Here is a 72,089-nt window from a genome sequence, read left to right as displayed (position 1 = left end):
TAACCCTATTATTAGACCGGCATATTAAAATCCTTAGAATATTTTCAGATATCTATATTCGGTTTAAAATACATGGTAAATTCGCAATAATTTGTTTGGATGTACCCAGAGCTCCAGATAAAAATTTGGTCAAATTCTTATTTACTCCCTATTTTAAAAATTAATTCTTATTTCACCCCCTATTTATGAAATTAATTCTTAACAATATATTACCAAATAATTTTTATTCATTGTTTTTGACACATCAACAATTCAACATTTTGGTTTATAGTCTTGAAAAAGCCTGGCTTTCCTTCTCCGTTTCTTGCTTTCCCATAATACGACAGCTTTTTCTGGTCTGAACCTGAATGTTTTTTGAGTGCTTTAGATTAACAGTCTTTTACGCAAAAGCTTAAGTTGATCAATTTTTGACGAAACCATGGTTTGGGTATTTGAATCTAAATGAAAGAATGCATGCAGCGTGGCTTTTAGACACTGAAATGGCTTTTTTTGCCTTCCACGCTTCGATACACCGCTTCGGTCGTCCATTTTGATTTTTTATGTAATACGGTCACTGACACTTCGGCTTAGGTCATAATGGCCTTTAGGTCGCCGTTAAAGTCATATCAAAAACTATATTGAACATTTAATTTTAATGACATATTGAATAGGTATACAGTATATTACTTGTATATAAAAATTACGATAAGTGTAATTAAAAAGGTACAATAAACAGTAATGACTCGTCTGCAATACTAGGAGAACAGAATCGAGACCGTTTGGCCTTTCGACGGTTCTAAGGTGTGGCTCTTCCACAGCAAACGCTTGAGTGACGATTAAAGATTAAAGATTTTAAAGTTGTAGTTTTAATTGAGCGCCTAGACGAGTCAGAACCGGGATGAAATGTTTACCTTCATAATTTGCTACTGGAAGTTTTACGCACGTTCGAAAATTTCGAATTCGCGTTTCATTTTTTCAATGCGTAACTTTACGCAAAGATTTTAAATCTAAATCGTTATTTAAGAAATTTAATTCGTGTTTACGCCTTTACGCATGTTATCTGGAGCACTGGATGTACCAACTTAGTAATTATTTCAATATAAATTTTAAGATTGTAAAATAAATCATACTCGGCTTCCCGGGGACAGAGTACTTGACTTAAGAGGCTTTATAGAAATCTTGAGAAACTAAACCAATTCCTGGACCAGATATATTCCTAAAAATTTGCGCAAAAATAGTAAAGTTTTCCTTATTTTGATTATTAGGTCATATTGCTTATTTATGTTGGTTTTGTTGAACGTTTATTAAAATGGATTTTCATTACGTTTGTATTATAATCTACTGATATTTCTTAAAACATCGCGTTACATTACGTGTTTCATTTACATTCCAGGTTGTATTTTGTCTGTGTATTGCGCTTGTGTTATTTTAAGTATTTTAAAACTCTGAGTTTAAATTGGTAAATTATTTATAACAAGATACGTGTCCGCTGGGCACGGATATCCGCTGGACACGGATGTCCGCACATTCGTCTTTAACTAAAAAGACCAAAATACTTTGATGCACATGTTCCCATTTAGGTAAATATGTTTTAATTTTTCAATATTTCAGCGGCAATACTTTTTTTAGTTACACGCGAAACTGTTGAAACTACTTTTATTTCATAAAACACGCAATTACTCTGGTCATGTCGACAAACATCTGATGTCTAAAAATAGTCCGGAGGACGATATATTATATTTGCCTGGCGGATACGAATACCGACCCGCTCGTGACGTCAAAGGTTTACTTATTTAGTAACACTATGTAATATAAAAATGATATATATCTTTAATATTTTACCAAATTACTTTTATAGAGTTTGAGTTATACTTTAAGTATAATATATAATCCACAAGGTAATAAAGTCATCATATAACAAATAGTTAGTTCGCGTTTTAAAATTGGTAAGTTCATCGGTAGATTATACAAATAAACTGTAATTTGTAACTAGTGTAACAGCTCAAACGTTTAAACTAAATGCGTTGGCTAAAACTATGTATGAACGTGAACGTCATCTTGTACAGATTTTACGCCATTATTACGACCGCGTCAACGTACATTGTGCGCGTGTAACCCTCTATAGATATATATATTCAAGTGTATCAACACAGTGCCATTTTACGATAGGTTTGTTCATACACACAATAGAATACATCATAATATAAATTTTACTTCCAATCAACTTTTAACCGCAAACTTGAATATGAAATAAAATGTTGTAGTATTTACAGTTGCTGCATCGACGATAAGTCAGCATTTATCACTGTACAAGGCAGCATTCATCACTGTACAAGGCAGCATTCATCACTGTACAAGTCAGCATTTATCACTGTACAAGTCAGCATTTATCACTGTACAAGTCAGCATTTATCACTGTACAAGTCAGCATTTATCACTGTACAAGGCAGCATTCATCACTGTACATGTCAGCATTTATCACTGTACAAGTCAGCCTTTATTACTGTACATGTCAGCATTTATCACTGTACATGTCAGCATTCATAACTGTGCATGTCAGCATTTATCACTGTACATGTCAGCATTTACCACTGTACATGTCAGCATTTATCACTGTACATGTCAGCATTTATCACTGTGCATGTCAGCATTTATCACTGTACATGTCAGCATTTATCACTGTACATGTCAGCATTTATCACTGTACATGTCAGCATTTATCACTGTACATGTCAGCATTTATCACTGTACATGTCAGCATTTATCACTGTACAAGTCAGCATTCATCACTGTACATATCAGCATTCATCACTGTACAAATCAGCATTTATCGCTGTATAAGTCAGCATTTATCACTGTTCATGTCAGCATTTATCACTGTACAAGGCAGCATTCATCACTGTACAAGGCAGCATTCATCACTGTACAAGTCAGCATTTATCAGTGTACATGTCAGCATTTATCACTGTACAAGTCAGCATTTATCACTGTACAAGTCAGCATTGATCACTGTACAAGGCAGCATTAATCACTGTATAAGGCAGCATTCATCACTGTTCAAGGCAGCATTCATCACTGTACAAGTCAGAATTTAGCATATTACAAGTCAGCATTTATCACTGCACAAGTCAGCACTTATCACTGTACAAGTCAGCATTTATCAATGTACAAGGCAGCATTCATCACTGTACAAGGCAGCATTCATCACTGTACAAGGCAGCATTCATCACTGTACAAGTCAGCATTTATCACTGTACAAGTCAGCATTTATCACTGCACAAGTCAGCATTTATCAATGTACAAGTCAGCATTTATCACTGTACAAGGCAGCATTCATCACTGTACAAGTTATCATTCATCAATGTACAACTCAGCATTTATTACTGTACAAGTCAGTATTTATCACTGTACAAGTCAGCATTTATCATTATTATACCTCACTTTTATTTACAATGCTAAACTCCCATAGGCCATCGTGACATAGAAATACTGTCAGACACAGCGGAAATAAATTTACTGTCCAAAATATACTGTATCCCGCTGCCATAGCAATCACGTGCCACCAGCGGGAAAAAATTCACTGACAAAAAAATACTGTATCCCGCTGCCTTAGCAATCACGTGCGGAATGTTCGAAAATTATACTGTCCCATTCGCGCATGCGCAGTACGCAGTTTTGCGGGTCCGTAGTATTTGGATAATTAAAATATCGATTGCAGCTGAAACTGTGCTGTATAATAGATTAATGCCATTATTTAAGCTTTGACATGAGTCAAAAAGAAAATCAGTTTAGTATAAACGACACGCTTACCTCAAAGGCAACTTTAATCCAATGCAAATAACAATAAAGTTACAACGATATACACTTCCAGTGTCTGTTCTTAAGGGGTTATGCATAACAAACACACAATCCGAAAAACGTTTTGGATTCGTTCGATACATTAAACAAATATTTTACTGTTAAAAAAACCACCACGTCCATATTGTTGTCCCAAAATGTTTCGTCACCGAAATGACGCCACACAAGTACGTCAAAAATTACGTAATCAAGTGATGAAAATAAAATACGGAAAGCTGGTTCTGTAATATATTTTCAAAGAAATAATTGACGACTAAGAAAATTGATGGGATAAATTGATTACTAGGTCGGTTCCGAATAAAGCGAAGTTCATTTTGCTCTGCCCGTAAATCTGAACCACTCAACATATTAATGGTTGTTCATTGCTGAAATTAAATTCAATTAGATCTATTGAATATTAAAATTGTTCATGGTTCATATAAATTGTTCATGTTTGAATAGTTTATTCGGTATAATATGGAATGAGTGATGTATTGGACGTCATCATTGATGACGTTCAATCGAACGAATGATAAAGGGGGCTAAGTTTCGTTAAGTTGAGGCATATAGCCGCGATTTGGGCTTCTTGAAAACTGGCCGAGCACGTTTGCTGAAATTTGACATGTATATGGACAAGAATGCGATCTACCTGTTGGCGTAGGCGCTATACCTGGGAAAAATCAAGTTTTCGAGTATTTTGTGTTGAAATATTTTTATGGGAAACGGCACGCGCGCATGACGTCATGAAAAGCGCTTAGGCTAGCTTCCATCTTGTTAATAAACAAAGAAACCAAGTTACGCGTTATTAATTTAATATAAAGTTAGGCGTTTAATCGATAAACAAAGACGTAATAATTGTGTTTGAATATCAATCGGAAGTACACATGCATGTCTTTTGTGCACAGTGTGGTTTTTTAATAAACATGACATAAATCTATGTGTTATTCAACGTATTGTGTGCGACGAGTTGAAGAGAGGTTTACACGGCTAGGCTTTCCGATATAAATGTAAGTACACACTGGTATTAGAATGGTATTCTATTTATCCGATAATATCTTGAATATAAATGATATTGAGACAATTATATTATTAGGGTTTAATAATTTATTATTTAATCAATAAATAAACGCGAGCAGCAAATCAATTAATTTCGTTTATAGTGGAAACCGAAAGTAAATAAAGCAACCGTCAAAATGGCTGACGACATAGCAACATAGGAATTAACACTCAGAAAATATTTACAAAATAAGATCATCAGAAATGATCTAAAGTGAACGCTAATTCGCTGTTTTGACGATAAGTATACGATCTATTGAAAAACCATAACATTTGACATAAAAACACCCGCGGATAATCCGATATGGAAATCTTCAGCGTAACGAAATAGCAGACACCACACAGCGTCTCATCTGATTCTACGCTGTTTGCCAAGGCCGATAATATAATGAATGGAAATGCACAAACTCAGTAACTGGCAAGCATATATGCATTAGTAGGTTGTTTCGTGATTATTTAGAAACGACTACATAATTCTTTTGGTTCAGCCAGTGCAACTTAAGAGAAATAAGTATAAAAAGTTTCTACACCTGACAACAATGTGCCAACTTAATACAAGGTAAGTTGTTTACATTATTTAAAATATTGAAACAATAAACAGCTGGTACAATGTAATGTCATCATTTTAATTTTAATAAGCCCGTGGTTAATTACCCTTTTTAATCTTATGGATCAATGCATCTCTAACACCTTCAATTGACTTGTTCGTGAAAAATATACACCCTCAGTGCATGTTATCCCATACACCATCACTCACTTACTAAGGCTCGATTGGTCATTCTCGGCTCGGGTACTACTTACCGGTACATGTACCCCGGGTACTCTTAACTTTACTTACATGTACCCCGGGTACGGTAAATAAACTTAAACATACCCGCAAATATTAGATTGTATCCGAGTTGTATATCCGCCCAAAATCCGATATTGTTAAACATGCTACCGATTAACGTAAAACAATATTGTTTACCTTAAAGAAACTTCTCTTTTAAAAAATCTGCATCAACATGCTTTTTAGTATGAGTGTTGAGAGGACGCCGTAGGAATAATCAAGTAATCAAGAATACGTCTCTGTTTCTGCTTTTATTTCCTTCATGTATAATGACGATAAGGATTGACGACTAAAATTGACGACAATGATAACAAGCATTGAAAACTAACACTAACGACAAGCATTGGCGACTAGATGTAACATTGACGATTCTCTACAATAAATGAAATTAACAATAAAGAATGAATAATAAGATTATAGTACAACAGATCTGCTATTCGAAGTATAATATGATAGCATACACTCATTAGAATAAGAGGTTTCATAAATAACAATTTGAAACATGTTCAATCAATATCGAAATATCTTATTCAATATTTATTACACAGCATGAATTAATTGTTAAAACATAATATAAATACCATTTAACCATTCCCCATTTAACGGACCTTGCAAACCAAATAATGTTTCTTTAAAAAAATCTATGACGGTAAAAAGTGAGCGTGCGATGTCGCGGAAAATATTATACTTGACGACGTCATACAATGACGCGACTTTAAACAATTTAAGATTTAAAATTAAATCACATCATTGATTTTAACAATGAGTTTTGATAATATAAATGCCATTGAACAGAAAATTGACATAAATGTAAACATAATTAATTTTTACAAAATACCCGACAACAACAGATTTAGTGTTAAAATTCCCGGGTACGTTTTAGTATATTTACCGTACCCAGGGTACGAGCCTTACTAACTGTATTATTATTATATCTCACCGACTACAAGGTACCTTTACCTTGTTGTGTTTATCAAACTGGAATTTATGTAAAATCCGGCTTTGTTTACTTTTATTTTTCATTCATTTGATTACGCAATTGTTGACGTACCTCGTGGAAAATTATTTGAATCTTTGGATTTTAATGGCGACAAGCTATAAGTGTCAATTTATTTTAAAAACGAATCTAAGATTTTAAATATTGTGTGTTTTTCATGCATAATTCAGTGTTTTCCAGAAAATTGAGTACCAGTTATATGGCCGGCAACTATGCAGTAAAACAAAAGCATTTATGACATTTACTTGATATATTTGGGAAAAAAAGCCGTCATGTAAATGTAAGAGTAAATGTAACCGGCAGAATCGCTGGCTGCCGGTATTTAAAGAGAACACTGATAATAGTAAACTAAATCTCTACGACACGATTACAGCGTTGTAAAATTGTGTTTTGGGTGATAATGGTTAGTAATTCATACAAATGTTATTAAAAAATATTGTGCTTTAAAATTAATTTTGAGAACGGGATGGAAGAACAGAAAATGAAGAGCATACAGGGATGGAAATAAGTGGTTTCCCATGAGCCCGGGGCAAGTAGATTTTTGCCTGGGCAACTCAATTTCAAAAGTTGGTAAACTTGTTTTTTTTTAAATCTTAAAACAATTCAGTGCAATAAAAATTGAAAAACAATTGATCACCATGGATCAATACTAGTTAAATAACATTCATTATATAGGAATAGGACATGATTCAATTCAGGCTCATAATAATACATCATGCATTGAACATGTGTATTGTCAGCAAATGTATATAATTATCTATTATTTTATTTAAAAAATGTATAATAATATTCACATGTTCATATTTCTGGGCTCGTTATTCTTTATCTGGGCAACCAAAATACTAAAGATGGTTGCCCACAATAGTAAAAAGTTAGTTTCAATCCCTGGCATATCATTGTAACTTTATAGTTTAACTGCATTGCATTAAAATTGTGATTGAGGTAAGCTTGTTGTTTATAGTATATTTACTTTTTAGCTCGACTATTATATATGAAATATATATAGTGTAGCTATCCTACTCACCCCGGCGTAGGTGCGCGCATTGGAATGTTTGCGTACCACCTCGAATATATTTCCTATGTCCATTGACATATTGCTTTCATACATGTATTTTGCTTCTTAACCAACATGACCCCAATGTATAAACAAAAGCAGATAACTGTATCAAGCATTTTGTAACAATTATGGCCTTTTTTTCACTAAGAATAAGCATATAATTGATAAATCTATTTTAAAGTTTGCGTACCACCTTTAAATTGCCACAACTTTTTTATTATGCTCTCCCCAAATTTTTTAAGGGGGTAGCATATAGTCGCCGCTTCGTCTGTCCGTCCGTGCACAATTTTTGTCGGGCTATTTCTCAGCAACTAATGACTGGAATTCAATTTAACTTAATGGGAAGCTTCACTACCAAGAGGAGACATGCATATTATCAGCCGGTTCTGGTCAGATGATTTTTCACAGAGTTACAATGTATGGCCCTATGAAATTTTCCATTAACTGTACATATAACGCGATCTACCTGTTGGCGTATTCGTTATTACTGGGAAAAATCTAATTTTTGATTAAATCACGAAAAAGTGGTGTTTTTTATTGCGCAATCGCTATAAACACGTGGCTTGGCCGGAAGTACATGTAGCCTTAATAGCAACCCCAAGACAATTCACCCCCAGGAGACAATTCACGGGCTAGACAATTCAAATTAGATTTTTCATACCCCAATTTTTCGATTTTCGTAATCATTTTTGTCGTACCTAAATGTTTTTCGTACCCAAATTTGTTCGTACCTAAAAAAAAATTCGTACCCATTAGTTTCGTACCCAAATGTTTTTCGTACCCAATTTTTTTCGTACCCCTTTTTTTTCGTGCCCAATTTTTTTCGTACCCATTTTTTTCGTACCTAAATTTTTGTTCGTACCAATTTTTTTTTTCGTACCCATTATTTCGTACCCAAATGTTTTTTGTTCCCAATTGTTTTCGTACCCAATTTTTTTTTCGTACCCGTATGTTTTTCGTACCCGTATGTGTTTCGTACCAAAATTTGTTCGTACCCATTTTTTTTTTCTTACCAATCTTTTTCGTACCCAAATTTGTTCGTACCCAATTTTTTTTTCATACCCATTTTTTTCGTACCCAAATAAAAAAAATCGTACCCATTTTTTTAGTACCCAAATTTGTTTCGTACCCAGATTTTTATTTGTACAATTTTTTTTCGTACCCAAATAGTTTTCGTACCCTAATTTTTTTTGTTTCCTTTATTTTTTCGTACTCTAATTTGTTTTCGTAACCAAATTAGTTTTTTTTCATGCCCATATTATGTTCGTACCCATTATTTCTTCGTACACAAATTTGTTCATACCCAAATTTTTTCGTACCCATATGTCGTACTCAAATTTTTTTCGTACACAAATTTGTTCGTACCTAATTTTTTATTCGTACCCATTTTTTTCGTACCCAAATAGTTTTTCGTACCTTTATTTTGTTCGTACCCTTTTTTTTTTCGTACTCAAATTTGTTTTCGTACCCAAATTATTTTTTTTTTCGTACCCACTGCCCACATATTTTTTCGTACCAATTTTTTATTTTGAAATAATCGATTTTCAATTTGATTTGAACTCTCCACTCATTCCATCCCGCGAAACCCTTAAGGTGTCGCAACTCTAGTAAAATAAATATTACATGTCTGACAGGATGACAGTAAATTTGTCAACTTTCGGAAAAATACTGTCAACCTTGGCTTCGCCTCGGTTGACAGTATTTCCTCAAGTTGACAAATTTACTGTCACCCTGTCAGCCATGTAATATTTATATACTGTACAAGTCAGCTTTTATCACTTTTCAAGGCAGCATTCATCACTGTACAAGTTATCATTCATCATTGTACATGTCAGCATTCATCACTGTACAAGGCAGCATTCATCACTGTACAAGTCAGCCTTCATCACTGTACAAGTCAGCATTTATCACTGTACAAGTCAGCATTCATCACTGTACACGTCAGCATTCACCACTGTACTACCGTAATTAATATATGTTTTCGGACACTCTAAGTTTTCGGACACCCCTTTTTTTAGCAAAAATAATTATTTTTCATGACTCTTAATTTTCGGACACACGAGTTTTCGTCCATAATTAATGTCTCTATATTTTCGGACAGTATATTTTACAGCGCTATTTTACCAAATTTCGGTCCTGTTTTCGATATCTAATGACACTTCGATTATGGGGTTTTACAACCAGATTAACATCATAAAACACGGCGTGTGCATGCCTGAGGGCAACGGACCATTACATTTGCGTTATTGGGTAACTAACCTTGTTAACCGGTATTAAACTATGGTTTCGCACGATAGCATAAACGTTATGACAATTACCAGGGGTAGTGCCAATTTACAGTTCAATTATCTACCGCAATGGTACTACCCCTTCTCAGTAAAATAACTGTGACAAATACTAAACGCTTACAAGTGTGATGCACTCTTTTGCAAGTTTTATGAACAATTGAAGGTGTTAGACAATAACTATCGGAAATGGACAGGTTTATACTAGCGAGTATCTGTACATCACATGCTCATCTTTTAACTCGTTGCCTTTTGGTCAAAGTACAACATTGTAGTAATGTTCTGTCAAATAAATTAAGCATTTAGAATTATGTAAAACGCAGTGCAAACATATATAACTGTAATTTATACTATACGGAATAGTATTGTACAAGCGTGTGCTATTACCGGTAGTCGTTGATACAATTGACGCTATTTTCGGACACTTCAATTTTCGACTCTAAGTTTTCGGACACCAGTATTTTTTGAATATTTTTTCGTATCTAAGTTTTCGGACACGAAAAAACCCCATTATTTTTAAGTGTCCGAAAACATAGAGTAATTACGGTTGTCAACATTCATCACTGTACAAGTCAGCATTTACCACTGTACAAGTCAGCATTCATCACTGCACAAGTCAACATTCATCACTGTACAAGTCAGCATTCATCATTGTACAAGTCAGCCTTCATCACTGTACAAGTAGGCATTCATCACTGTACAAGTCAGCCTTCATCACTGTACAAGGCAGCATTCATCACTGTACAAGGCAGCATTCATCACTGTACAAGGCAGCATTCATCACTGTACAAGTCAGCATTCATCACTGCACAAGTCAACATTCATCACTGCACAAGTCAGCATTTATCACTGTACAAGTCAGCATTTATCACTGTACAAGTCAGAATTTATCACTGTACAAGTCAACATTCATCACTGTACAAGTCAGCATTTATCACTGTACAAGTCAACATTCATCACTGAACAAGTCAGCATTCATCACTGCACAAGTCAGCATTCATCACTGTACAAGTTATCATTCATCACTGTACAAGGCAGCATTTATCACTGCACAAGTCAGCATTCACCACTGTACAAGTCAGCATTTATCACTGTACAAGTCAGCATTCATCACTGTACAAGTCAACATTCATCACTGTACAAGTCAGCATTTACCACTGTACAAGTCAGCATTTATCACAGTACAAGTCAGCATTTATCGCTGTACAAGTCAGCATTCATCACTGTACAAGTCAACATTTATCACTGTACAAGTCAGCATTTACCACTGTAAAAGTCAGCATTTATCACTGTACAAGTCAGCATTTATCACTCTACAAGTCAACATTCATCACTGTACAAGGCAGCATTTATCACTGTACAAGTCAGCATTCATCACTGTACAAGTCAGCATTTATCACTGTACAAGTCAGCATTTACCACTGTACAAGTCATCATTCATCTCTGTACAAGTCAACATTCATCTCTGCACAAGTCAGCATTCATCTCTGCACAAGTCAGCATTCATCACTGTACAAGTCAACATTCATCACTGTACAATCAGCATTCATCACTGTACAAGGCAGCATTCATCACTGTACAAGTCACCATTCATCGCTGTACAAGTCAGCATTTATCACTGTACAAGTTATCATTCATCACTGTACAAGTCAGCATTCATCACTGTACAAGTCACCATTCATCACTGTACAAGTCAGCATTCATCACTGTACAAGTCACCATTCATCGTTGTACAAGTCAGCATTCATCACTGTACAAGTTATCATTCATCACTGTACAAGTCAACATTCATCTCTGCACAAGTCATCATTCATGACTGTACAAGTCAACATTCATCTCTGCACAAGTCAGCATTCATCTCTGCACAAGGCAGCATTCATCACTGTACATATCAGCATTCATCTCTGCACAAGTCAGCATTCATCACTGTACAAGTTATCATTCATCACTGTACAAGTCAGCATTCATCACTGTACATGTTATCATTCATCACTGTAAAAGTCACCATTCATCACTGTACATGTCACCATTCATCGCTGTACTTGGGTAATTAACTGCCAGTAACCGAAGATTGGGCTTTGGTGCAGAAGATTTATTTTTCTTTAAATGGGTATTTTATTTGGATATGTTTCAACTATTACTTGCCACAACCTAGATATCAGTTTTGACGAATGTATCAAATGTGTAAGCATATCCCGCAAGATAGGGTAAATGTATGCTCCGTGTCTTAATTGACCCGATTGAGCTTCGTTCTGAGACCATGGGGCTTAATGCATGTGCGCAAAGTGTTATTACAGAGTAATCTGCATAATCCGCACAGGCTAATCAGGGTCGACTCTCTCCGCGTGAACAAGATTTTTGGTAAGAAAATACTTTCATTCAACGAAAAATTCCATAAAATCATATCGTCCCTGATTAACCTGTGCGAACTGAACAGGTTGATGTGAGGTTTACGATCATGCATTAAGCCCAGTAATCCCAGAACGCGGATAGAATATTCGTATGCATTATCTAAAACGATCCATAGACAATGGCATAAATACAAACCACAAAATAATATAGGGAATTTTCATATCTGTCGGTTTAAAAAAAGCTGTATTGGAAGTGGCATACAAAATGTATTTCATAAGTGAATGTTTGTACTGTTCCGTCTTGGTTCGTTTTAGCTCAACTGAGCACTGTAGTAAATTTTCAGTGTCTGTGCCTGTCAGTCTTTTTTTGCCGTCATCGATTATTATTTTTAAAACTTAACTGAAGCCGATTGCCAATTGCTATGTGTGTGTTTTAATGACTAATACTATTGAGCCGATCTCTTGGCATAGGGTCTTAGTATATATGCGCAAAGTGTTGCTCCAGATTAGCCACATTGGTTCATCAGGGACAAAATATTCCTCTTTTATCCTGCCTCTGTTGCAAACATTGACCAAATAAAGCAGGGTCGGATAAACTAGTTGATATCCGGCAGTACATCACGTGACCGTGATCTAACCGTAAGTATTTCTACGCGCCGATTAACATGTTCATAAATGTTATCGTTATATTATATATCATCCTTCTTTTCTTCTTTAAAATATATATTACCGAACCAGCTTTCCGTATTTATCATTTTCATTTACTTGATTACGCAATTTATAACGTATCTAGTGTGACGTCATTTCTCAGACAAAACATACTAGATCTATCTAGTTTTTCTCAGGATTTTAGGGACAGCAATTTTGACGTGGTGGTTTTAACAGTATTTTTTTTATAAATATTTTAAAGCATCGAACGAATCATGAACGTATATCGGATTGTGTGTTTGTCATTCATAAGTGTTAACTTCGATAGGAATAAAATAATTCGCTACGACATGATTACGATTTCGCAAATCGGGTTTCGTGTCAGAATGGTTAGCATTCGATACAGACGCTATCAAAAATAGTGTGGTTTAAAATACATTTCGATAATAGAGATGGAAAAACAGAAATGGATTTCGACAAAGGGATGGAAGAACTAAAAATGGATGTGTACAGCGTTGTAAATTTATTGTTATAAGCAATGGATTAAAATCATTAAAGTTGTCATTAATGTAAATAAAATTTTGTTTTTGTTTTGCTGCTGCATTTTGTTTTCATTTTTTACCAAGAAAAAATATCACATTCTCGATTCGTATTTTATTTCTTCTCATGTTTTCAATAGGAAAGTATTTAAAGGAACAGTTTAATGTGGAACTATTTTTTACGTGACACAATCAGTAGTTATTCGGTCGTCAGGAATGTAGTAGGCCCGACAAGAATAATTATATTATTATGTCAATTAATCATTTGTCTTTGATAAAATGTGTCAACGGCATGAAGCAGGATAAATCGAATACATGGTTGGTGCCGAGATGGAGAAAGTTTATCCGGTTCGGCCCGAAAAAGAAAAATAGGGCTCGCTAAAGCTCACCCTATTTTCTTTTTCTAAGCCTCACCGGATAAACTTTCTCCATCTCGGCACCAACCATGTATTCTCTATGTTGCGGCACCAACGTTTTTATCAGCAGTTGTTAGGAATCTTCTTTACTAAAATGCTCCTAATTTGAATTGTCACATAAGCACGGCGCATTACGTTGCGCATTATTTAAATCGTGTGTACATTTTCTTTCAAACTGTTGTCAGCAACCACACTGTTAATTTAAAGGTGAATGAGATGTCACTTGGGCAGGGAAAGCGATTGTTAATTGGTTATGATATGGGTAGCAAATGGCTTCTTACGACTAATTTATTAACCTGATTTACATAAGATTTCTTGACGTGAAGATGTAAATTGCAACATGACACCGGCTGGTGAATGCAATTATTAGCAGTTTATATTCTTGGAGATGAGACAATTTTACAGATATTATCAACTAAAGGACATAAATGACTGTTTCAGACAAAACATTCTTCGCGTTAATAAAAGGTTACACAGGTGTTATTTACATGGTAGCGTTTCTCTAAATTTAAATTGGGATTTTAACAAGATAAGTGTTTGCATATTTTCAACACGCACAAACAAATGAAAGCGCTGAGAATTTAAAAAATGTGTTTTTATTGTATGTCTTCTTTTGGTTTTTAGTAAAATTATCGGTGATTTATAACTTATTGACTGGTAAATAGCTGTTGGAAACCGTGCGTAATAAACTATCAACATTTTCACTTTTGTTAACTGTAATACTGGTTCAAGAAAAAGTACAGTAAAATGGAACTGATAGTGAACGTCGCCGGACCCATGACTGATGAAAAGACGTCATTATTTTTACAATTACGACGTTAATTATTTATCTCGAAACTCTTACGTTTAAAACCCGTAAACACTCAAAATCAATTAATATTTCGTACAATATTTCAAAAAATAAAGTTATCATATAAAAAACCAATGTCCCTTATAGCAAGAGCAAAAGTTGAACGCTAGATGTGGTCTAGTAACAAAGATTTAACGCGTTACAAAATGCTCCGAACAATTACGAGCGAACGCGATATTGGCTTCGAGCTCGACGTAGCTCTCATGAATACGTCGTTCCTCCGACGCTGCCCGAAGCCAGTCTCGCGTTCGCTCGTTAATGTTCGGATATCGTGGCGGGAAATTTAAATGAATATTTTGTAGCACAAAAATAACAAAACGAGCATTTTGTACCTCGTTAAATCTATGTTACCATACCACATCTAGCGTTGAAATTTTTGATATTGCTATAAGGAACACTGAATTTTTGTATAGGTTTACTATATTTTGCGAAATAATCGTTGATTTTGGGTAGTTATGTTACTGTAAACTCCTTTAAATCTTATAAAATGACAGGAAAGAATTAAACAGAATACAAGTTGTGATCATAACACATATAAAATATCTCATCGGGTATACGATGGAAATTTACTATGCTCATCATTTCCCAATTGTGGTCGCCTCGTTATCGCGTGAATGCACCTGTTTCTACTTTGTTATTTTGTAATTATTCTACTTTCCCACTACAACGATGAAAACTGTTATAAATTCTGAATCAATACGAAAAAGCTGCTCGTCGCCGATATTTAAATATTATTAATAACACGGGCAGTTTTGCAACAGAAATGTTTCGCGTGCTATGTTTAGAATGTTTGATGGGAAGTTAATGTGATAGATACAAATAAATCGTTCCAATATTCCCACATGTTTATCTTTTGGATACCTTACATAGTATACATAATTATTTATATTACTGTGTAAATGCTTAAACTCAAACGACCAATTATGAAAATGAAATCCACTTCATGTCAATTAGTTAAATTAATAATTTTTTAACGAAATGATAATTCATAAATTGCGTGGTACATATATAAATAAATACGAATATTAGTTTTATATGGAATGGTCCTACTCACGGATATTAATTATAAATTATATAACAGTATGCCAGTATAAACTAATTGCGTGTGTCATCTTTATGTAATATGTATACGAGTACTACTGTGGTGTGGTATCTTTCAAACGGCTTCATTTCACTCCAGCTGCCAGACTGTGTGCTTGTTTTGAAATGGACACCCATTTGAAACGTTTACTATACAATGAAGATTAAATATCATAAAAGGTGGATGTTTTAATGCCAAAGTATATTGTATCTTTAACCGGTGAACACGTACATACAATATAATATTACGCTTTTGTTCTGACGGAGGAGGCTTGCGTTGGTTCTTGTAAAGTATCTCCCGCGGTCATTTACCGCGTTATTTATGTTGATATGAGTCACATCCGGATATGGTACGGTCCGGTCCGTCGGCGACAGGCCGGCAACAGGGTCCTTTGAGTGCGTTGGCCACCAACGTCGGCCGCAGACAGGTCTTGCTATGCGCTGTTAAACATGGGCGAATGTCTCCTGACCCGATTATACACTGGGAATACCGGTGCAAGTTGATGTAGTTGTCATAGCATGTGTTGATGAAGATTTCGTAGCATGTGTAAATTAAGATTTTGTAGCATGTGTGAATGAAGTTGTCGTAGCATGTGTTGGTGAATTCGTCATTGCTTGTGTGAATGACGTTGTCGTTGCAGTTGTTGATGGTGGTGCTGTGATTGTTGTTGGCGTTGATGACAACGATAATGTGGCCGGTGCTGTTTGTACCTGTTGAAGATAATTAACTTCATCTCCCGACTGTGTTGGTAAATTTTCGGGCGATTCCGGCTCCGATGCTACGGTATCCGTTATCAAACTATATAACGCAGACGTTTCCAAGTCTTCCAGCGTTCGGAAGTGATATTTTTGTTCTTGCTGAGGCGGTGTCGACGCTGGAGCCGCCATTGATGGTGACGTCATCGATTGTAGGGTGGGATCCGCCTTGAGATGATCCCAGGAGCGATGAATGACACTTGCATCCGCCTTTGATATTCCCCACAGCGTTTCACTGGGAGAACAACCAATTGCGACATAACCGACAAAACATCCGAATATGAGGCCGCATCCGAATAATACACTGATCCACATACACGGGAATCTTGTCCGTCCAAAACAAGCTGGCGGCCGATCAAGTGGCATCAACTCCGACGAAACCAAACGCACGATGGGCGGCGCTTCGCCAATTTTCGTTGACTGCGGCCTTGTCGTCATACACGGGTGGACAAACTCAACATAGACTTCCTGACTGGCGGCTCTGTATTGTGAACAGTCGATCCGATCCATCACCGTGGCTCTGTATTGTGCACAATAAGATTGATCCATGGTTGGATCTAAGATAGACCCGGTCCCATATGCCCTGATGCCCTGAGGGTCTGTGACTTGTGTACCCAGTGAGTCCGTGTTTATTCCGAAGTCCTGAGTTACCCTGTAGCGCTCCATAGATAGGTGGCTCATACCACAACTCACTGTACTCACGCCAACCGGTTTATCAATAAAATTCACTGTAAGCGTGTATGAATAAAATTCACTGTAAGCGTGTATGAATAAAATTCACTGTAAGCGTTTATCAATAAAATTCACAGTAAGCATTTATCAATACAACTCTTTGTAAGTGCTTATGAATACAAGTAATTGTTCGTGCCTTTCAATACAAGTCACCCTTAGCGTTTTTCAACACAATTCATTGTAAGTGTTCATTAATGCAAAACACTGTAGGCGTTTATCAAAACAAGTCACTGTTTACGTTTTTCAATACAAGTCACTGTTAGCTTTTATGAACACAATTCACTGTAAGGGTTTATTAATACAAATCACAGGTGGTTAGCGTGTGGCTATGATATTAATTAGTGAAAACATCATTTTGAATGATAAATAATCATATTATAACGAAAAATTAACTTTTCTGAAAAAAAAAATTTCACTATCAAATATATATATAACAAGGTATGCAACTCAAAATCACCCCAAAACGGGGTGCATCGCTTTGAACAGCCATATCTTCATCAATTGTGCAGCGATTTTCACGATCTCGGTCTTATTCAACGCAGAAATGAATTTCCTTTCTGGAAATGTATATGTCTTGCAATATTTTTACAAATGCTGGGTCAACTTTTAAGAAATAACACGATACACAACACGCATGACCCAGTTGACAGTGATCATGTATTCTTTATGAATGAAATCTCCAGTTGTAAAGACACACCTCCGCATTGGACCAATGAAATCACTCGTATGTTTAAAATGTCAGTTAGTTGAAATGTATGTAAACAAAGGTTTCAAACGGCGCTGGACAGTTAGTCTTGATGCAGAATGTAACGACAAGAACGGTAATAATGTTTTTTCATACGTTTTATTGAATTATGGTATCGAACTACATGAACTTTGTAGGGAAGTTGCCCTTTACTCCGTGAAGATTTCAGTCTTAAAGAATACATGATCACTGTCAACTGGGTCATGCGTGTTGTGTATCGTGTTATTTCTTAAAAGTTGACCCAGCATTTGTAAAAATATTGCAAGACATATACATTTCCAGAAAGGAAATTCATTTCTGCGTTGAATAAGACCGAGATCGTGAAAATCGCTGCACAATTGATGAAGATATGGCTGTTCAAAGCGATGCACCCCGTTTTGGGGTGATTTTGAGTTGCATACCTTGTTATATATATATTTGATAGTGAAATTATTTTTTTTCAGAAAAGTTAATTTTTCGTTATAATATGATTATTTATCATTCAAAATGATGTTTTCACTAATTAATATCATAGCCACACGCTAACCACCTGTGATACAAATCGCTGTCAGAGTTTTTCAACACAATTTGTTGGTAGTATTTTATCAACGGCACGGATTTTCTCAACACGATTCACAGCAAGAGTTCTTGTATCCGATGAATTGAAACACACAAAATCTCCTACATCCGCCCACCACTTACTGCACATGTTTTTCACCTGTATATAATAACAGCTAATATTTTTCTCACATGTATCCGAACAGTAGTATAAGTATTTGGGGCCGAGTTGATGACGATATTTTATATGGGGTAGTTGACACAGCCAGGTGTGTCGACTAGTGTTACCTTTTAACCGCTGGTCGACCCGGGTGATGGCCTTTTGGAAGCTCGAGTTACAAATAGTAAAATGACTTTAAACTGTTAACCAGTTTACATTTCAAAGCTGTCCGTTGACCCACAAACCTTTAATGGCGTTGCAGTAAAAAGTAGCAATTTGCAAGCTCTGCATAAATGGACGTTATAAATTGTAATGTATTTTCGTCGTGAAAGTATGATAACATTTAAAAGCTCTATTAAGGCTTATTGAAAGCCTTGATCGTAGATTTTGTTAATATTTCATTCAAAATTTACAAAGTTTCAAAACCATAGGCCTATCACACAGAGTGTATCGCTGTTGAAATGATGTAGACCTATAACATGACGTGAAACGCTGGACTGCATGGACATAGTGAAGGCCTATAAAATGGAGTGTAAAGCTAGACTTCAGGGAAATAATGTAGGTCTATAACATAAAGTGTAACGCTGGACTGCAGGGAAATGACGTAGGCCTGTAGCATATAGTGTTACGCTGGACTGCAGGGAAATAATGTCGGTTTATAACAAGGAGTTTAACGCTGGACTGCATGGAAATATAGTCCAGGCCTATAAAATTAACTTTAACACTAGACTGCACGGAAATACTTTTTATGTGGGAGTATGTAAGAGCAGTTATAAAATTATGTGAAACGTGTCATATACATATACCAGATATTTGTCATTACAATACCAGATACTTCGAGAAAAAACTCCCAAAACTCTCGTTAGATCGCGAAAATTCAAATTAATGTTAAAAAATGTTTTAAAGTTGTTTTCACTGACTAGTAATTGGTCGCGATGTTTGACGTCACATTCAGTTAATTGTTTGCGATGTTTGTTTATCACTCTCTAGTAATCGATTGCGATGTTCGATAAAAATAGACGCGAGTTACAGGATCCGGGAGCAAGCATGCACTTGCGTAATCCGGAAGCCAGCACGCACTTGCGAAGTCCGGTAGCTAGCACGCCCTTGTATAATCAGGGAACCAGCACGCACACTTGCGAATCCGATAGCCAGCAAGCGCGTACGGGTGGATTCTAGTTACATTACACTCACAAATAGTTAACATTATAATAATGTTTGTTGTTTTTGCATGAGTCTTGTTTTTCCGAAAGGGGTCATTGAATGCGCATATCCATTAACGCGAAATAACAAACACAGCATGTATGCAAGTCCCCATGATGCCCACCCTAAGTAAATCCCCGGTCCGAAACTAGCTCAGCCTGACAGGCAGCCGACTAGAGGTCTCCGTGCACCAGGTGTCTTTCTGGGGATTACTCATAGTTGTCCGAATGGGGTCATTAAAATTAAATAAATAGGCTGCAACTTAGGCTATATTATTTAAAAATGCTGTTTTATAATATTTATTAAACATGTTAAATATATTTAATATTTAACGTATGCTGCTCAATGGGATAATTTTGATAAATAGCCTGCATTATTTATCCTATTTAATCAACTTGCTTAACAGGGTAAATATGCAAACATACCTGTTACATATTCCAAATATGATTAGTGGATTGTATGTTTTAACCTTTTTATTAAAACTGCTAAATATGTTAAATATATGAAATACTCACTAAATTCGCCGAATAGTCAAAATAATCTTTCAGTAGTTCACATTTATTTCCAAACTTGTGTCAGCATGTGCAATCCACGTTCTTGGCGATGAGACCTTTTGCTAAATAAGCCTCAATCTGGGGAGACGGGACTGAATACATGTCCGTAAAGTGTCGTCCAAGATAAGTCTGTGCAGTCCGAAGGGGCCCATGAGGGACAACACTTTCCACTGTATGGCATGTTTCGTTTAAGAGAGTCTCTTCTTAGCAAAACTCAAATCAGTGCGGAAAGTATCGTACCTGATTAGCATCTGCGGTTTAAACAGGCTAATCTGGGACGATACTTTATGCACGTGTGTTAAGCACCCTTTTCCCATAACGAGACTCAAATGTAAAGTGCGACGTGACACTGAGAGTGTGAACTATAACATGTACAATCAACGTTCTTTACGACGAGACGCGTTTTTTGTAGTAGCAGCTAACCGACATAAACATCCGTTTTTATGAAACATTCTTTACCTGAATAAAAGGTTTTATTTTAGTGTTAGTGCAACTCTGAATTAAGTTTGGTATTTTGACAAGAAAAGTGTTTATATTTTCCACACGCAGAATATATACAAGTATACAAACCAGTTGGCCTGATTAAATAAATAGGTTAGAAAGTCGAAATTTGATGAATGTTTCAATGTATTTTATAATTTGCTAAACAGGCTAAATAATCGATTTTTAACACGTCATTATTTCAGTCTGGATAACATTTATTTTCAAACTGTTGTCAGCAACCGAACCGTTGATTTGAAGGTTAATGGGATGACAGTGTGTAAGAATCAAAATTTTAAATACAGTTATGAAATGTGAAGAAGAGGCCTTCTCGATGCAAACTTATTTAATTTCTTCAGATGCAACTTATTGATGAGAACATGAGTCGCGCTCTGGGATAACGGGCCTTAATGAATGTATTGAAAGTATCGTTCCATATTTGCCTGTGCTGTCCGCACGGGCTGCTCAGGGACGACACTTTCCGCTCTTATAAAACAATCCGTTTAAAGTTAGTATTTTCGTAGCAAAATACATGTTAAGGCGGAAGGTGTAGTCACTGATAAGCCAGTGCGGACTGTACAGGTCACTCTTAGACGACATTTTACGCACAGACATTAAGTCCCGTTTTCCAAGGCCCAAATGTAAAGTGTGACGTGGCACAACGTGGGGAAAGCAATCGTGCGACATGACACCGTGTGGGGGAATGCAAACGTGTGCAACGATGTTCTTTGTGGTGCGAGCCATTGCGATGAGAGTAGCGTAACTATGAATTAAAATTGGTATGTTAACAAGGAAGGTGTTTATCTATCTTAAACACGCTACAGTAGATGAAAGCATTGAGAATACGAAAAATAAGGTGTTTTTAATTGTATGCCTGCGTTTGGTAATAATGAAATATCGGCGATTAATAATTGGTAAAATGCTTTTTGATACAGCGCAAAATTAACTATGAAAATGTTTACTTTTGAACAATAATAATGGTTCCAGAATAAGAACAATAAATGAAACTAATCGTCAACGACGCCGGACTCATTATGTATAAAAACGTCTTTAGTTTTACGCTATGACATTATTTTATCTGCGGAACTCTGTAGTTGAACACCTTTTAATCTAATTAAACGTCACGAAACCATTAAACAAAATATAATTTGTGATCATATAAAATATGTTATTTTCTCTTGGCTATGTGATAGACAGTAACCATATAGCCAAGAGAAAATAACATATTTTATATGATCCCACATTATATTTTCCCAAATTTTGCGCTTCTAGTTATCGCATGTATGAAACTGTTTAAACCTTGTTTCTTTGTGATAATGCTACTTTGTCACTTTAAAAAAGAGTTCTGTTACAAATTATGAGTAAAAAGACTATCAAAGCTGCTTCCACATGAATATTAAAATTGTACTTTAAAATATTTGATATGTTGCAATTGATATGTTACCTGCGCCATGTTTAGAATGTTTGTTGATAAGCTAATGTGATACATATAAATATAAGTTTACTTCCAATATGTTTAACATTATTTTATTTCGGATTCACATCCTAATTTCGTATTCTTATTATTATTTCCAATTCTCTCTCCATGTTAAATAAACCTCAAAGAACAAATACATAAAAAAATCCAGCCCGATAATAACCTTTATCGTTTTATGTGAAATAAGTTAAATAATGTCTTATTTAACGAAATTATCATTTATTACTAACATTGTTTTAACGATTACAATTTCGTGTATCTTCGCTTAGGGAACATGTACATGAACGTGGTCACTTGCCTCATTCTTTATAATGGTATTGCTAACATCCCGATGTGGAAAGGCGCCAACGAGGATCAGCAACGTCGGCGCCAGTCAGGCTTTGCTATGCGCTGTTATACTTTGGGATCAGCCTTATAATGATCACAGGATCGATGCATGACACTAACATCCCATCCGCCTTTGACATTCCCCACAGCATTTCACTGGGAGGACAAACAATAACGAAATAACCGACAAAACATCCGTATATGAGGCCGCATCCGAATTTCCTTCTGATCCACAAACACGGGCATCCATTCCGTCCTATACCAGATCTCGACTGATCACGTAACATAAACATCGACGAGGCCAACCGAACGACGGGTGGTGCGCCGCGGATATTCGTTGGCTGGTTTCACATACACGGTTGTTAAAATTCCACATATACTTCCTAACTGTTTGCTCTGTTATGTGAGCAATTGTTCCGATCCTTCACCGTGGCTCTGTATTGTGATTGATCCATCGTAGGAACCTCGCTTGAGGTAGACCCAGTCCCATATCTCTTTATTTCCGTCTGGGGATCCGTAGCTCTTGAATCCAGCGAGTCCGTTTTTATTAAGACACATCGATGCCCCCAGTGCGCCTGTATCCCATCATAGATAGATGGTTCATACCATAGCTGACCGCACTGAGTCCAACCGGCTGATGAACACAATCCACTGTAAGCGTTTATGAACACAATCACTGTAAGCGTTTATCAACACAATTCACTGTAGGCGTTTATCAACACAATTCACTGTAAGCTTTTATCAACACAATTCACTGTAAGCGTTTATCAACACAACTCACAGTAGGCGTTTATCGAGACAATTCACTGTAAGCGTTTATCAACACAATTCACTGTAAGCGTTTATCAACACAATTCACTGTAAGCGTTTATCAACACAATTCACTGTAAGCCTTTATCAACACAACTCACAGTAAGCGTTTATCGAAACAATTCACTGTAAGCGTTTATCAAGACAATTCACTGTAGGCGTGTATCAACACAATTCACTGTAAGCGTTTATCAACACAATTCACTGTAAGCGTTTATCAACACAACTCACAGTAAGCGTTTATCGAAACAATTCACTGTAAGCGTTTATCAACACAATTCACTGCAAGCGTGTATCAACACAATTCACTGTAAGCGTTTATGAACACAATCACTGTAAGCGTTTATCAACACAATTCACGGTAAGCGTTTATGAACACAATTACTGTAAGCGTTTATCAACACAATTCACTGTAAGCGTTTATCAACACAATTCACTGTAAGCGTTTATCAACACAATCACTGTAAGCGTTAATCAACACAATTTACTTTAAGCGTTTATCAACACAATCACTGTAAGCGTCAATCAACACAGTTTACTGTAAGCGTTTATCAACACAATTCACAGTAAGATTTTATCAACACAATTTACTGTAAGCGTTTATCAACACAATTTATTGTTAGCATGTAAAGGACAAATCATTGTAAATTTATATGTACACAATTGATTGTTAGAGTAAATGAAACAAATTACTATAAGGGTTTATGAACACAATTTACTGTTATGGTTTATTAACACAAATCACTGAAGGGGTTTATCAACAAAATTCACAGTAAGGGTTTATCAACAAAATTCAAAGTTTGGGATTATCATCACAAATCACTTTAAGGGTTTATCAACACAACTCTCTGTCAGGGTGATTCAACGCAACTTATTTTAAGCGTTTTTTAACATTATTCGTTGTCACTTTTTCTCTACACAATTCTCTATAATATTTTTGTATCAATGCAAGTTTTAAAGTCTTTATTTTCAAAACTAAGATACTGATGAGCAGCAAACAGCAGAAAATTTGAACAGACTGCTAGTTACTCACAGGCTGTTCAGGTTTTATGCTGTTTCCATGTTTTCACTTTGCCTCTGCATGGGAAAGGGTTAAAACTATATTGCTGTTCTGATCTTTTGCTTGTTGTAAACAAATTATAGCCATTTTCACTTTGACGAGTCAAAAGCTGGTAAAAAAATGATTCTAAGGAAATCAATGAAAGTTAATGGGATCAATTGGACATACATGACAATTGTATTTGAGAGATATAATATTGATTGCTATCAAAGCATTTTACATTTAAATTAAATGCCCCTTTAGTTTGGTTACAGTTGTTAAATGAATATCTACAAAATGGTGTGACAAATGCTGAGCTGATAATCCGCAAGAGTCAGGAGCTGACTAACCCTTGGGAACAACACGTCCCCAACTCCCGCCCACACAACAAGAAACTCTCTCAGTCTGTTATCAAACAGAAGGTACCACAGTCTCCCAGCATCAAGAGACGCAAGACTGTGTCCGGGGATAAACTCGGTGAGCTATCATTACCAAACAATCTGGGGGGGGGGGGGGAGTGTAACTTGTTATTATTCGGCTGGAAACATGAAACAATTGTGAAAGTTTCTTTTTCATAATGCACCTTCTTTTCAGATTATGCCTTTTTTTAAAGGAAACAATACTTTTTTTCCTACGAAGTGCCTAATATAGGCCCTTTTCTCTTAGAGGCTTTATTTTAAATTTCAAATCATGAAGCATTACACAAATAAAGTTGACCATGATACATCTTTCATTATTTGTAAGTTTTGTTCATACAGGCCAGGGTTTTTTTTCTAGTCATTTTGGGAAAAGGAATCTGGTAAAAAAATTGTTATCAGTAAAGAGGAAAATTAATTGGGAATTATTTATCAACAAAAAGGACTAAATTATAGTTATATCTTTTGTAGGATGTTTAAAACATAAAGTTGAGATATAAAGTCTAATAATCATAAGTCATAAGAGACTTCTTTCTTAAAATAAAAAAAAATTCTTTTTAGTTTGGGTCCGTTTGCTTTGGGATTGGGTCCGTTTGCTTTGGGATTGGGTGCGTTTTACGGCCTTTTTGCATAGCAGAAAAACCTTGCTTACTCAAATGAATCCTTGTCGGTTTCATTCATAGAGGACTCTGGGAAGCCGAAGACGTGGAAGGGTAAGCTAGGGAAGAGCATTAAGAAGCACATGGGCTTCAGTCCGTCCACTGGGCAGATTGCAGTGGTACCTGAGACTGGAGAGATGTTCGGGGTGCCACAGAAGGACATTCTGCCATCACCCAACAATGAGGTCAGTGTTTGTTACACTCCCCTATAGCAAGGGTTTACATAAAGCCCCATCGGTGCAAAGAGGTATTATGTGAAATTTAATTTCAATTGCACATGGCACCTTTTTGCACCAAGAGGCGATATTTTGTTATTCAGACTTTGTTGAAGTTGTGACATTTGGATCAATGGGGCTTAATAATTGAATAAGAAACAGAAAAAAATCCAGTATGATTTCAGGACTCGTTTCCATCCCTACTAATTATACACAGTTTGCTAAGTTTTAGTGTGTCAATTACTTATTGACCCCTACCGGTGAAACCGGAGGGGACTTATGGTTTGCGCTCTGTCTGTCTTTCAGTCTGTCAGTCTGTCTGTTATCCTGCGATAACTTTAAAAGTTCTTCATATTTTGTTTATGAAACTTGAACGATGGACAGATGGCAATATGGACATTATGCACGTCATTTTATTTTGTTCCTACGTCAAGAATTCTGGTTGCTATGGCAACAACAAAAAATCTGAAAATTGTGGAGTTTCACCGGTGGGGACCATATTGCTTGGCAATCTCTTGTTATACATAGTTTTATCAATTAAAGGGAGTAAATTAAGTGCGTGCTTTGAATGTTTATCGATGCTCTTTGAACACATGTCTTGTTTCAGTTTGAAACCAAGCAGGTATATATTTAAGTTCAAAAGCCTTATGCTTATTGAAACACTTTTGATTTTGTTTGTCTTAGTAGAACCACTATCAGATGTCTTTTAAAAAGACCTTTAGAAAGCGGACAGAGTGGAGAACAGTGGATTTGTTCTGGGAAAACGGGGCTTACTGCATGTGTATAAAGTGTCGTCCCAGATAAGCTCAGGCTAAACAGGAATTACACTTTTAGTCTAGACTTCATTGTCCTGGGGAACGGAGACTTTCTTGAAACGAAATATTCCATTGAAGCGGAAATTGTCATCCCTGATTACCATGTGCGGACTGTGCAGGCTAATCTGGGACGACACTTGACGTACACTCATAAAGCCTATTGTTTCCAGAACAGTGCACCGCTTGGTCTGTAATAAGACACCATATCCTAATCCTATGTTTCAGTTTATGCCTCTGATAGTGGACCTATGTATCCTATGTTTCAGTTTGTGCCTCTGATAGTAGACCTATGTATCCTATGTTTCAGTTTGTGCCTCTGATAGTGGACCTGTGTATCCTATGTTTAAGTTTGTGCCGCTGATAGTGGACCTGTGTATCCAGATAGTTGAGGCACGTGGACTGGTGATGACTGGTGTCTACCGTATCCCTGTTAACAAGGCAGCCGTCAACAAGGTGTGTATGACCAGGGTCTTGGTGTTGATCGAAGAGCAATAATAAGACTTAAATCTAAGAAGAAAGAATATTCTTTAAATTTGTAATGTTCAAGAATTGCTTAATTTTGAGTCAAACTTGGTATTTACCACCTCTATCTATAGCATTCTTCCTGTGGAACATTTTCTTAATAAGACAATCACCAGTGGAAGCTTTCGTATATTCAAACGCCGGATATATTTTTTTAATGTTTAAGTCCATTATTAATTCTAAAGTCTAATAATATGTTTTTGAATACGGGCCCAGAATTCAGTGTATTTGTACAGCTAAGCATACTTTTACAAAAAAGACGGCATGAATTCGGGGGAAGATTCTAGGATGCAATCATTTCTACTTGAGTAAGGATGTTTTTAACCAGATAAAGAACGCCTACTTTCACCCGCATTTCAAATATTGTTAAAATGTAGGCACAGAGGGTGTCACTTTTTACAACAGAAAACTAGCCCATCAGAACGCATATGCTAATGAAGGTCATAAATATGATAATTAGCTCGCCCTTACAGTACAGATCTTATTATTATTATTTCAGTACATCCCATCCTTGATTATAAGTTGACTGGGTTTGTTAAGTAATTATTACCTAATCAATATAATTTGTCTTTTTAGCTCCATGCTTTTTCAGCCCCCATTCCAGGCTTTTGTCAGCCCCAATACCAGGCTTTATTAAGCCCCCAAACCAGGCTTTTTTCAGCCCCAATACAAGGATTTTTTCAGCCCCAATACCAAGCTTTTTTCCGCCCCAATACCAGGCTTTTCAGCCCCAATACTACGCTCTTTTCAGCCCCAATACATGGTTTTGTTCGGCCAAATTATCAGGCTTATTCGGCCTTATTTTAAATTTGAATACATCTGTGTAAACATTTGGTTGAAATTCTTTATTACTATGCGATAATGTTTATTACAGTATAACATTTTTGTTGTAAATGTTAACATTTGGTACAATTGTTTCTTTTGTCATGTTTTTTCAGATATGGTGTAGTTGAAATGTTGATTAAGAATGCTACAGACGACAAAGAAATCAAACAAACTACATATTCAATTCGTTTGCATATGTTTGGATATATTTTAGTTCATCATAATAAAGAACAAGCATGTCTTACAAATACAATGCAATATTGCCACATATAGATATATTTGCTAAACAGTTCACACAAAATATAATATCATGTTCTAAATATCATATAATCGTTGTGTTGAAATTTTAAATTGTTTAATTCATTTCAATTCAAAATTGACAAGTGTATTGCATTTATAATGAATTTAAGACAATGTTACTAGCAAATATATACAATAAAGTCATGGTCAAACTGAAAAACAACAGGACACATGACACATGAATAAATTAAATACAATCATAGATTGTAAACTGATCTGTTAACACATGATTACATTAATATGTTAAGTGTAAACGTATCTAACATTTGACTTATATTTCTCGGATATAATGTGTCGTCTGTGTATCCAAAAAGCAAATCTGGACGAGTATTGATTGTATACGTGAAAGCATATGCCTCTCCGATCTTTACCTCGGTAGTCAGATCTCTCTCGTCGTATTTATCCATATTTCGCCGAGTTGCTCGTCCAAGTGGACGTACGTTTGTCGTCGGATCCGTCTGACTCCCTCCAATCAAACCTGAATCTTCAGTGGGAGGTACCAGCACATGGAATGAGCACTTCATGTCGGCTGCTTAAAGACAACGAGAGCGCCGATGGCGTTAAAAGCATAGGTGCAAGATACAGGGAAGAATGGCGTCACGTGGTATAATGTAGTTCGATATCGCCATCCGCGAATTTCTCAAATCAATAATTTCAAACAATTACCGACTATTTAAATAGATAATCTTTCCATTTACATCAGTGTTTGAAACGCTTATGAAAAATAATTACCCAAGCCTTTCAAAATTTAAGCACGGACAGATCTGTATCGAACTATTCTTTTCACAAATGAAAATAGACGCTACCCGATTCGTCTGCGTCAAGAATTTGTCGTAAAACTTTTGGTAAGCGTTAGATGCAGACGTGCACAACAGATTGAGTTCTGAATACAGATTTCTGAATGCAGATTTTTATAGAAACTCCTCACAGCAGTTACTTCCCTTGCTTCGCCCGGTCAGACACTTCTCGTATAAGGGAGGCCACTGCGTAGGAGTTTGAGATTTATAGTGCAGATAGAACTGTTTTACGAACGAAATTTGTTTTAGGTTATAAGAAGATTTTTTGACACAAAACGGTCTTAGAAAAATTCACTAAAAACGGTGTCAGCAATATTCTTGGAAGAAAACGTTAGAAAAACGTTTCCAAAAAAAAAATTGTAAGAATGACCATATACTAAATTAAATAGATATTTCGTCTGATTTTTGATCAGGTAAGGCTTCATAATGGGTAACCGATAGATGTGGATTTTCAAAATGTGGTATATACCATAAGCATTGGTGCGTAAACGCACCTATGCTAAAAACAAAATAAGAATCATTTATATATACCAGAGCTCCAGATAAAAATTTGGTCAAATTCTTATTTACTCCCTATTTCAAAAATTAATTCTTATTTTACCCCCTATTTATAAAATTAATTCTTAACACTATATTACCAAATAATATGTATGCATTGTTTTTGACACATCAACAATCCAACATTTTGGTTTATAGTCTTGGAAAAGCCTGGCTTTCTTTTCCGTTTCTTGCTTTCCCATAATCGGACAGCTTTTTCTGGCTCAAAAGACCCCACATCTATCTTGCTCATCTTGCTTTTTTTGCCTTCCACGCTTCGATACACCGCTTCGGTCGGCCATTTTGATTTTTTATTTAAAACAGTAACTGTCACTTCGGCTTAGGTCATAATGGCATTTTGGTCGCCGTTAAAGTCATATCAAAAATATATATTAAACATTTAATTTTAATGACATTTTGAATAGGTATATTGTTTATTACTTGTGAATAAAAATTACGATAAGTGTAATTAAAAAGGTACAATAAACAGTAATGACTCGCCTGTAATACCAGGAGAACAGAATCGAGACTGTTTGGCCTTTCGACCGTTCTTAAGTGTGGCCCTTCCTAACAGCAAAGTGACGTTGACTTAAAGCTGTAGTTTTAATTGAGCGCCTCGACGAGTCAGAACCGGGATGAAATGTTTACCATATATAATTTGCTACTGGAAGTTTTACGCACGTTCGAAAATGTCGAATTTGTGTTTTATTTTTTCAATGCGTAACTTTATGCAAAGATTTTAAATCTAAATCGTTATTTAAGAAATTTTATTCGTTTTTACGCCTTTACGCATGTTATCTGGAGCACTGATATATACATGTATCTGTATTCCGGGAAGAAATGGAATAGCCATTAACTTCCTCATCGTATGGACGGCCTCGCTTCTCTCGAACGTCGCTTTAAGGTCCACTTCGTTAATCAGCCTGGCTAAAATAAAAGGCACATCCTTTCATCTGGGCTGCGGGGAAAAGCTTCCTTAGCGCCTGCCATATTGCTGAAAATTAAATGTAACGGTTGCATTTAGATGTTACATTCACTTTTTACATAATTACCTATTAAATAACGCTACTCAAGCTTATACATGATTGAAAAGGCTAAAGCATAATGACGCTCGATTGGTCATTCTCGGCTCGGGTACTACTTACATGTACCTCGAGTACATACATGTTTACTAACATGTACCCCGGGTACGGTAAATATACTTAAACGTACCCGGCCGATATTAGACTGTACCTGTGTTTTATTTCCGCCAAAAATCCGATGTCGTAAAACGCGCTACCGATTAACGTAATTACGAGCAGAGCTCCAGATAAAAATTTGGTCAAATTCTTATTTACTCCCTATTTCAAAAATTAATTCTTATTTTACCCCCTATTTATAAAATTAATTCTTAACACTATATTACCAAATAATTTGTATGCATTGTTTTTGACACATCAACAATCCAACATTTTGGTTTATAGTCTTGGAAAAGCCTGGCTTTCTTTTCCGTTTCTTGCTTTCCCATAATCGGACAGCTTTTTCTGGCTCAAAAGACCCCACATCTATCTTGCTCATCTTGCTTTTTTTGCCTTCCACGCTTCGATACACCGCTTCGGTCGGCCATTTTGATTTTTTATTTAAAACAATAACTGTCACTTCGGCTTAGGTCATAATGGCATTTTGGTCGCCGTTAAAGTCATGCAAAGATTTTAAATCTAAATCGTTATTTAAGAAATTTTATTCGTTTTTACGCCTTTAGGCCACGGCTTTTATATTTCTTGGTTTACAAAACCGCCGACCCTAATTTTTGGAAAAAGGGAAAAAAAATAAAATCGGAAAATCGTCTTTTTTTTTTAATATTTTATTCCCGACCGCACTGCAAAACGAGCGAAACGAGAAAAAAAAACGATCCGGTTTGAGTACGGTTGCGAATAAAATCAAGTAAGTACAATCAACGATTGGTTCACATATATTGCAGAGATCGGGATATTTTTCAATGTGACACATTATGTACCAGTCCTTTTATGGGCACTTCTCAAAATTTATTTCGGGTAAAAATTACAGACAATAAGAAAATCAGCGTCAGTAAAATGTCGACCCCATCAAAATTTATTTCCGAGTCTGTGACGCAACTATATTGTTTAACATGTTAATTATATTAAACAAACCCGATATTATAGTAGATAAAAAAGTATTTGATAATTAGTATAAATAATCCAATAAAACACTGCCATTATTTACGATATATGTGTTTAGGAATTTTGTAAACACGTCCGCCATAGTTTATAGGAACTGTACAGAAAGTTTGGAAATCGGAACAAATCGGTATATCTCGGAAAATCATTGATAAATGTATTTGTCGTTTCAATGCTTAGGGCCGAGTAATTTCGGCAAATCGGAACTCAACTTGCGTAAAACACTAGCTCAATTAACCATTAAACTCCGCCTCCGTTCTCGGCAAAAGATTCGAAGGCGGAGCTATGCACGTGCTTTTATTAAATTGGAGGATTGCAATTGAGAAACAAACACACGATTGGTTCGGCATGTTGATTGCTAGACAAAGGAAGCCAATTTTTTCGGCGCGAAATTTGTCGCTTTATTGCTTCCGACAGAAAGCGGCTTTCCTTTGATGACGTCAAACTGTCAATTCACACAGACTGCACATTTTCGGAAGACTTTAACTGACTCCTTGTTTACAATTCCGGTAAAAAAAAACACTTGCTAACATTAAACTTTGGATTAAATTATCAAAATAAAGCAAAAGCGAAGTTGACAAATATGATTAAATAAATTCGCATCAGTTCAAATAAGACGTTTTGCGTTGTAAATCAACGAGTTTTCATGACAACAATAACTTTGACAAACATTACCGCGACGACGCATGGATCGATCTACCTCGATTTTTTTTCATGTACGATCTCATAAGTCGAGTAAGAGCAAACACATACCGGGTAATTTGTGTATGAGTAGTTTATCTTATATAAGATTTATGCAACGGGCATTGCATTGCGTAATGAAGCGCATCGAATTATGGAAATGAAGCGCAGTTTTTCGTTTTAATGGGAGAAGAACGCATGTCATGTAATGGAGTGTTTAAAATTGCCTGATGTTACAAAAGGTGCTTTTAGGACTCATTTCATTTGAAGATATAGATGTGTTTCATTGCATAATTTGATTTTTTGTCTCTGTGTTAAGGTTATAAAAGATATGTTGTCTTTGTTCTGATGTTATTAGTATTAACTTTTTTTTCCGATGTTTTTTTTTTTTTTTTTCGACCGCCCGATGGACCATTTTCAAAATAATTTTTGTAAACCAATAAAAAAAAAAGTCGTGGCCTTACGCATGTTATCTGGAGCACTGAATTACGAGACAAGCTTCTATTAAAAAACTGCATCAACATGCTTTTTTAGTATGAGTTAAGATATTATAGAGGCCTTTTAACAGCAAATTGACATAAATATGAACATAATTAAAAAAAAATTAGCCGACAACGACCGATTTAGCATTAACATTCCCAGGTACATTTTAGTATACTCGTATTTACCGTACCCGGGGTGCATATTTAAGTATACTTAAGTGTACTCGGGGTACATGTAAGTAGTACACGAGCCGACCATGACCAATCGAGCCATAATAACACATTGAATAACGCTTCTAACGCTACTTCATGAATGAAAGGGGTAAAACAAACCTACATCAAGTCCATAACATAGTTTTGGACGAGTGGATCTTCACACCACAGACCTCAACTGTGGCGAAATACGGCCACAATGTCTGCCTTTCTTCTTGTGACATCATGACGAAGAGTATAGGGCATCTGCTTCAATGAATCTTCATGTCGCAATTATGCGTGTACAGACATAAGTTTTTAAAACGGCATGCGGTCGACGTGGAAAGTGCCGTTGCACTGCTGGAATATTGTCAGCTGTTCGGCGGTATCGTTCTTTGTTAGATTAAAAAAGAAATAAAAAAGAAATAAGTACATTTGTTCAAGTAGAAGTATTAGAAGAAATTCATTTTTCATATGCAGTTTATATAAAAAAACGTACCTCGAACTCGAGGGATGATGGGTCTGGTGGACAATACTTTTCTTGGGTACGGTTGAGGGTTTGCGTAAAAGTCTTTAAGATGAAAACGCTCATATCCTCTTCTTCTATTCGTGATGTCTCGGTCGCTAGGCGGACACCATCTTTAATGCATAGTTCCTACAGTCGTATTTTCAACCAATCAAATAGCGGTACTGTATTCGCTGCCAGACAGCTTGTTGCTAACGGTTCACACGCCATTCGTTAAATCGAAAGAGAAAAGTGTTGCTAACGAAAGTATTAATCAAATAATTTCAAAATGGTACGAAGGAGTGCGTGGGGGACATGCAAGGCCGATGCCCGATTCTTTGATAGAATGAACGGTGCCAAATTCATTACCTTCCCTAAGCCAAAAACTCAGTTAGAAAAATGTTTAAAATGTTGTGGCCGTATATGACTTTAGCCATATTTTCGCATAACTCGGGTCATGTAATCTTAATTATTTGTATATGACTTTAGATGATATATACAAAAAAAGTGTTGAACATAGAATGCAAGTGAAGAGGTTGTACTTTGTCAATATTATTTAAGGTAGCGGACCTTTGTGAGATCAATATTCAGAATGTCTTCATTTTCTGTCGAGAAATGTTATGTCATCAAGACTATTTATCATCGTTGTGTACAATATGACAGCGTTGTCTATACAGCTGCATTTCTACTGGCACATCGCTGGCAAACTCACCAAATGGTCGCGACCATCGACTTGAACGAAATATGACAGTTGCATTCACGTAAAAATGCATCATATTGGGATTCATATAAATATTATTGGTTTTTCATAAAATAATAATGAAAATGATGACAGAGAGACGTATAGCGATTTATGAAGATTTGAATAAGTGATCGAACGGTGTTAATCTTCGGAGCGTTTAATAGTTGGGTCCCACATACGCATGTGTTATTCGACGATGTCAAAATGACTCTTAGGATGTCATGCATATGTTTTAACATATGACTAGCGCCATGCGAAAATGGGTCGTATTCCATATACGGCGAGCGTATCTCCAGACCAGCCTGTTCATTCGCAAAAGTTGGTCAGGTGCTTCGATATCCGTTAATGAGACCACGAAATTCATAGCGGACATCGAAGCTCCATACCATACTGCGCAATTGCGAAGGCTGGAAAGGAGCTATTCTTGCAGCATATGATATAAGACCCACTTTTGCATGGCGCAAGTCAGTGTGTCTTAAAATAGCGCGCATGTATCCGAGATTTAACTGAAAATTCGCAAACTGAAGTATTTGCTGGAAAATTTGCTTATTTGAGATCACATATACGATAAAAGTATTTTTTTGTTAATAATTGATTAGTTTTGCTTAAAAATGCTTTCTTTTTTATTATAGAAATTTATTAGAAAATTTGGTCTGCCCGTGAGATTTTTACATTTTCAAATGTGATGTTTCGTTTTCCCATGGGATTTTCGTTTTGCCCATGACATTTTCCCCACGTTTTGCATTGGGAAAATATCCCATTGTACTTTTGAAAAGAAATTATACGTTTGAGTATATGTTATCGGTTTAAAGCACAGTTAAATTATAAGTGCTGAATTTTGTTCAATTTTCTTTTATAGAAAATCCAATGTGTGGGAACAAAAACTGTCACGTGACCACAAATGCGAACGACCACGGCTATTTTGCGGACAAAACGTCAATCGAAGGTATGTTTTCTCACATTTTATCTGTTTTAGCAGAACACATACCAGCCAAATAAAGTGCGCCCCATTGTCGCCAAGTTCGCGTATTACCCGGACAGGGAGAGAGTCCGAAAGGAGTCAAAGCAGCTTAAAGGTACCCCGTTCGGAATATCCGAACAATATCCAAAGGAGGTAATGGATGTTCGTCGAAGGCTGATACCAATTATGAAAAAGGCACGAGCCGAGGGCAAGGAGGCGTTCCTTAAAATTGACAAACTATACATTAACAAACAAGTGTATGTGGAATAGGACGGTCGTGAGAATGTCGTTAAAATTGTCACGTGGAATGTGGAAGGACTAAGTGCACTTAAATGTTCTAATAGTAAGTTTACAACTTTTCTTTCCAATCATGACATTATATGCTTAACTGAAACCTGGACAAATAAAGATTCTACAATAGATTTAAAAGGCTACAGCAAACCAATTCATTCTTATAGACGATTGCAACACCGTAGAGCGAAGCGCTCAAGTGGTGGTATTATTATTTATATTAAAGATTCTATTCGTAAAGGTGTCATATTAGTAAAAAATGATATTGATTGCATTGTTTGGCTAAAATTAGATAAGCTGTTTTTTAATATTGAATTTGATGTATATCTATGTGTTGTATATATTGCACCAGAAAATTCCCCTGTTCATTCTTTGTATACCTATGATATTTTTGAAACGATTGAGTGTGATATTAATTTTTATCAAACTAAAGGTAAAGTGTTTTTAACGGGAGATACAAACTCGCGAACGGGACACAAAGCAGATTACATCGAAAATGACAGGTATATAAGCGATATTGATTTTGTTTCCGACCCAGATATTGAAACCCTAATCCCGCGTTCAAATTGTGACCCAGTTACGAATCGATTTGGCGACTACTTGTTAGACATATGCAAAGCAACCAATATTCGTATCGTGAATGGACGGTTACATAACGACTACAATTTAGGGAATATAACATGCTGTACACATAATGGTGAAAGCGCGGTAGACTATTTATTAACTGCGCGTACAAATTTCAGTGATATTTTAGATTTTACAGTTAACAATTTCACGGAATTCTCTAATCATGCGCCGCTAACATTTAATCTCCGCACGAATAACGCGGGTTTAACAAGTAATAGTAATCCGATTGTTTATTTTAAATGGAAACCAGAGAACAAATGCGATTTTGTGCGTGATGTATCGTGCGATGTACAGAATCTGGAACAAACTTTATTATCGCAAATTGATTCAAACGCTGACCCTGATATTTTAGTGGGAGAATTCTCAAAATATTTAAATTTAAAGGGGGGAAAATATTTTAAGCGCATTATAAAACCTGAAAATAACCGATTTTTATATGCTGATAAAAATAAACAAAAATGGTTTAATGAAGAGTGTAAAAACAAACAATCTCAGCTAACAAGAGCTTTATACGAGTACAATCTAAATAAAAATGAACGTACGCGAGAACAAATGATTTCTATGAAGAAGGATTACAAGTATGCATGTAGGAAAACAAAATTAAAATATAACAGTGACCAAAGCAAGCGAATGAATAATATGAGACGGAAATCACCTCGTGAATTTTGGAAACTGTTCAAGCGAAAACCTTCATCACAAATCTCAGACACGATACCGTTAAGCGAATTTAGTGATTATTTCAGTAAATTAGCCGACGAAAGCAGTGTAAATCAAAATTCTTTTGACGCCGAAACTTTCTTAAATGAATTTGACAATAGGCAAAACACACACCCGTCGTACCCCGAATTAGATAACCCCATATCGATAGAAGAAATAATAAAGGCAACAAAACGATTGAAACACAATAAAGCGCATGCGCAGGACAATATAATATATGAATATTTTACTGAAACAATACATGTGATTTCAAAGCCGCTTGAAATATTATTTAATTACATAATGGATAAAAAGTGTTTTCCACGCAGCTGGGCGTCCGGAGTTATCATACCAATACATAAACGTGGCGACATTACAGACCCAAATAACTATCGGGGAATTACGTTAATTAGTTGTTTTGCCAAACTGTTTACAAGTATACTTAATGAACGTCTTAAACAATGGGCGGAAACTAATGACATTTTAACGGATGCGCAATTCGGCTTTAAACCAAACTGTAGCACAGTAGATGCAATATTTATTCTTAATGCCCTCATAGAAAGACAGTTGCAGAATAAAGAAAAACTATTTTGTTGCTATATTGACTACCGGAAAGCATATGACGTCATCAATCGCGGTCAATTATGGAGTAAAATGATTAATATGGGCATCGATGGTAAACTCTTGACCCTTATTCGATCCATGTACAATGAAGTCAAATTACAGGTTAAACACATGGGTTCACTGTCAGACATATTCAATAGTAACGTTGGTCTATTTCAGGGGGAGATAACCTCGCCCATATTGTTTTCACTCTTTATTAATGACATCGAATTAAGTCTGCAGAATGGAATAAACGCCGGCATGACATTAGAACAAATATCTATCTATCTCTTATTATTCGCAGACGACGCGGTTTTATTTTCTGAAACACAAGAGGGTCTTCAAGAGTCATTATACAATTTAGAAGCCTACTGCGATAAATGGAATTTAACAGTTAACATTGAAAAAACAAAGGTCATGGTATTCCGAAAAGGGGGTTCAATCAGTAAAGCATTCAAATGGACTTATAAAGGTCAAGAACTAGAAATTGTGAATAATTTTAATTACCTTGGAATTGTGATGTCAAGTGGCGGATCGTTCGTGCCCGCAACAAATACACTTTATGGCAAAGCATTAAAAGCGATGCATTCTTTGTTCAACCTAACGAAAGATATGAACGTACCCATAAATATCATGTTTAATTTATTTGACGCATATGTTTCATCCATTTTAAACTATAACTGCGAAGTTTGGGGATCCATCAAAGCGGAAAATATTGAACGCGTTCACCGTAAATTTTGTAAAAGACTATTGAACGTAAAAATGTCAACAAATTCACTATCGCTATATGCCGAAGTTGGTCGATTTCCCTTGCATATCGACAGATATGTCAGGATGGTTAAATATTTTTTGAAATTACATACTGTGAAACAGGGAAATTGTATTCTTAAACAAGTTGTAGTTTTACAAAGATTAGAAATTGAACGTAAAAATAATGCTAACAATTGGTCATCGAAAATACGGGACATTCTTAACCAAACCGGTTTCACCGATGTATGGCTATTCCCCGAATCTGTTAACAATGATCACTTTATCCCGTTATTCAAAAACAGATTACGAGACCAGTATATTACCAACTGGGATGTCAGTGTGACGTCGTGTAGCTCAATGATCCTATATAAGGAACTCAAACCGGTTTTTGAAAGATCATCGTATCTTGATATTGTTGTCAACAAAAAACATAGGAACATTATTGCAAAATTACGTTTGTCCTCTCACAAATTATTCATAGAAACGGGCAGACACCAGAATATTGACAGAGATCAACGCAAATGTATATTATGTAACCTTAATGACATCGAGGATGAATTTCACTTTGTTCTTAAATGTCCTTATTATAATGATGTTAGGAATGCATTAATTCCGAACTATTATAGAATCCGGCCAAATATGTTCAAGTTTATTAAACTACTTAATAGCTCAAACAAAACTGTATTAAGAAAGCTAGCCATGTATTGTTTAACATGCTTTAAAATAAGAGAAAATGTCATATATATGTAGTGTTAAATACAAATACATTTTTACAAAAAAATAAGGTCAGAAATATGTAATTATATCTATATTTGTAAACCTATATGCATAACATTGTGTGACCACTGTGTATTAAACCCATCCATGTACCATTCTCACGAAATATGTTCACGAACTATGTTTATTTCGTGTTTATTTAGATTATTTATTCTTTAAAATGATGTGTGTTTTTGTGTGTACTTCAACGCATGCTGTTATTTATATGTATGTTAATGACGATGAGCTTCACATGCTTAAGTCAAAATAAACTATTCTGTTCTGTTCTGTTCTGTTCTGTAACAATGTGTTGGCGCACCGTACGCAGTGCGAATTCTACTTTTCATTGATGTATTGCTTATATTTTAAGGTATAATACTTTTTGAGAACATTCAAAGACAAATATCGAACTCGACGATGCAAACGACCACACATATTTTATTGATACCTGTGTTTGTTACTAAAGTGATTAAAACTGAAGGTTTTATTACTGTCAGTATGCGTAATATTTTAAAATAAGACCAAATATAAGTCTTAATATTATTATTTTATTATTTAGAACGACCGACGACATTTGTTTTAAAATTGGCGAACGACCGCACTCGAGTTGCAGGCGAACGACCACACACTGTATGCTTGACACATGTATGCATGCAATAAAATTTATATTCCAGATGGATCACTCAAACCCACAGATATGCCGTTATTGCAACGTCACAGAGGGCTGGGAAAGGGATATACCTGCTGCGATTAAGTGTACTTCAGCAAGGCGAATCTGAACAGGCACAGGTTCAATAATTTTGTAAATTATATATTGAATTATGTTTGTCAGAAAGTTTAATTCATACCAAAATTTGTTGTTAAGTTGTTCTTTTTAATAACTAGTATATCATGTCACATGCTTACTTGCTTATGTTTGTGATGGGATCAGCATGGGCTTACTAAGAACCTTGTTGTAATGCAGTTTTCTCCATATGATTAATACTAATTGACCCATTATAAAATAATTTGACTAAAATAAGAAAATTGAGAATGTTCGTATATAATTAAACGCTATTAAATGGTTCTGATAATTTTAATTTTAGATGTCATGTACATGGCAAAGAGAAGGCATTGGTGTGTATTAAGTGCAGTAAGCCATTCCTACAAATGCTGACCTGCAGAAGCACATGCGGCGGGAAAATGGGTAGCAAATTTGTAGAAGTGCATGACGTTTTTTTGTGGACATATAGGAACAAACTGGCGGCTTATACAGTTTAAAAAAATATTTAAATTATTGCTTGAAACGTAGATCTCTTGTTGATAGTCACTTAGTAGCATATATATTTCAATCATTATACAAAGTTGTCCATGGTATATTTTAGCGACTGCGGCAACATTGTACATGTAGTAGCTTATTGTAATATAATGTTCATGGCAATATCTCCAAACGCACTGTAGATACCGGACTTGTAAATATGCTTATTGTATACTTTGATGTGATGCAATCGGATTCCATAAGCGTGAGTTTTAATCAAACAAAGGACGTGTTGGTTAAACAAATTTTTGGCTGATATATTTCTTAACGATTCCATCAACATAGTATTGCTTTTTGTGGTATGTACCTTATAATCATTGTATTTTATATATGCATTTATAACGGGAGTAACTGTCGATATGTCCATTTATTCAGAGTAATGCTCCATGAAACTAGGCGACTAATGCGAATATCTACGTCTAACACCTAATCATTGTGTGTGATCAATGTATAATCGGCACACAATTTTGGCCTCAACATTGTTTTTCACCGGCTTGAAAGGAGCAATTTCGGGGATATTTTTCATTTTCATTTACGAGTTGTTAGCTTTTTTCTAGTGCCATAGTATTTGTTATAAAATGGTGCTTGTGATAAATCATTTATAAAAACTTTGTGCTTTAGTTCATGTTTCGTTTGTTAATTTTTGTTATGCGTTAACGATAAAGATGTTAAAGATTCATTAAAATAGTTTATACAATTTGTTGTGCTCATTTGAAGTAGAAATGAGTCACATGATACAAAAACGTGATTAATGCAGATATATTATATATAGGATCTGGCACGAGTTGTCATATCATACCATATTTTACTAACGAATTTCTTGGACGAGTTTAATAAAATATGGTATGATATGACAACGAGTGTCAGATCTGTTTTATCACATGCTTTTAAATGAGCAAATTAAATAAATTTTAACGCAAACATAATGATAAATCTCGAATATTGTTTACATATCCTGACGTCATTTGGAATGCCTCGGCTTGTACAAAGCAAAATAACAAAATGCGATTCATCAATAAACGAAAATTAAGCCAATGAAAACGCTTAAAAATGTTTTATTACACATGTGTAATTAACAAAATATGTAATGGTTGTATTACATTGGAAACAGGGTATAGCATGTGATAAAAACATTTATAGCCAAAAGTTTTGACACAGTTTGATTGATGGTTTGTTTTTGTATTATAATAATGAATACTTGATGTCCCATATGGCGAAGTCATTAATGTGATGATTTATGACTTTATACACTCAGTGCTATTATTTTTATGTTCTATAATAATGTGTTCAGGAAAACATAATCATACATTTTAGACTGACAGTTTTATGTTTGCAAATATCCGTATTGTGATCTTCTTTGATTATGTTTATTATAAATTTTTGATCTGAAAAATGTTTGTGGTAAATAAAATAAATGTACAGTTTTGTGATAGAAAGGATACAAATTTCAATTTTCACTCGTTTCACCATTCAACACCATTGTAAACAACTGCATATTTCATAAGACTTCCACCTCATTTATGAAATGTATGCATATATTAACACTTATAACAAGTTAAACAATAAGTTGCGTATCCACTGACGCATGGGATACGTATACAACATGTAAAAATGCACATTTAGTTGGTAAATGTTCGTATAAGTATTAACATTTCAATGAACATGTCATTAGCTGGTATATAATCTATTTTATTTACATTCGAATTGACCGTTTTGCGGTTCCAATATAGTACACAAAACACAATGAAAGTTAGATGACGTCTGTTAAGCCAATTTTAGAAGTAACCAGCATTTAGGATTCATTTCTTCTAGCTTTTTCCCATCTAACGCCAAGGGCGCCTTTTGTAGATAGGTTCTGTCCGTTTCAACGGTCCCGCCTTTCTTCTTACTCCCTTTTCGATGATCAAAGAAATGGTCCCTGTAATATTAAATACCATATTGAGCTTTATTATTTTAAACATCAGTTAGCGCAAATATTATGATAAGATATATTGAAACAAATTTATATGGATCGTATTTAAGTATTTGTAACTTAAAAATATTTTTCAAAGTTAAAACATTGCTAGCCTTTTTCGAAGTTAAACTATCCACGTGGTTTCCATGTGATATTTGTTTTGTCATAAAGATCGGAATAGAACATATATGTACTAGCGGGATAAACAAGACGAAGTTTGTTTTCATAGCCTACAGTTGGTCCAACTGACTTATTTGATCGTAATATCAAGAACGACTGCTCTGGATCTAGAAACGCATGCCGCACAGTTCTCGTCACACTCTGATGGTACATCTGTGGATTTCTCTAGCAGATAATATTTATGCGATCGTCCGGTACGGAATATAAATGGTCTATAATAAAATATATAGTGTTATATGCATGAATATTCTATGACTATATACTAAATTATATATTTAAGTATACAAAGGTACTAAACAAAACGAGTGTTTAATAATTAAGAGTGGTCGTTCGCATAAATTTATATTCCAAGTGTGGTCGTTCGCAAACGTTTTTCAAGTGTGGTCATTCGCACATTTATTTTCCCCTTATAATTATACTAAAGACAATGTTAATAACCTTTTAAAAATTATTTAGATTTCAAAGCTGTTATGTCGGTCTGTTTTGTATAGTTAAACATTGATAACTTGGTCTTTTAAAAGAGAATCGCACAAATAATCAAGATGTGTGGTCGTCTGCATCGTCGAGTTCGATATTTGTCTTTGACTGTTCTCAAAAAGTATTTTACCTACAAATATGAGCAGTACATCAATGAAAAGTAGAATTCGCGCTGCGTACGATGCACCTAGGCATTGTAACATGCGTTCTGCTAAAACGGAGAAAATATCAGAAAACATACCTATGGCACGCCTGAACCACAAAAATGAGAAAAACTAAGTTTAAGTTACTTAAACTAGGTTTTTCTCTACTTAAATTCAATTTAAGTTACTTAATTCGAATTAACGCTGCTCAAAATGAATTTAAGTAGTTTTTGTGGTTCCCGCGGCGTTAACGCTAATTAAAACACCGAAAATGCATTAACGGTGCTTAATGGTAATTTTCTTACTTAAGTTGAATTAATTCAACTTAACAAGGATTTTCTCTATCAATTGTACTATTTTCAATTAAGTTGCGTTAAAATAGGTTTTTCTACTTAAAATATGTTTTTAGTTACACGAATTCAACTTTAGTAAGGAATTTTACTTAAGTTGTAAAGTCGAATTGTTTTGATTGGTCAGTTAATGATCCGGAAGACCTAAGCCAATCAGAAACGTCGTAACAAACGTAAACAGGAAAGGATTTTCTTCTACCGCCATTTACAATTTTGCAATGGATCGGTTACAACGCACGCATTTACCTACAGCTGACAGTGTTCTTGAAAGAGTTTCAATAACACTCAGAGATGTACAGAGAGGCAAACAGAACGGCAACCTTGACGTTTCTGCAGCTCGCACCCAGATCGCCAGTCTTCTTACAAACTTGCAGAGACTTGAGAATGACCACACCGTCCCAGATGATTTACTGAAGAGCACCATCCAGTCAGTAGTGTTAGTCAGAGATAGTCTCCCTGATTTGACTCAACATGCTCAACACAGCAGTCATTCAGTTGATCGTTATGGTGAGTAGAATGCTAAATATAACAAACTTTTTGGCCTGTCATGCATAAAGGGGGTAAGGAGGGAGTCCCATCCCGAAATCCTGTACCTATTATTTTGCTCCTTTGAGTCCTTTCCCGATTTCCTGGATTAAATTAAATTCATTCCCAAATTCCAGATAAAGGTATAAAAAAATGTTAGGCAAATTGTTTTAAATAGATCTAAACCGCAATGCATATCTTACAGTCCCAGCCAAACTCACAGGACCTCAGGACATGACTGGTAAAAAAATTGGAGGTCCAGTAAGGTGACCACACTTACAGGACCTCCTGACCAGTATAATATTTTCTGATGCAAAACATAAATAAAGGACCGTCCAGTAAAAATTTTTAAGGTCCTGTAAAAGTTTTGATATTACAGGACCTCCTGTAAGAAAATCCAGATAACAAAATTAATACAATATTTACATGTATAAATACATGTAGTCTAGAACCACTCACCCAATTTGGACCAAAATTTGATGGAATAGTCCTGGAGTTGCCGGCTTACAAAATTATATCCAATAGCCTCACCATGCAACCAAGACGGCCGCCAAAACGGAAATTAGATCTAAAGGACTCTTTTGCTAAAAAAAACTTTGGTGAAATGATCATTAGGTAGTAGTTGCCTTTTAGGATTTTATCTGATGACCATACAAACCAACCAAAAAAGGTGTCCACAGCAGAACTTAGTTTAACAAAGGTTAACGTTCCTACGAGAAATTCAGTATAAAAATGGTTTTGTCTACAGAACTTCTTGTTCATGCTGAACTAAGTTGCGAATGTACATGTACTTGGTTTTACAAATATCCTTTAGGAAATTATCATCCTTCTTCAATGTAACGTTCACTGATGTTGGAGTTAGTATAAAAATAGGAGATGTGGTATGATTGTCAATGAGACAGCCATCCACTAAATTTAAAGCAGCCAACAATTAAACTTCTACAGGTCAACACAAGGTCTTCAATGATAGGCATATATATATATATATATATATATATATATATATATATATATATATATAGCCCATACCATAAAGTAAGCTGTAAAAGGCCCCGAAATAAAAGATGTGAAATTAATTCATAAAGGACAAAAATCAACCTAATCTATTGAAAAAAACGTAAAACGAATAACAGTGAACATAAAAAACAACTATACCCACTGGACTACAGGTTCCTGGCTTGGGACAGACACATAAAGTATGTGGCGGGGTTAAACCGGTTAGTGAGCGCTCAACCCTCCCTCTAACCTGGGACAGATGTGGGACAGTACAACAGAAAAACAAACTGTAAAAATCAGTTGAATTTGAACTTAACTCTTGAGATTGATATAGAAGACAAACACTTTAACAAATAAGACACAAGACAACAACCTATATCGACATTGAAAGAGTATTGCTGTTTCTGTCAGCTAGTTCAAAGTAAAAAAGCAACCGATAAGCACACCTAGTTAACTGGAAAAAAGTTATCAATAAGTACACGCCTAACAGGATTTTATTGCCTTTTTTCATGGTTTACAGATGAGCGATTAAGGCCTTTAGTAATCTTCTCTGAAACTGCTTGACAAAGGACTTCAATATGTACAATGTATGGGTGTTTCATTAAAAAGGTTACTTGTCTGAAACCAGTTACTCAGCTGGAATCAATTTTTGAAGGAAATGGCAACAAGAAAAAAAAGTTCAACATAACACATACATTTGTAGGGCCACATAGGAAACTAATTAAAAATCCTCTTTTCTGGAACTACTTGTTCAACTGAAATCAAAATTTGGTTGAACAGTCACTAAATGGTTTGCTTTTCAGAATTGCATCAGACGACCTGGTCTGACATCCAAGATGGGCACCACAACCAAACATAGTTAAATATCATGCATATGGGATTCTATGTGAAATATAGAGTAGAAAATATTACTGTTTAAGTTACATGTACATTTGTCTTTATGTAACTGTAATCCAGGTGAGCGATTACAGGGTCCATGGAGTGTCTGGTTTCATTTTCATATGTACAGTACATATGTATATATACCTGTATGTAATTTGCATATTAATTTCTTTATAAAGGTTCAGCTGAGGTGCATGCTTATCTTAAGACAAGAGGCATTTCCATTAAAAGAGAAAGATGCAGAGAGATGCTGAGAAATGTAGATGCTTCTGGTACAGCCTTGAGGTGGTCAGCTTCTATACAAAGAAGGAAGTACAGTGTACCAACAGCAAATTCTGTGTGGCATCTAGATACACATCACTCCTTGATAAGGTTGGTATCAGTATATACCTAAATATGAACAATGGGGGATATATCACAAAAATATGATTTTTTCACAAATTAAAAAAACCTTCACAATTCTGTCCTCATTGTTGCAGTCGTCCAAACTTTTTCAAACAGGCAGATACCTTTAGCAGATCATTATGGATTTTGATGAAACTTGCACAAAACCTTCGTTGTGTTCATTATATTTCATTCAAAGTAAATTTAAAATTTTGAGAGAAAAAAAATAATGTTCATTTTCTTTATTTTCATGAATAACTGCCAAATTTGACTTTTTTCATTTTATGGTTACTTAGGTTAAAGTTTTTTCAAACTTAAATAGCTTTGTCAAATCTGCATTGCTTTTGATAAAATTTGCCATTTATGTCGTGTTTTTCTTGGCCAACATGCATAGATATATGTGCAATCAAGAGGTCCCTGACCTCAGTTCTATAGACTGTTAATGAAGGAGCCAAGTAATTTCAGGCCAAAGAAAAAAAATTGTGTGTTTCGGGTAACGCCTTGAAAAAAATTAGGTAGGGTAGGTAGGTAATTTTTTTTATTTTTAATATTTTTTTTTACATAGACTTAATGGAGCAGAGATGTTGACTTTAACAGTGCTTGTCCAAAAAAGCCAATAAAAAAGTTAGGTGGGGCTGGAAAAGCTAGGTAGGGTCGGGTTACCCTAAACACAGCTAATTTTTTTTTAGGCCTATTTGCAGATTTGTGTTAAGATTCAGTATTAGTTAAAAAAAAAGGATTCAGTATCATTTCTAATATTTGAAAATCCTCTTTATTATCATGTTTTCTGTAAAATAGTAATTGATAAATGTTTTCTTCAGTGTCATTATTTTTGCAATATAAAATGAAATGGTTTTCATCATCACTGATTCAACAAGATTATTTTTTACATTTAGTACAGTATCTAAAGCTTTGCAGTATTTTTCTATATCTTTACTAATTATTGTCAAAAAAGACACATATATATGGCCAGTCTTAAAAATATCCTTGTTTGTCCTTCCCCTACTCACCAGGTTTTAGTTGAGTAGGTAGGTAGGTTTATTATTATATTTTTTTTAAAGTCTCAATTTTTAATTTTAATTTGAAAGAAAACTGTTTAAAACATGAAAAAAATCAAAGAAATAAAATTTGTGTAAGAACTTTGCAATAAAATTTTATGAGTAGGGGGGCAATTTTGGTGGGTAGGTCGGAGGAGGGCAAACAAACTAAATTTTATTTTAGGCCTATACCAAAATTATTTTTCATGGAGGGGCAAATTCAAAGCAAAATGCATAAATCAACACAGGTATATTTTCTCTTGTATAAACTTAGTTGTTTTTAAAATAGGAATATTCACTGAAAACGTTGAGAGAATATGCAAGGCAGAAATTTTACATGAACATCTAACTATTCCCCCCCCCCTTCCCCAGTTTTTTCTTTAATAGATAAAAGTGCAAAGTGACATCCATACAGGTCAAGGAAGTACAAAAATACATACAGCTTGTACAGCATAAAAGACATATTTTACAATATTGTGATATTTGTAAAATTTTGGACTTGCATGGACCTATCACAGTTCTAACATAAATTGCTATAAAAATCAAATAAAACATTGCTGTCAAAAGTTGAGATCCTGAAGATAAAATACATTTGAGTTGTAGAAACCTTTAAATTGACTCAAGTAAGGATGCAATATTGTCGTTTCCAAAAAATGATTTAGTCCTTAATTCAAGTTTTGTTTGCTATCAAGTATTAACTTGATTTTAACATCAATTTATCAAAATGTGCAAAATTTCCTGAATTGGTCCCCCCCCCCTGGAATATTCTTATACCTTCCAATGTGTGATCATTTATATGAAATTAAGCTATTTCCCGGGTCTTAAACTTCTCAAAAATGTTCTCCTACCTTTACTCCTGACTTAAGTTTTATGGAACTATCATTGATCATGTTTATTCTTCACTAATTCATTTATAAATTGAGTCTGATACCATATGATGGTAGTCGAGGGTGTTAAAACACTGTCTTTGCATAAATGTTTTTATTTTTTTTAATACGAATATGAATTTTCTATTTAAATTTATTTTATTTCATTAAAGGGATTGTCAGAAACTTCAAAGTCATTAATATTTGAATAAGTTTCTTCAACATTGTTGGCAACTATTAAAGGTCATGAAACTCACTGTATAAAAGCAATTTTGATCAAGATGCTATTTTCATTCAAAGGATTCCTTTAGGATTCCATTACAAAAAAAAAAAACAACATGTGACTATGATTATCAAAAGCTCTCATGCAGGAAAATTACAAGCAGTGTTAACCCATAACCATATTACAGCATCTTTTAGCTGTTTTTTTCACACAAGGACTTGTTGGATGACTTGTGGAGACCACTATTTTTTGAAATTCCCTGTTTTTCTCTTGGATGGAGTGTGGTCTCTATGTAACTGATCCCATATAATATCTTTCCACTTGCATACTAACATAATATATATCTGTTTAATCATTTTATCGAAGCGTTATGGCTTAAGTGATGTTATTGACTAAATTTTGACAAAACTAAAACACCCAAAAAATAAAATTGCTACTTACCAACTGACATCTTGAATTCAGGATAATTATGATCAAGCAATTGAGTGGTGGTTTATTTATAAGAAAAAGATGAAGCCATACTATGACTTAGCTTGTGGAATGTCATATGGCCTTCTTTTTAAGAAAACAACCCATGTGTAATCAAGGGGTACCCTTCAATTAACTAGACAATTACCAATACTGTTAAAACAACAACAAAATGTTGGTTGTTTTTAAAAAGGGAACTGAAATAACAAATACAGGATATGAAAGACAATTAACGAGCAATCACTGATCCTCATGACATTTTTAATACTGTATTATGGATTCGTTTGTTACCATTGCAGTATTTACACACTCATAAAAAAATATAAATTGTTAACTGCTGCACTAAAACAACAATTAAATTCTTAATTAGGTTTATTTTGAATCTCATCAAACAATATAGGATAATATTTCGGAAGAACAATGACATTTAACAAATGCATACATTAGTTCTTTTAATTAATGTCTAAACTGGGAATATATACTGAATATATGTCTCTGTCTAAACTATTTATTTCTAAAGGGGAAAAATCAGAACACTTAAGTTAGATATGTTTCTAAATAATATGTTAACAGTACATTTTTTTCTTTTTTTACATTTAAAATTATTTTAAAAGACAATAGTGCACTCAGACTTAAAATATCACCTGGGTAATTTCTGATATGTGTACTTTTTGGGATTGTTTACTTATAAGTTCACTGCCAATACTGAGATACTGGAGACTGTTTTTTTTCCATTTAAATACTAAAATCAAAGCCAAAATTTACATGTATAGAATATAATTAAGTTGGATTCGGTGACACGATATAATCTTTAATTTCTACCTGGGACATATAATATAGTCCCAGTTTCTACATACAAGCTGGTATGACTACTCGTATACAAGACAAGTTATTACTACAGGTAAATGCGATATGACCCGGAAATATATAGACGGGCGGATCGTTTTTGATGGGTTTATGGACGTTTCGTGCCACTGCCAGTTCGTGCCACTGATATTTGTGTGGAAAAGGGGTAGACGTTTCGTCCCACTGATAATATATAGGCAGATAGGTGTGAATAATGCCATATAGGTGTGAATGATATTGGGGTGTACATTAATGTAGAAAATTCCAACAATGTTAACAATTATAATTATAAATAACAAAAATAAAATGATTTATTGTTAGTATACAAATATGTGTACATAGTTCGTTATGTTCAATAAATATAAAACATAAAGTGTTTTTAATTTTTATGCATCATGTGTACCGGGTATGTGTATGTAAAAATAAAATAAAATAATATTTGTGCATAGTTCATTATGTTTAAAAAATATAAAACATGAAGTGCTGTTATTTTTTATGCTTCATGTGTATGCACTATATACATAAATAATAATATAACACAAATGAACAATAATACATTTTATTCAATAAAGACCTAATAAAATGAAGTTGGTCTTTTACTTGTAGGAAAAGCTTATGCTTTACTATCGACTCACAAACTATCAATTAGCGGTAAGTGCCTTTAAGTTATTAGCAAACAATGAATTACCGACTCGGACCAATTAGTAAACAACTCACCGCTTTAATGATGATTCAAACTGTGTAATGAATATAATGTTAATTTATTGAAAATGTTTTAATATATTTATGTAATCAATCTAGATATTGTTAAAATGTATGTATGCATTCCCTTTTGATATTGTTAATGTATAATATAAAAGAGTATAGTAAATCTTGTTTCGTTTCTTGTAATAATATACCGGTAATGTAAATTTATTGAAAATGTTTGAATATATTTATGTTATCAATCTAGATATTGTTAATGTATTATAAGAAGCATGTAAATTGACTCTTAAACATTTTTGTTCATGTAATTAAAAATAAATCTTGAAATCGCAGAATACTTTTAAAATGAATAAATAATCTTGAAATAAAACAATGTTGATTTAACATTGAACAGATGTTACAATCAAAGGTGCGAAAGTTACCCGTTATGATTCACACCTATACGGTATTATTCACACCTATCCGCTTATATATCAGTGGAACGAAACGTCCAATGCCCTCCTACACAAATATCAGTGGCACGAACTGGTAGTGGCACGAAACGTCCAGCACCCTTTTGATGTTTATTGCATAGTTACTGACTGTCAGCAAAATTTGATGATGAAAGGGTGTTTTGAATGTTATTCCAGACTAAAACAAATTTTAGCTGACTTAAGATTCTAATCCAAATTTATAATATCTGTATTTTTTGCTCGTACCACATGGCAATCTTTTTCTTCCGACCTCGGGCATGAATTTATTAACAAACCTGACAACCAATCAAAACGCTTGTTTCATATGCTTATTTTCGGACGCGAGTTTTGACTTAACGATAATTAATAATTCAACTTAAGTAAAAATTTTATTACTTAAGTAATAATTAAATACAATTAACGATGCGAAAGCACTTAAATTAATTTTAAGCAGCGTTAAATGCAATTTAAGTAACTTAACGGTAATAAAAATCAATTTTTGTTGTTCGGGCGCACTTAACGAGTTAAACTAAGTTTTTCTCTGCTTAATTCATTTTTCTCACATAAATAGAAAATAACTCTTCTTAACTACTTAATGCATTTAGTAGCGTTAATTCGAATTAAGTTACTTAAATTGAGTTTAAGTAGTGAAAAACTAAGTTTAAGTTACTTAAACTTAGTTTTTCTCTTTTTTGTGGTTCAGGCGTGCCATACATACCTTCGATTGACGGTTTGTTCGCAAAATAGCCGTGGTCGCTTTCATTTGTGGTCACGTGACAGTTATTTGTTCCCGCACATTGAAATCCAATTTTTGAATGGAAAAATCCTTTTTATTGTTTACATATGTTTAGAGGTTTTTTCACCTAACTTCCAGAAATTCTATATTTTATAGAATGACGAACAATCAACACGAATTTAATGCTTTTAATTGTATTTGAAAATAAAAAAAATCTCATGAGATTTCATTTCCCATTTTGTCCCGAATTTGATGTTTTCCCAATGATATTATAATCATTTTATAGATTGATTCCAATTGCAAAAACAAACTATTCTACATTGTTTTATCATTTATTGGTAGATACCGACCCATGTATGGAGTACTTAACGTTTCGAAGAAAGCGAGCGAATAAGTATTTTAAAGGCGCGTGGATAATAAGCACTAGGCATCGATGACCTTATGTTTACATGGTATTTGCACAAGTATCATTGAATTCATTGATTGTTCTGGTGAATAAAAAAAAACACCAACTGCGTACTAATACACAAATAATTTCCTTGTGAAATTAATGACATAAAAATATCGTTTCGTCAAACTGTGAACATGTAATTCTAAAGCACTGGTACTAATGTTTGGTAATGTGTGTTTTGTTTCCTACTTAAGAAAGAAGTGGGGGTATGTAATAATCCTGTCCGTCAGGCCGTCCTTCTGTCCGCCTACAGTTTTTGTGTCGCGCATTTTACAAAAAGTATCGGTGCTAGATTAGTGAAAGTCAAACTGATTAACCGCCATTTTTACTTACACACCTATGTATGTTGGTGATAAGCGATACAGGAACGCATCATTTCAAAGACAACCCCCTTTTTTCCAACACAATTTATTACAAGAAAGCAAACAAATACATCAAGCAGTATAATGAAGTGAAACTCCAGCTGCTGGAGCAGTATTGAATTCTTATTATAAACAACTTCGTGGGCCTTTATGTAGTGCAAGTGATCAATTTCCAAAACAGTACGAAAAAGCACAATACGTAACAACATATTGTCAAGATAACAATCTGACTGATTTTAGCAAGCTAGTCATTAATGATAAAATAAGCATTATTCCCAAGTTCAATCATGGTTGAATAATAAATGTGGCCTCTAGAGTGGTTTCAATATTTTTTCTAAGATATGATCTGGTGACCTAGTTTTGGGACACACGAGAGCAATATTTGAACTTAGGTTTACAAATTGTAAAGATAAACATTTGTTCAAGTTACACTAAGATCGAGTGATAAATGTTATCTATAGTGATAATAAGGTTTTTGTTATACCTGACCTGGTGTTCGAAAGCGTATAACCTAGATTCATACATTTCGAGATAAACATTGTGACTTTTATCAGATCGAGTAAAAAAATAAATTTCCGAGTAGTTACAACGTATTTATATGATTTGTCCTGTTGACAAAGTGTTTGAACTCAAGTAACATAGATTCTTAGCAAACTTAGATAACTTAGCCTTTATATGTCAATGTTTCATAAAGAGCTATAAACGTGGCCTCTAGAATGGAAACAAGGTTTTAATAAGATACAAACTGGTGACCTTGGTTTTGGACGAACGTAACCCAGATTAAAACCTGGTTAAGAAAACCTGAAGATAAACATTCTAAACAAGTTGTATCAAGATTGAGCCAAGATATGTCCTCTTAAGTGGTGAAACTATTTTCCATAATTTGACCCGATGCCCAACGTATAAGACACACATGAATCAGGTTCAAAATCGGCCTTCATATTGTCTATACAAACATTATGACCATGTTTCATAAAGATCGGATGACACATGAAGCCTCTAGGGAGGTAACGAGCTGAAGGTTGACGACGCAAACCTGACATCGCGCGGCGACGGATGCCGGACATAAGGTAATCACAATAGCTCACCATGAGCGCTTTATACTCAGGTGAGCTGAAATTACCAAATCAATACAATACAGTAATTCAATCAGAGATAAGAAAGAATAAGCAATTTTAGTATTATTTACAAAGTTAATGACATAAAGAGCATTGACCACAGTGGAAATGTTTCTAGCTTTACTATAACGGTGTAAGAAACTTTTATACATTATACGCAACATGTAAAGCTAGTGCACATATTTTTCATATAAATATTCTACAAAATTATCTGCATATAAAGCCTACGGTATATATTTGAATCTTAAGTGTGAAACAAAATACTTCGTGGATAATATATAAGTACAAACTTACTGCATGCATTTCTGATGTAAACCTTGACGTTTTGAATGCGGTATATTGGCTGAAGATTCCATAAACAAAAATCATTGTGAGAGCTCGCGCGCGTTCATAATTAGTTTGATTGCGGTTTTCCTTCTTAAATCAATATCAATATGTAGATGACTTTAAATGACATTTAATTATATTTGCAAAACAGTTGTTTGACACAAATTATGCACGATTCGGTCAATGACTTATAAGATCAAACTGTTTTGAACATCTTTATCTGGTAGATACGTACACATTTCTAAACATTGGGTTTTCTGAAAATCGTTACAAAAATACCGCCAACCTTTCGAAGAATTCACAGTGTGGTAAACAAATAAATAGAATTACTGAAAATAAGGGCGATCACTTAGAAAAGACATCAAATTTGAGATTCGCACTTATTTGGGATATTTACCATTACTGATATGAAAACACACACACATAAAAAGACGAAACAAAGGAAGAATATAATACATACTTAAAAGTTTGTGGTCTTTTATTTCAAGCCTTTGACCAAATGTCTATACTCTAATGCAAGCTTAAATAAACAATTGAAAACAACAACACAAAAACAACAATAGTTCGTTAGTCATTTCTTCAATAAGCCAGTAAAAAAACTAACATACTACTCTTCTGAGTATAAAATAAATGTGTAAATGTATGAATCTTACATGTGTATTGTGTGCTTATTTTTACGCCCTTAATGTACGAGGAATATGGGCTATATAGGATGGTGCACTTGAATTTTCATTAAATGTGTATTCAATGATATCACTACTTACATTTGTTATCATAATTACTCGTTGTTGCGTCGCTGTTTATCGATAAATAAACAAATGAACTAAACCGCGACTGTCATAGTCCTACTTGTTTATTAGCAACGAATCACATTGAAAGCTTATTTGTTTTCTTCCGATGTAGCTACTACATGTACTTGTTTTTGTTTTATTTTATGTGGCATTTGTATGCCGACAGTTTGAAATGACTCAAATGATTTCGTGATATAATAAGATGTGTCTCCTATTTGTGGAGCCGACTTTGTATTCATTTTGTTCATAGATATCGCATTTTTTTTTGGAATATATTTATGTTTCTTATTTGCTTACCTTGGCTTTAAAAAACATGACTGTCTGATTAACTGTTTATGTTTATGTCCCAAACAACTGTGCCCTTGAATTATTTGTTATGGCAATACTGTTGACAACACAGACGTCATTTCCGACGTCTCCTTGCTTGAATGCCAAGGAATCGAACAGGCTGCAGGTCAAGGTCGCTGTGTTGTAGTGGGTACTGATGCAGTTCTTTGAGATGGAACACCTTGATGCGCAGACACGTTCTGACTTGACCTTCTTGGATACGTCAATTGCAGTACCAGTGTGAACATATCCTTGAAAGACCCAGAAAAAAGAGCCTGAAGAATAAGATAAAGTAAAACATTTATGAACGTTAATAATAGGCTGTGTTTCTACATGTACGAACAAGATTTAATTGTCTTACTATTTACTGTCTTCTAAGCACTGATTAGTTAATACATTTATTATCAAATAAAACTTGACACAAACGGTTTAGGCCTTTTACGTACTGAGACTGTTATAAGGCCGACCAGTTGCACACATCTGCTGTTGTTTTTAATAAGAAACTGAGACAAATATTGTTTTGTAAATGTACTATATATTAACACATCTTTTATATTATCCAACATACCGTGTCCTGCAGAATATGGAACACCTTCCACCTCCACCTCGCACAGAGATAGAAATTCGAAAGGAGGGTTTCGTGTGATTCGTACCCACTGTCCGTACACCGGTGTGGCTAGCTCAAACGTGTGTGAAAGACCGACATTTCCCTGTCTAAATCCTTCACGCGATTGAAAGCCGTGCTCTGAAAACCCGACGTAAAGCTCGACGTTCGTAAGTCTCCATTCTGAAATACATATATTAAAAATAATATGTTATAAACCGTGTGATGAGAGGTACCAGTTGTTATTCGTGTTATTCGGAACGCAGAGAGGACTGTTTTATTTCCCCTAAGTTACATTAAGTACACATAAAAAATGACCTCAATCCATGGGCTTATTTAATGAAAATACCAGAACAGTAAAATGTCCAAGATTCATAATTTGCAAATATTAATGTAGATCATAACCGTTCAAAGTTGTTGCTTTTTTCCCTAGAGCACTGATGTATGCATAAGTCATAACATATTCATACGTCGATGATAAAAAGCAATAGCTGATATATTTACCATGCATATATCTGATCAGTGGAGTATTTGAGGAATGTAACGGTTAAGTATAAGGAATAATTCGTACCTAAAACTGACTGCAATTATGGTATTATTTATCTGCAGAATGTGTTCTACTAATAACGTCTGTAAATAAAATCGAACGAGAACCTGTTTACTTTTGTAGTCATGCAACTACCAATACTGTGCGTTTTTCTATAAATAAAACAGTATAAATTTCTTTACAAATTGGCTGCATACATCACTTTTACTATTGAAATCCATTGACATCATTATTTTTTAAATATCCTATTTAATATTACAATTAATTATCGGAAAGAACGGCATCATGCCTGTCCCATCTATTATTGTATTAGTGTGTGTTGTTTTATTTCAAATCATACTAATTGAGTGTTATTTATCGGTCTGATTTTCTATATCTGAATACCTACAACCACGGGACATAAATTGAACAACGTGGCTTATAAGTTTAATCTAAGTCAGAGTAAGAACTTACTAAAAATTAAGGCATACAGCAACAGTGATATTAAAACAACAACACAACCGCTTTGAAATGAAAATACTTAATATAACTGAAAGTGTAGATTCAGTTTATTGCCAATAATGCAAAGCTAATACTTTTAATTAATTACTGATCAAAGGGACTGGGCAATTATAAAAGATCAGGGGGACTGGGAAAATACGCGAACCGGTGAAACTTTCTGTTTTTTTGTATAATAACAAAACCATAATCAAAATATATTTAGTTTGTGGTTTCTCTAACAATAGCGCAGACTTTTGCTGTTCGAGTTTTGGTTAACGCGTATTTTCTTCAATTTTACAAGACGACAGCGATTACACTGTTTATTGCTTTATTGATAACCGTTACACTACAGTCACTTATTAATATCTTAGTTAAAAGGTGATTTTTCAAGCGGTTCCGTAGTATAATGGTTCCACGCTCGCTTCACACGTGAGAGGCCCAAGGTTCGAGCCCCAGTAGAATCAAATTATTTTATTTGTGTTCTATGTTAACTTTTTGTTTTGATGTAGATATTTTAGTTTAAATAAATATGCTGTTTTATTGTACCAATTTTTTGTTTGCTTTATGCCAATGAAATATATGTGTGAGAGGGTGGAGTGTTCGTAAACACATTAAAACTTTTACAGTGTTTTCTTATCAATGAGTACGCAATCCCTATCGTAAATGAGCAACGTAAAAAAAGGTTCAGCATCATCTCCCCTTGAAGTTGAGAAAAATATTAAATTACGCTTACAAGATGAAGCAGATTTATAAAAACCTACACAGTTCTGTTCTATTAATGAAAACTGCACACAGATGCCAGTAAAAAAGGAAACCAATGTAAATAAAATGAACTACGAAATATTTGGGGGTTACAACACCAAATCATAGATAATGGCTATTTGGGGGTTATAACACATCATCATAGATAATGGTTATTTGGGAGTTATAACACAAAATCATAGATAATGGTTATACCAGTATCTTTTTCTATTTTGTTTAAAATAATCGACCAATATATTAATATTTACAGTAGAAAAAAATCGTTCAATGTAACTTCATTGAGTGCCTTTTACACTGAAATTCCCGACGCCCTTTGATGTTTTGCATAAACAGTTATCTTGTTAATGCTTTAAATGAGCGAATTCCCCATAAATTGACACATTTTGATTCAATGCATTTTATTATGCAGGAGCTTTGCTGTTTGTATAGACACGCGCAATAATAGACTTGTCATAAATATGGGAATCGTATCAACCAAGGTACAGACACGTAAAAAAATAAAAGTAACCTTTTATTCCAGACAAGTTCCCGATTGCATAAACAATAACAATAGCGGAAGGGTTCTTGCTAATTGTCCAACACTAGATGTGTCTGATTCAATGCATATATGCACGAAGCAGAGGGTTCTATAAACATGCACAACCAACAACAGTATTTTTTCCAAAACATAAACAAGATTCTCATACCATAAATTCTATCCTAGACCATCATTTTTCATGAAACTCAAGAACGATCTTAAATGCTCTAAATACATTGATATACTGACTATAACGCTTTCCACACACCGAACGAGTAAGCACAACAGCATTTTTACAAAATTAAAGGAACACACTAACCCGAACCATCACTGTTGAAAATCTTGACACTTTGGATGAGGAATATCTGCTGGAGATTAACCCACCATGAGGCGTTGTACGACTTCGTGGCTGTGCACGATTGTACCGTATTCAAATCCGATGACGTGTTCCCGTCAACGGCACGGTCCGCCGCGGTCCAGTTGAAAAAATCATCCGTCTGGTAGGCAGGATTACCAAGGGCAACGTTAATAGCGGCTGTTTAATAAACAAAAGTGGGTGACAATAAATGTCGCCAAATTTACTTCATATAACTTGAAATATCGCCTAAATCATACCGGTGCATCTTTTACGTTCGCCTCCTTGAAAATATGACAACGGTTAACAAACAAGCCAGCGAACTTTACTCACTTATTGCTCGTAGTGTTTTTTTCTTAGATGACACGTTTTACGATAGTCTGGTGACCTTCTGAAAAGCAACTCACTGAGTTGTCTTAATATCTTTAGTGATCAGGTTTTCCTCCACAAGTAACGATCACATTTAGTCAAACAAAAATACCCATATAACACAATGATGTACTTGTTGTTTTTTTCGGAATGTGCACACTATTTTTACTGTTATTACATCTCCCTGTATGTGTTAACATATAAACCCTAAAGCGGGTATATACGAATTGTAATATATTGATAAAATATGTTACAATAACATAAAATGGGAAAGAAAAATTAAACATTAAAGCCGAATTTCATTAAATGCAGCAAAGACAAATTAGCGCCCCGAGCCGATTGTGACGTACATATTTTCCTTCAATAACCGAAGCATTCGTCTTTGGATTAGGATCGGAGTTAGTGTTAGTGTGTCGTATGAATAGATATCGTTGCGGGAATTCAAATAAACCGTTAAACTAAGTTTAGATTCACATCGTACATGTATGGTATACATGCTGGCGAATTCGGCTGTACATCCGTTTTCAATTTCAGAATTAAATATCTGGCTTATTTCGCATTTTTCGACACATGTTCTTCTTAACTTTTATTTTAATTTATATTGAAATATAAATATAATAATTTTTTACACATTTTATATAAGGTCAAAAATATTTGACAAAATCGTATATACCCGCTTTAACATTAAATCGAAACCAACAAAGGGCCCATTAAGAAGGCAAAGTCCATTTAAAATGTTCACTTCTCGTGACGATAAACGTAATGTCAATTGCTTATCATGTTATACACATATATAACCATATTGTTAAAGATAAACACAACTGTATATGTACATATATGTGCATAATGCGTTAACATAGTATCGTAAATTGATAGTCTGTATTACGACTCAAGCGAATTCATAATATTGTTCGCCTAATTGTAAATGCTTTCTCAAAATAAAATATTTTATATTATTTTAATTAATTGAGATTATAATTTTGTTTAAGCATGGATGCAAGAAATCTAAATCTTACCTGACGTCTGCAAATTAACGAACACTTGAACAACAGAAAACATAACAATATGCCAGCCTTTCATTTTACGTCCTTACCACAGCAGCACAAGTATCTATTTGCACATGGTTGGCGTGGGCTTCAAAGCATTTGTGTCTGATATAGCGTTGACGACGCTTTAGGATCCAACCAATCGTACACATCGATAATCTGTGGGCTCCTCCTTAAGATAAATCTCGGGTATATTCAACCGTAACACATCGATATTCTCCGGAATCCTCCGTTAGACAGATCCCGTTTCTATTGGGAGCCATCTTGCCTTGATACAACAAACGTGTGATCCGTTTCTTTTAAGTAGACTGAATACGAAGCGCGTTAAACTAGTGCATGTATAAAATATTGTTCTTTTGCTAACATAGCTTAAATATTGTTCGAAAATAGCTTATAAACTGGAAATATTTTAAATTTTGGTTCATAATGTGAACATTCAGCTAAATGTATACTTAAAGGCATGTTGAGGGGTCTCGCATTTGTTGTTCATGGACAGATCGCCTATTTCTAGGTTTATCGCCAGTTTGGCCTATATAATATTGTTTGCATCGATTGCATACTAATACATTAATCACATTTTGTATACAACATGACATATTAGTTTTTATTATGAACACTTTGCCATTAAAAACAAAAGAATTCCGTTCAATAATATAACAACAAAGGGCGCATCTAGGATCATTTCATTTGGATACTCTTGGTTCTTGAGATAAAAAGTAATATTTGGTTAACAGGCGTTTTAAATTAGGTGGCTGTCGCATACATTTTATTTTCTTCTAATCTGAGAAGGTCCGTTTTTAAAATGTCAATGTTGTTTTTTAATACGCCAAGCAGTTCTTCATTTTTTGGATTTTGTGTCGAAATAAATGAAATTATATTACTCTTGTCTTTTTGTGTTGACTTTGAAAGTAATTCATGTTAAGGGATGGAAAATGCTTTTTTAATGCCTGTATTTATAATAGATTTTGGATATTTTCTTTGTATAAGTGAATGCTCAAGTTCATTTAAACGTTTTAGTTTAAGTGCCATTCGAAACTATGGTACAAATCCGTTTCGATAAAGTGGAAGGCATATTTTTTTCTTTGTGTGTTTATTATGACTCGAGGTAAAATTAAGATATTGTTTAGAATCAGTTTCTTTGTAATATATATCAGTATTAATTTCAGTATTGTTTTTTATAACCAATATATCAAGAAATGGTAACTCGAGTGTTCTTGTTTGTATTGTAAACTTGATATCCGAATGTAGGTTTTTTAAAATAGTATAAAAGCTTAGAAGTTCATGGGGGAATTTTATCCAGAAATTAAAGCAATCGTCTAGAAATCTTTTTCAAGATGTTTTAATAAAAGAAAGAAATTCATCATTATAAATTGATCCAATTTGTGCATGTAATTTTTGCTATTAAAAGTATTGGGTATATTAGAATATTAGAATATTTACATATATATATATATATATATATATATATATATATATATATATATATATATATATATATATACTCATGAACATCATGAAATACTCATCATTTCACTGTATCTTCTACATCCAACGTATTTCCGCGGTGTCTCTAACATAGCGTTAGGGTAGTTATGATCCTGATGGGATCGTGCCTTAATACAACTATGGTTTCATTGAAACATATATATGAACACTCATGAAATACTCATAATTTCACTATATCTTCTAGATCCAACGTATTTTCGCGGTGTCTCTAACATAGTTTTAGGGTAGTTATGATCCTGATCGGATCGTGCCCAAATACAACTATGGTTTCATGTTTGTAAATAACTGTTTATGTATCTGTCCCTTCTGTGTATGTAAAACTGTTCCACTTTCAGAGATGTGTTGCGGTGTTAGGGTGGGGTTTATAAATGTGAATGAACCATCTTTTTATTGGGGATGGGGATTTCACAGTATGTCTGCTTCATTCTGCATCATAGCTAGGCGCACACGACGAAGTCTCCAATAGGAATATCTGTCTCTCTCTCTCTCTCTCTGTCTCTCTCTCTCTCTGTCTCTCTCTCTCTGTCTCTCTCTCTCTCTCTCTCTCTCTGTCTCTCTCTCTCTCTCTCTCTCTCTCTCTCTCTCTCTCTCTCTCTCTCTCTCTCTCTCTCTCTCTCTCTCTCTCTCTCTCTCTCTCTATATATATATATATATATATATTGGACTTGTTTATAAACAATTATATGTATATACTCGGTCTTGTTGATTGTTTTGTAACCTAATTACGTGTGCGTTGTAAGAAAACCAGGCATGTGCGTACAGTGTCGTCCAAGATTAGCCTGTGCAGTCCGCAAAGGCCAATCAGGGACGACATTTCAACATACAAGGGACGACATTTCAATATACACTGGATTTGTTAAGCTCATACTTCTCTTTTATAAATTGTGTCTTTGTTTTTATATCGGAGCTCTGTAGCACCGATGTTCAAATCTAGCCATTAAAAGCTTTTAATGACACATTTCAAATAATTTAAACATCTGCGAACACATCCCTTTTTAAATTACACAATAGTATGATATTGATCACAGGGATATTATGCTATTGTGGTTATAATAATACTGAAATGCAGTGACATGCCACTGCTGGTACTGCTGCTGATGTTGGTACTGCTGCTAATGATGATGATATTGATAATCATGGTACTGCTGAAATTGATGATAATTAGGAAAAGGAAAAGGAGAACTATCAAGAGGATATATAAATGCAACTTATTTTTATTTATAATAGTTGACTTTCGAAGTTACGATAACACCAAAGTGCAGTGCTATACTTAACTATGGCATTGGCTACATTCGAGTACACAAACGTACTGAGTATTATTTGATCCGCGTCATGCGAAAATGGGTCTTATTCGACATATGTAGCTCTAGACCAATTAACGCATTTGTTTGGTCTTGCCAGTAGCTACACTGTACGCCAACGAGACCACGAGACCTTGCGTGACTGCGCACGCTGCTCTGGAGCCGCATATGGCATAGGGCCAATTTTCATATGACGCTGTTCAATTACGATTACTTTTGAATGCACGTATTGCCTTACATGAAAAGAGAATGAGTCACGTTTTGACAAGTCACATACCATATCCTCCAAGGCCCGAACATCGGCAGTGTCCGACATCGTCCCTCTTTCTAATCTCGCGATTTAATCACGTGATTTTGTGCAGTGACGTCGCACACACTTTGGTTTGTTGACATACGGTGAAACACAAATGCAAAAACTAAAAAATGCGTAAAAAACAGGTAATACATGTATTTAAGTCCTTCAAACACTCAGTAAATACCTTTTTGGTACATAATTCAAACTATAGTATGCTTTAAAATCCAATGTTTACATTTTTGACCCACATTCGTGTTGACTGGTTTTGTAAGTCCCGTGATCAAGTTGATGCAGAAGCTCGTGACGTTTTGGGAGCCCCACACGGGGTATTTGTACTGTGCGCATTGCCTTTAACAGCGACACAGTTAATTAAAATCCAATTGAAGCGCTAAGACAGTGTCAATTCATTTATCTTAGAATCTTATTTAAATTCCCTTTTTAGTTTTAATAATAGTGCCCTAAGGGAAATTCCATTCCAAATACAAGAATTATTTGCCAGAAAACGCACTAAAAGCAGAGGTTGAGGTAAAGAGTAAAAAACGATCGATCTGTCGGGCTGCCCAAGAATATGGCATTCCATACATGTACGGAAGAATAATTATTAACCCATATGTTTGGGTTTTTTGTTACGTGTTTTAAATATTAAGTTTAAAGTTGAACAATTTTGACATTTGAAACCAATAAATACTGAACAGTTTATAGTGTGGCATGAACTACTTAAGGTAATCTCCTTTAAAATGTGATTGGTCCGTTCAAGTCATGTGGCGATGTTTGTAGTAGTAGTAGTAGTAGTAATGGCGGACGTTTTTATTTATATAAGTGTGTTTGGAGACAGAATAGCGACATGTGTGCATGGAATTCGCTGAAATAAACTTGAGATATACATGCTAAGAAGGGATTTTCACCCAGGTAAGTGTACTTTTGTACAAATTGTCTTTTTTTATACAAGATATTACTTGACCTAATTCTTAGCGTGACGATGTTAGGGCCCGGGAAGATAAAATATACGCATTATTTATTATAAAATCACTGGCCCGAACATTTAAGTTTTCCCAACAGGGTGTCTTGTATTGGAAACGCGTAAACATTCTTAAAAGCGTGGTATTTGAAATTCAGCGTTAGTCCGTTTGCTAAACTACATGAAACGTGATTTTGATCAAGGGATAAATAATAAATGAAGCGTGTTTATCTTAATGGGATAATATATGATGTTTGTTAAAAAAACAATTTTATTTTATTACTTTCGCTCTCTAAAAATCTGTGTCTATGTAATAATAAATGAAGCGTTTTTACGCTTCGGGAATATTAAAACAAAAATAAAACAAAGTGTGGTAATGTTTAAGGATAGTAAGTGAACTTGTTTACTTGCGCTCTCGAAAATTCTTACTACATATAAAAATATATAACCAGACATAACAATATAGCAAAACGTTTAAATAGATACTGATAAACTTCAATAGTTTCTATCAAGATTCACAGTGCTCACTTAAACATAAACAAACGGTGGGACGAACATATCCGACAATAACTATTCAAGCTGACCATCATCTTTAAGGCAATCACTACATTAATTATGTTGAAGTCTATTTATGTTTCTCACACAGATGAAAACTATCGTAACACTGGTGTGTGCTGATTGAAAATGAAAAGGTGCGAATATTCATCAAAACTAAAAGAAGCAGTGTCTTAAAAAAAGAAATTGCGCGTTGAATTTAACATTTTGATGTTATTTGTTTACCATTATCCACGTTCAGTTATTTTCAAACAGAGCGCGACCGTGAAGTTATTCCAGAATTCATGGCTAGTCCACACTTTTCGTTAAATAACTACCGCAATTTATTCAGTCACATATTTAGAACAAGCTTCTATCAACGACACCTTTGTTGATGATATCGAATTATAAATAATCGTTGACAAAACATAAAACATAAAAACCATCCGTAAATTACGTTCGCAAACCTAAGCAAATCCGTAGCCAGTTAACCTTTTTGGATATGCGTGCGGTTAACCGGTTAACCGACTGTCTTTGTACCACATACATAAAAAACATCCGAAAAACGTATACGTTTACAAAGACCTACTAGTGCCGGTAGATGTCAAAACCGGTGCATATGTTCTGAGGTAATTATATTGAGTTACAGCGTAGATAAAAAAATTAAATGCAGTTTCTTTAGGCTTATGAAACCACCTTTCCAGTCATGTATAGTGATATATTGGCTAATCGCTCGGTCATGGTGAAATTTGAGACCAAAGATTGCGAATTCTACTACTACTAGTAGTAGTATAACAAAGAAGGAAAATAATTGGGGATGCGTAACCTATATGCTTGTCTGTGAACTGTGATATTTCTTTGTTGTAATATTAACTTCATGTCATTTACACATTATTATTGTTCTACATCTTGATACATAAAAGCTAGTGCAGAATTTAATTTGTTGTGTTTTATTAACACCTTTAATGTTAATGTCGTGATGTCAATTAGCAGGTATAAACAGCCGAGTCATGATATATTAACCGTATTTTAAATTAACTTGATTGAGACGAAATGGGAAAAGGAACCTTTAATACCGACTGTGTTTATCAACAGGGTAGTAGAAGTAGTAGTAGTAGTAGTAGTAGTAGTAGTAGTAGTAGTAGTAGTAGTAGTAGTAGTAGTAGTAGTAGTAGTAGTAGTAGTAGTAGTAGTAGTAGTAGTAGTAGTAGTAGTAGTAGTAGTAGTAGTAGTAGTAGTAGTAGTAGTAGTAGTAGTAGTAGTAGTAGTAGTAGTAGTAGTAGTAGTAGTAGTAGTAGTAGTACTAGGTAGTAGTAGTAGTAGTAGTAGTAGAAGTAGTAGTAGTAGTAGTAGTAGTAGTAGTAGTAGTAGAAGTAGTATTTGTAGTAGAAGTAGTAGTAGAAGACGTAGTAGTAGTAGAAGTCGTAGTAGTAGTAGTAGTAGTAGTAGTAGTAGTAGTAGTAGTAGTAGTAGTAGTAGTAGTAGTAGTAGTAGTAGTAGTAGTAGTAGTAGTAGAAGTATTTGTAGTAGAAGTAGTAGTAGTAGTAATAGTAGTAGTAGTAGTAGTAATAGTAGTAGTAGTAGTAGTAGTAGTAGTAGTAGTAATAATAATAATAGTAGTAGTTGTTGTTGTACTAGTAGTTGTTTTAGTAGTAGTTAAGTCTGGACAATATCTGATCAAAACGAGATAATCGGATTATGCAGAACAAAGGGGCAATTAAACACTGGAATGCAAAGGCATACACGATTTAAAGATTGATGCAAATAATCAAATTAAAAATATTGCATTTAATTTAATTAAATGCTTTTTTTAATGTGTCAATGTGTTAGTTTTCCAAGACAACCAAGACCATGTAATGACGGCCTTAGAATTTAGAAAAAAATTCATCCGTTGAATAATCGGTGCTCTCTTATATATGTTACCGATTGTAAAGCAGCAGTGTAATGGCGGACGCGGAGAATTCAGGGGAGATAATTATGTAATGACTAAATTATGGAACGGTCTATAACATTTGCTTGATTTATAGGTAGCTCAAAGCTGTGAATAAGTCATGCGTGAATAACCCCGTGTCATCGATAATGCCGGAGGCTATGTTATACCAAGCGCACTTTTCGGTCGGCAATGTGTACTCCTCAACGATACTTCGGAGACTTTTGATGAAAAACTCGATGTTATTCTCGCGGCAATAGTGCATTGCATGCATTATTCAGTTATATCAAAACATATATTTTTACGCATAATTACATTTAAAATCACAAACAAATTTAATCTTTATCGTTTTCGTCTTTAAGATAACTAGATCTAATTATGGAAATAATTACTGAGACGTATACTAATTTAACAAAATGCGAATCGCGTATATGATTGAACGTTGCTATGCGCACCTGTCGCTTACATCATTTGACATTTTATCAACATGGCGGACTATACAGAATTAAATTGTGACTCGACAAAAATGGCAAATAACGTCGTAAACGATCGAATTAACGATGGAGATTATACATTAAGAAGGAATTAATGAAATGTCTGTGATTATCAACGATGCATAAAAATGTTTTAGATAGCAACAACATTATTTATTTATTTATAATCTACTCGGTGGATGTATGTCACGGAAACGAGTGTTTGCATATTATTAGCGATCAATTTACTTGCATTGTTATTTCTAACATCTGTCAAGATTATTGTTAGAAAATGGGATAAGACAAACATGGTTTCATTTATATGTTAGTGGATCTGTGTATAATCAGATTCATATGCATATACTGCTTTATTATGTTTGTCGTGCTGTACAGTTTATTGAAACAGCATGGAACTTAAATGTACATTGCAAGGTAAATATATTAATATAAATCATAGTAAGTTAAATACATCTATTATCATTAAATGTGCTTGTTTATATGTTATTTTTTTCTAAAACTGCTTCTGATGCGATTACATGTTTCCCCGTAATTCAGGTATTCAGGGAACGTTTTTGCCCTTTTTTGCCTAAACTGCGCGCTAAAATGCCCTTTTGAAAGTAATGCGCCATGCCCTTTTGCCCTCCTGGGAAAAACACTAATACTAGTAGTAGTAGTAGTAGTAGTAGTAAAAGTAGTAGTAGTAGTAATAGTAGTAGTAGTAGTAGTTGTAGTAGTAGTAGTAGTAGTAGTAGTAGTAGTAGTAGTAGTAGTAGTAGTAGTAGTAGTAGTAGTTGTAGTAGTAGAAGTAGTAGTAGTAGAAGTAGTAGCAGTAGCAGTAGAAGCAGCAGCAATAGCAGTAGCAGTAGTAGTAGTATTCGTAGTAGAAGTAGTAGTAGTATTCGTAGTAGTAGTAGTAGTAGTAGTAGTAGTAGTAGTAGTAGTAGTAGTAGTAGTAGTTGTAGTAGTAGTAGAAGTAGTAGTAGTAGAAGTAGTAGCAGTAGTAGAAGTAGTAGAAGTAGTAGTAGAAGTAGTAGTAGTAGAAATAGTAGTAGAAGTAGTAGTAGCAGTAGAAGTAGTAGTAGAAGTAGTAGTAGTAGAAATAGTAGTAGAAGTAGTAGTAGTAGTAGTAGTAGTAGTAGTAGTAGTAGTAGTAGTAGTAGTAGTAGTAGTAGTAGTAGTAGTAGTAGTAGTAGAAGTAGTAGTAGTAGTAGTAGTAGTAGTAGTAGTAGTAGTAGTAGTAGTAGTAGTAGTAGTAGTAGTAGTAGTAATAGTAGTAATAGTAGTAGTAGTAGTAGTAATAGTAGTTGTAGTAGTAGTAGTAGTAGTAGCAGTAGTAGCAGCAGAAGCAGCAGCAATAGCAGTTACAGTAGTAGTAGAAGTAGAAGTAGTAGTAGTAGTAGTATTTTTAGTAGTAAACAGTATCCAGATTAAGTTTGCAAATCCAGATTATTTGCAAACTTATTTTTTTTATTTATTGAACAATTGTAATGAAATTTTGCATATTTGTAGGAGGCAATGAGTACATACATATTATTGAAAAAAAAGAGTTAAATGTTTTTGGAAAGTTGAGTTATTTGATGATAAAGTTGTCATCCCCCGTGGGATCCCAAAAGAATTTTGTCTGCCCCGTTAACAATGCAATTCTCCAACGGGAGTTTTTTCCAGACGGGAGAATTTTACATATATTTTACAAAAAATGTAATTTAAATAGTATGCTTTGTTTTCTGTTTCAATGTTTACAAAAACACATGTTTAAGTTATAATTGTAAGAAATATGTACTTTAATAAGAAAATAAAGTGTTCGTAGATTTTCTTCCCCCGTGGGGTTTTGACGGGGGATCCCGTCTATCTCCCATATCCATTAAACTCCAACGGAGTTTTCACGGGAGACCCCGTCAAACTCCCATTAAATTAAACCCCAATGGGAGTTTGACGGAGACCACCCGTCTAACTCCAATTTATAAAGAACTCCAATGGGAGTTTGACCGGAGAAGGGAAGGGGGGATCAGACTTCAATAAACAGTTTATACCCATTGCAATATATTCCATTGTATAAAGACTAAAAGACAACAAACTTTATTAAATAATTGATGTTTTCTTTTTAAGGTGTCAAAATCAATTTATAATTATTGAATTATCTTAACTCAGTACGTTACGTTGAATAAAATGTCTTTTTGTAAGGGATTAGACCCACATATTGATATTTCTGGAAAGATGAATTTAAAACGTGGCATAATTTTGAAAGACTCAATGTATAAATAATAAGGGGGCAGTCTACAGTTTTTCTTGAAAACCCCGAGGCCGGCAACCACTGGTCTGCAAAACACCCTCAAAACAAGGCCTTCAGTCACAGCCTGAAAATAGATTCAGACAATATTCAGTGCAGCTCATCAACAGCTTGAAAATAAAGCACAAAACAATGCAGAAAATGCACTTTAAATTGATATCTGGGGTAAAACAGACCTTTTCGGGCGCCTCGGAACTTGCCCCTAAAAACCCCATTTTCAGATAAACCCGGCAATCACTTTTATCTTTCCGGGTAACAATATGCACACAGTGGACAACATGCTTTGCACTATCACAGGAAATGCTTTCAAACTGAGCCAAACAAAATGGGTCATTACCATTGAACTTTTTTGCACTGCTAGCTTATTTAAACCCACCGTTGAAATCTGTCAAATGCCGGCTGCTTTAAGCAGGAAGTACATTTGTTTACATCTCACTGAGCATGTTGTTGTTGTTGACTAAAATTCAGGTAACTGAGTTTCGAATTACTGAAAACATGTGAAATTATTAGAATATTGACATTTCAGCTCCTGGGGTCAAAAAACTACTTTGTTTAGGCCATACACCTTAAGTTCAGGAAATTGACCGGGGCCAATGCGCAAATAGGGCTTCAAAACTGTAGACTGCCTCCAAAACAACGCGGTAGGGTAATTCATCTGGTAGATATATAATACAACACCGTTCTAAATATTAACCTTTTACGAAAACTACCGTAAACGTCCGACAACTCTGGTTCTCCGTCGTGTATGAATTCAGTATTACTAATGCATTCGTCTTATTGCATTCGGCATTGGGCTTACTTCATGTGAGCTGCTGCCTTGTGCTTATTCATTTCGCTTAGTAGAACTTACAAAATATGCCATTTTCTAGCAATACTATAAAGTATTGACATGATAATAGTTCAGCATTAAGAAGATAGCCACATGAACAATTTAACAAAAATAATTTATTTGTCATTTACTCGAGAGAATACATGATAATCATACATCGAGTAAACATTTTTTTTTAAGAATGCAATCAATATTTCACTAACTGATAGAAACAAGCGTAAAGACGTAAGGAAGACGCAATTATTTTGTAACAAATTAAATATAGCAAAATACAATTGTAATTTAGCAGTATGCAATTGTCATTTAGCAGTATCCAATTGTCAATTAGCAATATGTAATGTCATTTGGCAACATGAATGGACTGGCGGATATTCCCTTCCATACGAAATGGCATTGTACACCATCTGTTAATAAGGGAGTTATGGCCCTTTGTATCTTGAAAAAATGTTTGTTTGTGTCCGGAGACATATCTTGGAAGTGCTTTGGCGGATTTCATTGAAACTTGGTATGAGTATATATAAGGATAAGAGAAAGAGGAACGCCAAATGGTATTGTACACCATTGGATAATAACAGAGTGATGTCCCTTTGTATCTTGAACGAAAGTGCTTTTTGTGTGTCCGGAGCCATATCTTGGAAGTGCTTTGACGGATTTCATTGAAACTTGGTATGAGTATATAAATGGATAACAGGATGATGCACGTTGGCGTTGTCCATCCGTCTAGAAATATTTCTTTCTAGAAGTATATTTGCGGGGGATATCAATTCAACGAATTTGCTTGTTGTTGTTTGTATTTATGCTCGCGCCACTTTGTTAAATGATTTGTAAATATGTGTAAAACTGTGTTCCTATCACAATTGACATTGTACTGTTTCATTATGTGTTGTTGACGATGTACATTGTACAAGTAAAAAAACTGCCTGTATGTCCGTCTGTCGTAAAATAGTATGCATTAATGGAAACAGCTTTATTATATTCGCGGCATAATTATTCGTTAAATACTTCAATTTATAAAGTGATTGCCCCTGTCAACAAGTGTCCCGCGAGTATTAATCTTTAAACACAAATACTTGGAACAACTGTTTTATTTGTAATCTTAGTTGAGATCAGATCAACCATAATTGGAATACACACATACAATTAATGTTTTACACCACTAAATAAATTCTAAATATATCGATGATATTGAGCAAAATTACATTGAATGAACGAAGCATAATGATTGTTTTTTGTTAGATTTTTTAATCTTAAGGAAACCAAAAAAAGTATATATATTAGCATATCTTGTATAACATGTCTGAACTTTATTGCTTTGTACAATCACTTTGTTGTATGATCATATACACGTATACATGGTATGTATTATATTGAATATAAAAAATGTCAAAAAAAATAAAATAATAATAATATAGCCTTGAACCTTTAAAAAAATGCTTGTTTTTATATTAAAAATGTTTGTGTTTTCTTTATATGTTGTTTTATTGTCCAACTTCAATGTATGTTTTATTATAGAGGTTTTCGATGACAGTTTGCCCACAACAATACCGGTCTGCCAACTTGTTGCATACGATTAATATTTCACCGTTAACTAGGACATCATTTAATTGTTCTATTGTTACAAATAGTTTAAAACACAAATTGGTTGGCAAGTATTTTGAATGTTGCAAATTAAAACTTATTCGTTTAAACTTTTATATGGCAGGCGTTATGAATAACTTAAAAATGTATTTATTTGAAATATATTTGCAGTAGCCAACATTATCCAAATAAATCAAATTACTTCGTATGCAATACTGTTTTATCATTGTTGAAAATTTATTTAACTAGCCATTTAAAACGGGCTTAATGCATGTGCGTTAAGTGGCGTTCCAGATTAGCCGGTGCAGTCCGCATATGACTACCAGACGACACGTTCCGCTATAACTGTATTATTCGTTAAAAGTATGTCTCTTCTTAGTAAAAACATTTTAAGCAGAAAGTGTCGTCCCTGATCAGCCTGTGCGACTTCGCAAGCTAATCTGGTGTGACACTTTACGCATATCTATTAGATCGTGTTTTCCCAGAGCCAAGCTTATTTAATAACTATCATGACAGGGTTGAACTCTG

The sequence above is a fragment of the Dreissena polymorpha genome, chromosome 1 (assembly GCF_020536995.1).
Source record: "Dreissena polymorpha isolate Duluth1 chromosome 1, UMN_Dpol_1.0, whole genome shotgun sequence".
NCBI classification, from domain to species: domain Eukaryota; kingdom Metazoa; phylum Mollusca; class Bivalvia; order Myida; family Dreissenidae; genus Dreissena; species Dreissena polymorpha.
Note: the sequence above shows the minus strand (reverse complement) of the source record.